We start from the raw sequence: 60,948 nt of genomic DNA, 5'->3' as shown, positions 1-60,948 counted from the left end.
TTATTTCTGCTCCAGCAGAAACATCACATCTCCAAAACTCCTGCTATCCGGAGACCCGAGGACTGTGAGCCGTGCTCTCCTGTCTGCTACAACTGCCGATCACAGACACGGTGAGGCAGCGAGTACAAAACCTGAAGTCTGCCCAAGCTCCCAGGAAGACCTCTTGCTGTGGGAGCCTGCATGTAACGGCAACGGGCAGACAGCTACACGGCACAGATCCTGCTCTGTTCGGGTACTGGGGCACGAGAAGGTGGGTGCTCAGCTTCAGCCAGAGAATCACTGCTAGGCAAGACCAGCTGGCAGGTGATTTAAAGCACCCATTAAAATTCCTGATATTAATGATGTCTTTTACATATCGCCTTCCCAGCTTGGGAAGGAGGCAGGTCCTCTCTGGGAAAGTCATCCCTGCTTCTAGCTCCGACACAGCAGAAACCGGAGGCCGCAGGCCCACGCAGCAAGTACACTTCTGATCCGGATCTGTCGCGCACTGAGAGGCAGGGTAGAAAAGGCTTCTTAAAAAAAATGCCCAAGTGTTCTGCGCCTGGATTAAGGGCAGGTTTCTGCATCTGCAGGGTGTTTTTCAGCTGCCTCAGTTGTTCAGAGACCACCTTAGGTAACACTCACAGCACAGCCTTCTTCGAACTTCGGTTGTTGGGTTCCCCCCCCTTCTGAAGTTAGATTTCTGTTACAGCTTAAAAGAGCAACTCAGTGTGATGAAGAAACACGATGTTCAAGCCCAACTGCGAAACACCTACCTCAAAACTCAAGTACTGACCTGAAGAAGGCACCGAGCTGCGAGTAAAGCAGGTGTTTCCTGGACTAAAGAAAATAAATCAGGAGTCCGTACTATATTCTTAAATATGGTTTAATACTCTTCTCCATTTCTGTACATCACAACACCAAGATATCACTGCTTGGGATCTCTCTGCAGAGGCTATATAGTATGCGAAGGCTAGGATTTTTCACCCCCGTTTAACGTGTTTGTATGTGTAAGTGTAATACATATCAGTATATATTGATATACACATCAATATATAATGCAATATATATCACTGAAGAGAACACATTGATTAAAGAAATACAAAAATTTGGCATCATTTCCAAACTTAAATAGTAAAAATAAAAACTACAAAAAGGAGCTGCATACCCTAATGTATCATGTGAAACAACAAGCAGTATATTCAAAATGTAAATTTACATCCAATTTTTCTGGTCTTGTCATGTCACATTAGACCCATTTACAATGGCAAAATCCAGAACATACCGCTGTGAAGACCGCAAACGTGCTCAAACCTGGGTTTGCGCAAATCTATGGCGGACCCAGTCACACCTTCCGTGAGAGATTCCAGCTTCGATGGGAAAACGACAGCAAAGCCATCTGCCAGGTTATAAACCAGGGTTACAAATTGTATTGCTCACAATGACAGTAATTTTGGACCTCAAAGAACAGCACGGCAGAAATTTTAAGACAAGCTCCCCCTCCGTTCAAGTGAAACAGGATTATCGGAAAAATAGGCAGGTATGCAACTTGGAACAGAAGCTGCTTTTGACCAATGCACCAGGAGTGACAGAGCCAGTGAAGAACAGAACCAGCGGGCACCGCGACGTCAGAGTGCCCGTCAGCGAACCCAGTAACCCCCCAAAAAAGAAGCAAGACTTGTGCATTATCTCGTGCCAGTGTTCACTTCACCCTCTGCCTGCAAGACCATCTGAAAAACCCTCCGCCATTTCTAGTAGGTTGAAATGCATCCTATATAGCAGGCATGACAAAAAGCTTTCTTGAGTCTTGATGCAACCAGAAGTTTTAACCCATTAAGGGCGCATTAGAGTTCAGCATCAGGTTTACAGGACGCTTGTGAGCCAGTACAACAGACTGCCTTAGTGCTGGGAGATGGACGTCCCCAGTGGGTTGTGCGAACGGTCAACGTATTAGTATCAAATGCTCCAAATGCACCAGTACTAAGGTTTCAGTCAAGGACTCCACACGCTAATTATTCCTGTAAAATACCCGCTTCCATTAAAGAACTGTGGGTTCAAATTCACATAATCAAGGAAACCTTATGCAGTCCTAAAGCAAAAAGAAAATCTTACTGAGGAACAAAACAAAGCAAAGTGTACCTTACTTCACTTAAATTGTACGTTTATTTTTGTCAAGACTGAAAAAAAAAATAATAATCCTGAAGGCTGCACTGCTCAAATCCAAATTAAGCCCAAGACTTCAGCAGCATTTTCATTGCAATCAATGAAGTGCATTTCCTAGTTTGTAAGAGCAGTGCTTCTGCAAATAGATTAAAGCACGTTTGGCCGGTAAGCCTCCCCAAACCATCTGAATTTGCAAGCCACGCATTATAAGCTAGCACTCTAGGTAAGTGCCTTCTCATTCTTTTGAAGGGAATGAATGGCTCCAATTTTCTTACATTTCTTCTTCTGCAGTCTAAGCTGAGAATGCCATGTAAATGGGTCACGTTGCTGCAAAATGCAGCGGTTGATTTCTCCAATCAAAGTAAAAAGAAACAAACCAGTAGGATCTTACTTCTATTAATTTTTGAAGGAAGAGGTTTACAGCAGTTAATGTATCATGAAGGTTAAAAAAATCATTTTCATAAAATACAAGAGCAACCAATTTCACCATTGAGTAAAAGTAAAAACTGGGATTCTTTTTAAATTAGTCCAAAGTGGCATATAGGAACTTAGTAGTTTGCTGCTGTACTGACACTATGACAAATCAAAGTGTAGGGTTTTGCTTTTTTAAATCCAATGCTTGTGGATCAAGTTCTGGAAATGTTCCAATTCTAAGGCAGGGATCTGTTGTGTTTTCCACCATGAGTTTGCTCCTTGGGTTGGATGCTGGAGGGGCGAGGCACGTTTTGCCGGACCCAGGTCGACTACCTAGTAGTCATCAAGGTCAAAAAATTCATCGTCTCCTCCTTGGTATTCCATTCCCTGGAAGTCCACTCGGTACCGCAAGATACCTGGTAAAAACAACATGCTTTAGCTTCTTCAAAATTCAAAGAGAGCTAGAAAGGCATTTTGAACAGTTTACTGAGCCCTGTCTGCGCATCAAGGGTTTCTCAACTAAATTTTCAGAAGCTGACTTAGCACTTGTGTTGCGAGTTAGGCTCAAACTGATGATTGACAGCAGACGTGCAGCTGGAGTGAAAATGCCACATCCACGTTCCAGCCTGACGTCATTTATTGCCAAAAGGAAGAAATACCTACCTGCCCAGCATAGGCCAGCTTTCTTCTGGAAAAGCTGAGCCTATTCTAGGAGGACTGTATCTCCAAAAAAATACCAGTAACAGATCATTTGTCCTAATATAACTGCTCAGACGAAGGCCTATCAGTTAAATTCAGAAGGCAGCTGGCACAGAAGTAACTTTTACAATGGAGTAAAGGCAGTATTTAGTGGCTGTCTTCCTGGACTCTTCCCACCCCAAACACCAACCTGGGTTTCTGGGAAGCCTTTATCCCTGAAAACATTTACTTAGATGAAGGGTATTCAAGGAGTATTTATTTCCTTTCAAGTCTACAGGGACTGGAGCATGGTAGCAAAGAATATCCCACCATGCAAAGAAGCTGGATCTGGCAGGACAGGAAGGACTCCTGGAATTGCAAACCCTGAAAACTTAGAAACCTGTTGCTCCTTATGTAGGCAAACAATTCAAGCTTGTTTCCTTCTGATTGGTGTTCTCTGGCCCCTAGAAATTCCTCTTTACAGTACACTCATCTCTGTTTTACATCCATCAACCTAAACACAGCAAGTGGTAGCAGTTGGCTTATCAGCAAATAAGCAACAGCTTTGTCCTGGAATCCCTCGTCTGGGGAGAACAAGGTGCACGGCAGGTGGTTTTGCTCTACCCTGCTACGGATGTTTGTCAGACTGAAGCACATGAGCTATCTGCATCTCTGCCAGACTTTGCTGAAACTGGTCAGTGAGCTCAAGAGAAGGACTGAAGGATTTCAGAAGCCTCATTTCTCCATGAAGTTGGGCTAAAAATACTTTTATTTTGAAAAGAAGCGGAAAAGCGGGGAGCAAACTACAGGGAAGTTCTGAGAGATGAGTAACAGATATCCAACTGCTTCAGAAACTAGGCTGGTGTTTGTCATACACCGCTTCTACACAGCAGGGCATGGTCTGCCACAAAACAACAACTGCGCAGAGACAGAGTGAAGCAGTTCACAGCCCTTCTGAAATTCAGCAGCTGGAAAGGACAGTCCACCCTCTGAGCACTCTGAAGGACAAAGGGATCTGAGGAACACAGTCAGAAAGCAACAGCCGCCTAACATGCAGCAGCACCTTGCTGAATATGGAATGAATTCACCTGGAGATCCCTGATGAACATGACAGTTTCTTGAACTGGTCTCATGACTAATAGGAGTAAGATTAATCCCACTTGTGTTGGCACCAGGTTATCAAATCAACCATTAAAAAAAGACAAACACATTTCTCTCTTGCAGTTTACCTCCAATTCCTCCAAATCCTTTCACAAATTGGGATCCTTCCTGTGATTTGTCTGTAACAATTTCCAATGTTGCTCCAAATTTCTTGTAGTTGTTTGCAAACCACTCCAGAAGGGGCATACTTTCTATCAGTTCATGTTCCTGGCCAGTCTATGTAGACATTTGAGGGGGAGAAAAAAATAATAAAAAAGTGTTATGGTCACTGCATGTTAGGTATTGAGAAAATTCATACCAAAAGTTGTCTTTGGCTTAAACACCACCACTGTCTTTTCAGTCTTAAGACAGAGACACCAGCCTTCATGCTCCGCAGGCTGGAGCAGCCCGACACACTTGCCAGGGTCCGGGTGGTAGGCATTCCTGACACATCTGTATCAGACAAGTGCTGGCACAAGCAGAAGACTCCTGGTGCTAAGAAATTAAATACTGACAGGCCTTGGTTTGGGCCTCCGTACTACAGAAGTTAGTGCAGAAGCGGGAGAGAAAATGCCTCATTTATTCTTGTGCTCAACTGTCACTTCATGCTACACTCCTAGTTTTCCCTGTTTCTTCAGATTTCCTTTATACCCTGCAAACTGTCCATCGCCACTCATCGAACCCAGCACTGTTTACTCTAGGAAATACTGATCTATGCAAATACAGAGGCAAAAACATAGTTTTATAAGTAGAAGGTCAAGTGATTATTGGCATAGAAACACTACATCATTGCAGATAACATTGTAAACCTTCCGTGTGCAGAAGGAATTAGAAATTACCCCACCAGGAGGGAAAGCAGCTGGAAATGGCTCCCCAGCAGTCCTAACATGAGACAGAGATGACCCCCCTTTTTGCAAGGGACAGACCTTTTTGCCCAGCTTACTCGGCAGGGTGATGCAGACCCCCCCACCCCATCGGGGTTTTTTTTGACGTGCACAGGCAAGAAACTACTCACAGGCAGTGAATGACAGATCCACATTTCAAATATATCTAGAAGCAAACACTCCCTTGCACTTAAATCCATGTGATAGTTTCTAGCCTCACAGTTGTTTTGTATTGACCAAATCAGTGCACAGGAAGCAGGGAGTTAACGGTTTGGGACCTTAGCCTGCATGTTGCATGGTGGCTACCAAACTCTTCTAGCAGATGGTTTGATGGTGGTCAAAGACCCCGTATTGCCTGTCACTTCAACTCATTTACACAACCTTGGAATTGGCAGCAGGAAAGACTGGAGAAAAGCAAGTCTAGAATCCAGGGGTTACATTGAAGGTAGGAAGAGCCACAGGCTACCATCTTGAATTCTCATCTGAGTGCCAGAAAGGTCATCATGCTCACGTGCTCGTGACAAGCTCAGCTCAGATATTCAGAATGCTGCACCAGTACACTGAGAATAAATCTACGAGCCCCAAAGCTGAAATACCTCTTTATCTGTGAAGTGGGATTTATCCTTCTCTTGCTCTGGTGTCAAATACAGGATCTTCTCCTCTGAGAAGGGAGAGGGAAAAAAAAAAATATTAGGTTAGAATAGACTACTAGATGCAGGTTAAAGACAGCAAGAGACTGACAACAGCCAGCAATTACAACACAGAGGGTTTGGTCACTGACACTGCCTTTCTTTCTAGCCAAAGCTCTAGAAACCAAACAGGGCACACCAGTAGAGAATAACTGTAGTGCCAAAATCAAAAAAGGCAGAGGTCCTGCTGTAGGCATACGGTTTGTCTACAGTCAGTCAGAATTATGCTTCTGGCCGTAAGGGTGAAGTCAGTCTCCCCTCTAGAATGCACTGGTATCACATTTATACTTACACAACTGAAAGGCAGGTGTCATGCTAGCTCTGTGACAAACTGCCACCCCAGCCCTGCAATTCTTTCTCTACAGTGGAAGCTTGCTAGTTGCAGACTTTTCCCCCAGAGTACCTGGGAAGCTGCAAGTTAGTGACCTGCCTACACATCATCCCCTTGAGCAAGTCCTTCAAGATCTACTTAGGGAGTTCCTCCAGCGTAATCTTTCTAAGTGAGACAGCTTAGGTGTTAAACCCTCATGGACCTTCAGTCTCACAGAAGCGCTACCTACCCTCCGTGCCTTGGCAGTGCAGAACGTATCTCATTATATCCAAATTTTCATAGACTATCAGAATCTCTACTGCTCCCATTTCCAAAGCTTTTAGTGTATCTTCAACGCCAAAACAGTACTTCCCCGTGTCCTGACTGATTTCGTCGAAGTATCGTCCTGCAGCCAGGATACAAAGAAAGAGATTGTCACGAACACTGATCATGCCACGTGGGTTTTTCACAAGCCCGATTTGAATGCAAGCAGAAACTGGAAAAGGAGACTGCAATGCTGCTGAAGGAAGCAAGGGATACGGTAGCATGTCAAAGCATGTAACTTAGAACATTCATTGGCAGAAAGTCAACTCCATCAAACACTGCGCCATCAGGAATCTCGCTCCATTGAAAGGCTTACCTGCGCTATGAAACAATCAATGGGACTAACCCACCAGCAGGCACTATTTAACTTCACTCTTTTCAGTGTAAGGTAGCTACTGTTACTATTGCCCTCCTGTGCTTTCAAATTAGCAACATGTGTCTGCTGACAGTCAAACAAGGGATCACTTCTACTGCCATCTTAAAACAAAATAAATCTTAACTCTCATCTTGCTGAAAATGCAAACAATCTGAGGAGGTATTTTTTCCCCTCCCATCCAAATGTCACCAGAAGGCCTGAAACTAAGGCGATCTCTGATGAAAACATAAACAGAGAAGATCCAAGAAGTTTGGTGGGGGAAAAAAACCAACAAAAAAAATCTACTCCTTAAAGTCTCATTAAGTCCTGCAGCATTTGAGAAGGTGTCCAGGTAACAGAAAGAATCACTACAAGTCACGCTCTGCTCAACTCAGAAAGCATCGCAGGGCTGAGGCAGCACACAAAGGCATTACCAGGAGGTCTTAAGCAAGATCAGCACATTCAAGCAAGCATATCTGGCTCAGGAGAATGCTGAGCATGTGGTCACATACCTATTAGTTTCTTCTCTTGAATGAATTTCACATTGGAGAGGACCTCAGTTGACAACTCAATTGCTTGATTGAACCCATTTTCTCCTCCATATGAAATGTCAACTAGTTTCAGCACTTTGGATTGCAACCGCTAAACAAGAAAAAAGGAGGCATGAAAAAGTCTATTACACAGCACTGCCACAAGACTACTTCCTAATGCCACAAGAATTCGTACCTGGCAAGAGTCACAGCATTAATCTATTTTGCTTCACTTGCAAGCAGAGGTTCTGAGGCAGAGGGACCTCTGAATGCTTAATATTGAAGTACAATTTTCAGGCAACAGGGCCACAGAGATTAGGTTTAGTGGAGTTTAATTCCAATAAAGCTTCTACTTTAGATTTGGGAACACAAAGAACATGAACGCCAGTTCCAAACCGGGGAGGACAGATTTCTTATTAGCACTGTTACTAAGAAAAGGAGATCTTACCTCCTTGCAGGAGATATTAGGAAAGGGAGACGAGACCTCTCTAGGATACATCAGATTTTTAGTTTTGATCAAATCACTTAAGACAAACAAAGTTACATTGCTCCTGACATGCATCTTATACCAGAGCTACTACTAATATCACCATGTTACTACTGACAGCTTAAACATTTGGGCTTTGCTCAGAAAAGGCCACTCACCTGATCAAACATGTCAGATTGACTTAATTCAGTTTTGAAGTCAGCTGATCCAGCTAAAACGAGACCAGCCACGTTCACCTTGTCGCCAGAAATGAACAGTTGCACAGCCGTCTCTGCTACCTTCCTTACATAGTTGTGTCGTTTTTCCATTCTCAAACGAGCAAAACGCAAGGCAGACTGACCTCCTCTACCTTTACGAGAGAACAGATGTGAGGCAGCAATTTGGAAGTCATTTCATTTCAGGAAGATTATTAGTATGTGGTCCCAACCGGGCCCCGAATAACTGAAGCCAAGGGCAGATGCAGCTTTCAGAATCAGTCTGCCACAAGCAGAGCCAGGGGCACTCATTGAAACAGCAAGTGAAGAAAGCAGGTTCATTCACAGCAGGAGATTCTTCCCCATGTATCCCACAGTGGGCAATATGTAGGGGCTTGGTTGTTTGGTTTTTTTTTTTTTTAATACAGACTCGCAACTCTCTACAGAAATTTTAAGCATCTGTGCGCATTTTCTATGTCCTGTACCTGCATTAAAAGCAGTTTCCTTTGTTACGCTGCCTCACACACTTTTCTTGCTGATGCAATGCAGCCTCCGCTGCAGAAACTTACTGGGGGAGACGTTTCTATTTCATTTTGTCCCACCCTAATGTACAGAGAAGGACAGTAAACCAGGAGTAGCTAACAGACAATTTGCTGAATTCATCAGTGGCTCACGACAATACAGCGTCATATAATGGAACTAGAATTTTGCTGGCTCCATTAGACTTCTGTGCTTCTTGCAAGGAATAGCTTGTTGCTTTTCACTGTGGTTTACATGCAACACCATCAGATGCAAATTTTAAAGACGCTACCAAGTGGTATTACTACTTCTGCTAGTAATATTTAGTTAAGACTGTCCCAAAACCAAGTAAAGGGTCACATAGGCCAAAAAATAAGAAGAGCCACTTTAAGAAGATCAACCGCACATTACTGCGATTCATTAATTTTGACAGAAGGCTCAGACTAGAGGCTTTGCTGTCAGATTTCAGGGGAGCAAAGAATTGAGTAGAGCTAAACACCTACAGGCCAAGTTCCCTGCTTCTACCCTCACATCCCACCCCACGATATTCTGCTGCAGTCTAGAGATAGACTAGTGCGTTACCATGCTTCTTTGGAAGATCCACAGTGAATTTGTGCAGGACTTCTCTTGTGTTTCCTTGAAGAGTTCCAAAGAGTGCACCGCTACCATCTATTACAATAAAGCCAAACTTGCTGTCGTCGGAAAGCAGCGCCGTAAGAGCCTGGAACAGAAAACGATGTTGTCAGCAGTAAGCACCAGCTTATTAAGGACCGTGGTTCAGAAAGGCTACCAGACACAACACACCTCAATAAATTTTAGTTCCGTAGGTGGCCACTGCTATTTTTACAAATACACTAGAAGAAGAGCAGCAGATTCAGGAGCTGAGACTACCCCGATTACTATCTCACACAATGCTGCCAAGAGCAGAAAGAAAACTAATATTTAAGCTCGATAGCTCTTGTCACAGCATTACCAGTTCATCATATGACATCACAGGCAGGTGTAATAGCAAAACCCTAAAGATCGGCTCAGGAAAGTGTTAAGTGAAACAGATCACACCTCTACAAGGCTGCATCACCTCTCCGGTTGGCAAAGCTGGAAGAGTAATTTTCCTAGCATTCCAGCCAGGAAAGCAGACCTTGCTTTGTTCGCTGGTCAGTCAGTTTTACACTACAAAGCACCAACACAGACCAGCTTTCATCTTGCCAACTACCACAAATACTGGTTTGCTGCACCTGCTGACTTCAAGAAGTCCCAAAGGTAGAACGATGAAATCTACAGTGGTTATGACAAATTCAGCATTACAAAGCCAAATTAAGTAACAGCAGCAATAATTGTCCTGTGCATAACTGGCTATAGAGAAGACAGCCGTAATATTTGCTGGAAAATGAAGTTATCCTTCAATTTTCTTCCCTTTAAAGAAGGTAGCTAAATTAATCCTGTAAGGTCATTTGACTAACAACTAAAGCACTGCTTAGTATCAAGGCTTTTGAGTTACTTTTGTCCAATTTCCTGCCCAGCCCTGGTTCTGGTGGTGTGGGACATCCACAACTGCCCAAACTCCAGACTCCTTTTTCGAGAGAATCTGTCGGCTACCGTTCCTTCAAGGGCAGCCTGAGCAGCTAGGCACATTCAGCACACACACACGTGCTGCTGTTCACTTATACATGCCCAATAAAAGTAATAGCAAGAATCCTCTTTCTGGCTGGCAAAACCACATCAGCAGGACGGAGAACTTGTCAAATTCCAGATTGTTTTAAGTCACCAGTTTAATACTGAAAGAGTGATGGTGTCGGTTTACTGCACAGGACCTTTAACTGCCGGCATGCCTGCCAGCTTGATTATTGGGCTGAATGGAAAGAATAAAAACCATCAGTCATCTTTATCCAAAATCCACACAACCAAGTCTACAGCTTTCAAGCTTAAAAGAAACAGACACTAAGGTTTAATGGAATCTACTGGCCAAAATAAATATTCTGTATTAATTCCTCAGCAGTAGGATGAATGAGAGGAGGAAATGGCATATTACATTGCAATCTATTTAACTGGGACAGAGCCAAGCAAATCGTGTGACTGGAATGAATGCTCCAGCCAAGGTATCAAAATAAGTCATTGTAAATCCTACCCTTCAGACACACGTCAGGGTTCATATCCCTCTTGGGAAGTTACTTCGGTTTCACACAGGCAATAAAATATCTAGAGGAAATCTTATCAGATACTCTTGCCAGGCAGCAGATGACTACAGCTCTGATTATTAAAATAAGAGGGAATCAAGAACAAAGTATCCAGTGATCAGCGATTCCCTCAGTTTCCCCTTCATTAGTTCGATGTCAGCAATTCCACTGTTTGACCTATCAAGCACAAAAAAGGGACTATTGCTTTTATTCTGTTCCTCCAGCCTGGGCTGAGTTTCCTCTTTGCAGCTTCAGCCTAGAGGTGAAGATCACGTCCTTTTTCTGCTCCTTGACGTGCCCTCACTTTCATAGGAAACCTGTTGATGTACCGAGCCAGATGACCTGGCTGTTGAGTTCTAGTTGCATGCTGGGGGGAACCACTGGGTTAAAAGCACAGCTCTACAACCAAATGAGATATAGACAAATCAAGGCTTCAGTGCTAACATTATCTCATTGCCCAAGATAGCATACAGTAGGCTTTTACAGGTAGATTTGATTCTGCAGTGCAGACAATACCAAGTAAAATGATCACATACTCAGAGACACAGGAGAGCAAAGAGCCCATGGAGAAAGGTGCTGTTAGTAATCACATCACCAGTAGCAGCAATTACCACAAATTCCTCTCAAGTTATTGCCACTCTCTTGCTGAGCAATGCTACACACCAGCAAGAGCGTATTTACAGCTGCCTCCCGGGAACAGCCCACTGGGCAGCAGCTACTTTTTTTTGCATTGAATCAGCGCCCCGAGGCAGTAGCTGCAGCCAAGCCCAAACGAATCCCTTTCCTGATAGGGCAGGAGGCAACCCACCACTGTTCACCCACTGCCAACAACTGCAGGGACCAACGCCTCCCTTGGCTTTGCACCTCTGGCTCTCTCCTGAATTCTCTCATTTACCTCTTGCTTTCAGTTGCCTATGGACCCGTGGGCTCAGCAGAACTCAAGAGCTGTACCTGTGCACAGTTTTGTTATTCCTGGTAGGTCAAAGATGTATTGGGATTTCATCCTTGGTGGGGAGACAGAATAATAGAGATGTACCTCACCTGTGCAACAAGCATACCTTTCCTTCCTGTGCTCCTCCTACCCTTGGAAACTCAGTCATGGATCAGATCTCCAAAAACCCAAACAAACAAGAACTACATCACTGAAGGGCCTGCCAAGCCCATGTCATATGGGTTTGGTGACAGACAGTTAAGTCTCAGTCCACACATTTATCGTGGTGAACGCCACGGATGTGAAAGGCAGTCAGTCATCTACTACAAATATTGAGACCTCTGCAACTGCGAACAGAGCCAAAACAGACTTAGACGCAATAAACTGACTTCATGCAGTCAAGACTAGTGTAATCCACATTACTTTCAATATGCCTCAAACCATTCATTTAACTAAGATAAGTAGATGTTGGATAAAAATAATCCCACTTTACCCCAGACAGATTAGGCACATGCCAGTTCTCCATCAAGGGTCTCAGTTAACATATCTGATATCAAGACTGGCAACACTAATATTATCTTGGCATTACTTTAAGGCCTGGCTTGGAATAAGATCTATGGACCTCTAAGGTTAAGAAAAAAACCTGCCTCTAGTTACAGAGAAAAGCTTACGTCTGTGGGTTACACAAACTCAGCAGTTACTAGCTGGGCCATAAAGTCAGCTGCAGTAGGAGCTGGACAATATCTCAACTCCTTTCAGCAAATATCACACATTTCTGAATACTAGCCAGTCACAGGCCATTCGGTGGCTTCACCAGCAGGATGTCTTAATTAAAGCCTGCTGTTCTACAGCCTGTGGGCTCAAGCACACCAAGGATTGTTCCAGTGAGTCTAGCAAAGCAGTCTGACTTTGACTACTGCAAGACCAGCAGGCAATAGGAGACTTCTTACCTCTGTGTGGAATTTGTTGTCACACAAATACAACGACGTATTGATTGGTTTGAAAGGTTCAAAGTCAATGTTGACTTTCTTCTCTTTTCCTTCTTCTGTCACAATTGTTCCACAGTAAACAACCAGACCATTTGGAGGTACTATAAAGGACACAATGCAATTTTAGATCACTAAGAAATATTGCAAGCTGTACCCATCAAAAACTAACTACTAGGCCTTGAGACTTAAGGCAGAGTTGAAACTGAAGCTCCCAAGATTTTTACTTTCCATTTCCCCCACCTCATTCCCTCTCAGATCTCTACAATGGAAAACAAACTAATTTAGTGCACCTATACTGAACAGCTTGGAGCAGGAAGCTAAAGGTACCACCGATGGAAAGACTTGCAACAAAGCTGCAAGAACTTGCACCTGTCTGCTAAACCCATGAGCTTGCAAGCTCATAGAATCCAGAAAAAGACTGAACATCCCCGTGAAGCTTTCATAGTTCTTATAAAGCAACTTATAGACTGACCGTCTCAATAAAGGCCACTTGCCAGTGTAAAGACAGTAACGACGAACCCTTTTCCAGTACTCATTTTAGACGGCCTGGGTCTGTTTCCTCCCAAAATGATGGTAGCTGCATAGTGGCATGCATAAGGCATACATAAATTTCCGCTTGATGGAAAACCACTAGTTTAATGCAAATGAACTATGGTGGAATAGCTCTTAAGGCTGGCCAAGTTTAGAAGAGTCAGCACTGCTAAGGACAGAATCATGAGCCCGCTTATTAAAGACAAGGACCATCTTACTATTCTAGTCCCAAGGTCTACCCCTGAAGTAGCCATCCATGGGCAACATACCTGGAATATCAGTGCAAAACAGCAGCGCAGGCCAACAGATTTGATTAGCAGAAAACTGCATAATGCAGGAACTTAAAGGCTGCTTCCAAGTAAGGGAAGTTTGCCAACATCCATACAAGCTAGAAGTTACCTTTGTTATAGAGTTTCAGTCTTTGCTGTACAGATGTAATGGCTCCCAGTACTGAAAGGCGATTCACTCGAGACTTAATGTTGGAGGCGGTGCCAAACTCATCCGCTAACATTTTTGCCACTCGCGAAATCTGGTCTTTGGGGGGAATGATCAACGATATCATGCTGGTACCATTGCTGAGAAAGGAAAAAAGAGGGGTTGTGAGCAGCCACCAGGCAAAGCAACAAGTGTATTCATACCATATTCCATGCACGCAGCTGTCTCTCCTCCCTCCCCCTCCAAGGATGCTTCACTTCACTGTTATCAGAGTAATTCCCCTTCTGCTGGACAATAATGGAAGAGAAAAAGAAAACAAAACAGGCTCTTCAGAGGATTTGACTCCATAACCAAGTGTTCAGGTTAGGCACCACCAAGCAAGTCCTCCAAAAGCTGCTCGTTTAACCTGGGATACTACTCTGGAAAAAAGAACATATGTACAGGCTAAGGGCTGCAAGCTAAAGGCACGTAAGCAGCCCCCAGCAGAGATTATTTAAAACAATGCAGCCACATACTTTAAGGACATTTTTAAGTCCGTTCCATTTGTTCTCAGACAGCTGGAGCACTAGCCAGCCCCAGTGCTGTTTTAAGACTGTTTTCCTCAGATTAACACAGAAAACTCAACTGGAAGGATCCTTTCGTAGCAGTTAGTCTCTTCTAGTTTCCCACTAGCACTGTGCTTTATAGAGAACCTCACTAACTCTGGCAGCTGCTTTAAATAAAGCATGCTTAAGCACATGCCTGCTAGTTCAGAAGCATCAACCCCAAGGCATGGAGTCAAGAGATAAGACCCCACAAATCACAGAACTGGCTTAAATTAAATGGAAAAAAAGTTAGTTTGATATTCGTTTTTCCTATGGCTTTGGGGTGGATCCTGCAGAGGTCTTAATCCCCAAAGCAGCTTCGTGGTTCAAATCCATCCAAAGCCAAAACAAAAATCGGGGAAGTTCCTGTCTGCCTTCCAGCAGGTACCTCCCATTTGCCATTGAAGTATCCCAGATGTCTGAAGTGCTGCTTCTGCATTGTCTCAGATTTAACCCAGACCATACTTCACATTAGAGTAATGGCATAAAAATCGAATACTTCATTGTGTCCTCTAGCCCTCTCAAGGGCAAACCAGCTAAGCTCTGTGAAAAAACCTCTACTCTGGATTCTGAGTCAGAGAACCAACAAAGTGCTTTTCAGCCATAAAAAAAAAAATGGGTTTTGCTCTTTTACATTTCTTACGGTAGGAGAAGACTAACACAGTACCTGCCTGCTGCTGTTTCAGCTTGTCACACACTAGCGTCCTGCCTGAAGTGTTTGGGCTACAGAGACAGCAGGGAAGTGCTTTAAAAAGCATCATTTCATTAGCCTCTTTACAAAAGTTGTACAGCCCTCTTCCAAAGATCTTCAATTCAGGCCAAGTTGAAACGGATGCTGGTAGGTCAAATAAGTCCCTGACCTTAAAGACAACTAATTGGTTTTAATATCCAAGATCCCCATACACACTAATCAAGAAAGTTGCAAAGAGACACTTGCACACGTTATTCCCAGAAGGAGCTTTGAGCCATGCTGACAGCTATCAGACTTCCAGGTCACACCAGCCAAGAATACTCCATATACCACTCAATTAAAGCAGTTAGCTACCCCAGTGAATGGCACAAGCCTTAGGGGAGATATAATGGCCTATCATTCCCAGCAGGCTCCTTTGAGTAAGAGGCCGATCAGAATGAAAGCAACTCTTCCCGACTTTTCTGAAAGTAGCACTCTTGAGGCAAGCTCACGCAGTTCATTTCTTCCTCTGAAAGAAGAGATTCCCAGACTTCCCAGAGATTAGAAAGCTCTGCACATCACCCCTAACTTGCTGCACGAACTAAGGGCATCCCAATGTGGCAGGTGGGAGACGGGACCGCTGTGCCCCTTGGGCACTCCATGGCTCTCCTGCTAGGAAGAGATTTCATGCAATTTTTCCTGTATCGAGGACAAAGGGGAAAGAGCAGACAGCGAGCTAGGGGAGCAGGTGGGAATAGCAAGGAGGAAGACCGGGTGTGCCCTCCCAAGACCAATTCTTCAGTAAAAAAGCACTTGTAAAGCTACCTTCAGTTTTCAAATGCAAGCCACCCCTCAAATCCCAGCCCCTGGCCTCGTGTTATGTTCCACTGCCCCAGAAACACTGGCATCAGCAGAGCCGCTGGCCGGAGCGCAGCTCTGCATACCGTGAGCCGGCTGGGTTGTACCAAACCCACACCTTGAAGGGGCCACCATAACTGGTGATTATTTATACTACACACAGCGTCTTATCTATAAGGCAGAGTCACATGTGTCAGTCAAATCACTGTTCCTTAGGAACACCCTGCCCAAAGCACCCTACCCCAGGTAATACAGTGGACTTCACAAGCCCTCATGATTTATTACTGCAACCAAATAAATGAAAAGGTTCTCTTAGCTGATGCATTCTTCCTCATTTAAGTCTCAAACTAGTTTAACGCAGCACAGTACTGTGCTTGGTCCAACCCTTCAGCAAATTCCAGCCTGGATTTATATCCAAAAGCACCTTCCGTTACCAACACCGAGTGCATTTCTTGGGTTTGACGTGCTTTTGCCACTATTTACTCAGCCAAAGCTATTTCGGGCACTAACTGATTCCTGCAGAATCCAGTAAAACAGCAGGCATGCAGCTTGCCACGGGAGCAGCGGCAGCCCAAGCACCTCACGGCATGCCAGGCTGCTAGAGCCTGGAGCACAAGGAATCAGCCGGCTTGTCACCCCGTGTCCCCGGGCACCCAGCGCCCCAAGGGGGGCAGCCCCTGCCAGCATGCCGCTGCTGCCGCCTGCTGGGTACAGCTAATCCACCCAACCAAGCAGTTCATTAGGCAGCCAGCTAATTGAAGGTCACAGTCAGCACCCCCTGCTCATCTCCTCCTTCCTTAAACAAGCACACAGTCAGGATCTGATCACTAAATTAGATCCGGTCCCAGAGAGGTTGAGACCAGCAGGACACCAGCTGAAGCAGATCCGCACACAAGTGACCAGGATGGCTGCAGAACTCCCTCACACACCACCAAGAGCTTGTTATCCTACCACAGAAGAGCGGTTTTCCCCTCTCATAGCAAGCTTGTACCTGTATGTGACCTTACTGCAGGATGGCAAGGTCTAAAAAAACCCTGTGGTTTCATCTGCTAACACCACAAAAAGTAGCAAAGAGTTTCTAAGAAAGCTGCTGTTCAAAAACACTTAGAAAAAACCAGGTTATTCTGCACAGTAATACAATTTCCAGGTTTCCTATCGGTCTTTGCAGCCACTGTGCCTGAACACGACGACAGGTATTTCTGCAAAATCCCATGCCTCCTCCACAGCTGCTAGATGAGCTGCGCACCAGGTTCTAGAGTACATTTCTTCTGGGAACGAGGTAGGGGAAATCACGCTGACTACGACCTCCCGAAAGGGGCCTTTCCCAACAGCAGACCTCTAAAACCAACAGGCTCCGCTGCGCATGAAGCACACGGGACATTCGCTGCCTGGCAGGCCATTGCCAACCACAAATCCCCTAGCGAGCACACTGCCAGACAGAACTTCATTACGGAATTGTTACAGTGAACAATTAAGTAATCAATCTAGATTAAGGGCAGTGCTCACACTGGCAGCTCGGGATCGAACGTGCGATGAGCTGGTTCTTTCCTGTATCATCCCCAGTGCTCCTGCAGGAAGGATGGACCCGAAGCGCTCCAGATTATATTCTGCTCAGCAGGATCCCTATTTCAAAACGCAGCATTGCTAAGAGGTTCTCCCCTGCCCCGGTTTTAGTGCACCCAAGACAAATTATACTGGATCAGCTGGAAGCTAATGCTTTCAGACTGAACTGAGCCAGGAAGTTTTAAGCAGCTAGAGACAGTTGCTGTCCCTATTCTGGGCTAAGGAGTGCCTGCACAGCAGCCAAAGAGCTGCCATTGTAATGCAAGTACGTGCATCAAGACCCAAAATGCTCCAAAATGTTTGCTTTGTAAGAAACAGGCATCCTGGACCCCAGGACAGCAGGACATGTGCCACCGCACAAGGGACTGGAGAGGAGAAAACCATTAAAAGCACTAAGGGCACCTGTCCACACACGACAAAGAAACAAGGGGGCAATTAAGTGCCAACCTCTGGCAAGGTAGAAACACTTCACTGTCTGGGTACTATGGTTACTACTCACACTGTGCCAGCCCTGCCAGTAATTGGCAATTAGCTCAGACTTAGCATGGCCTGGAAGGTACCAGCATTAGGTACCTCTAGGATAGAAGATGATGATCAGGGCTCCAACTTTGCTCCTAAACCACTGCAGGTGGGCTCCAACCTTGCTCCTACAGCCTGCCAGAAAGCTGTTTGGGGGAAAGGGGGAAGCAAAAACAAGCACATTTTGCTCTCTCGAGACAGCAAGTTCTTTAGAAAATGGAGGTTTGTGGATAGGACAGCCTGTTCTATTATTAAAACTTCAACGTTACTACAGTTTGAATTTCAGACAACTGTACCACAAAACAAACAGCTCTCCCAGTCAGAGAGGCCTAAAAGCAAACGTTAAGAAGTTACCACAGCGAGTGGCAGCATGTGCGGTGCTGAATCATTGCTAACCCAGCCCCAAAAAGCTGAAGGGAAAAGTTTTGGCAAAAGTTTTACCTGCAAGCAGGTACTACGGCATCCAAGCAGCTCGTTTTCCCTGCAAGACCTTCCTGCACTGCCTAAGAGGTATCATCCGACAGCATCTCACCGTGCCTTATGACAGCTGTGGTATTGCAAACCAAGAAGAGAACTGTTGGGTTCTTTCCAGAAGCAAGAGCAGGGATTTCACAGAAGATACTTACACCAGCTGGATTGCTGTGCTGAGTCCCAAGCCACGTTTGGCATCAGGAGCGGTGCCCACTGGGTACGCGTTTTATGGTTCAGCATGAGGAAGCCACCACAACAGAAGGCAAGTGCACAAAGCGAGCAGTGTACCACATTTCAAATAAGCTGCCAAGTATACCCCATGGATGGTTTTCATTACAGCTGGCAGTTGAGCCTCCTGTTCTGGGTGGCCATCTTCATCTACAGGGATTCGATTTCTACTCTTTTGCCCGTCAGAAGGAACAGCTGAACAGATCCTTAGACCTTCAGCTTTCAGCTGAAACTAGAAACTGCTCTAGTGGTTTTCTAAAAGACTCCTACCATCTTACACAGCATTATGTCAGTAAAATGGCTACCTGCATGGCCGCATACCACACAAAAACCAAACCAGCAAGCACCGACTGTAGCTACCCTCGACTTGGCAGAGAAGAGCAATCCCAACCAGAAGTCTGAGGAGGAACAGTCACTCAACCTGTCTCCTGGAATTTGGGATATGCACTGGCAAGGGAGAGCATTAATTTAACAGATGTGCTATATAAATAGCAGTTACTGACCGATCCTGTGGTATCAGAGGAGACTTGACAAACAGCAGCTGAGCTGTAGTTGTTCCACAATGAAACATTTTACGCTAATAGCACACTGTGTAATGTGGAGATAGAGGCAAGGCAGGTCAGTCATTCTCTATGACTCAAAATGAGCTTATTTTTACAGGGCACTAGCTTCATGAGCGTCTTGCTTTCCCCAGGAACCAAGAGCAGCATGAGGCCTATATGTGACTGCCAGAGACTGGCAGGAGCATGGAGCTAACAGCTTTCAGATAATCTGACCTTAACCACATACCACAGCCAGGAAGCTTTCTATGAAATAACTGTTGCCACATACTGCTTCAAGCGATGTTACCTTCCCAAGGTAACATCTGTTGGTCTCCATCCAAGAGGACTGAGGATTACTGGGCAGGCATCACACGTACCGAGAAGCCCAAGCTGCCTGGACAGCCAAGACTACTGAAGTTATATGACGACTAGACCAGTTCCATCACTGACACATCCACAGCCAGCTGAAGACGGATGCCAGCAATATCTATACAATCTAAGGCAGAACTGCACCAGGCACATACCACAGGGCCAAGAGAAGAGAGCTACTTCTGAACAAATATCCACACAGCGCTGCAGGCACATGATTCTTCAGCGAAGGACTAAGTTGAGAGCACAGTCCACATAAGCAGTGATGTAAGTAAAGAATATTTGAGGGTTTTTTGATCCTGTATCTGAGCAGAGATGTTAAATGAAGTGCTATAAAAAGTAAGTGTCCTTTGGTATAGGCAAGTACGAAATTGCTGGTTTGGGTTCTCTTACAAAACATAGGCCATTAGACACTCCCTATTCAAACAAGCCCTGTATGCAACAGCGTTGACCTTGCCGTAGGGAAGTTCTACATATATGCTCTTACAACTTATGAATTATGGCTGTGAAGTACATAAACAGGTCATAGCTGTGCCCTTTAAAGGCTTAATGTCTTTTAATAACACAAAGCCTTCATCAAATAGGAAGTGGCTCAAGTCCACTTGAGATGCCAAATCTAGAGAGACAACAGCAGATGCAAAAGCTACATAACTTTTCCTGGAAATCCCGTCAGCCTGCTATGAAAGAGCAGAGACAATCTTAAGAGTCTAGGATCCCTTCAGTGCTTCAGAGGCAACGTCATCTGGAAGCTTACCCAAAGACTGCACTGTGTGAGAACATCGGCTGAATGCTTTGTGACAAACACAGGCAACGTGCCTCAATCTAATTGCTGCTTGAGAAGCAACAGTTTTTTTGTGATGTCTCCATCAGAAACAGATGAAATCCCACCCCCTGTTCAGATGATGGGCTCAAAGCACAGCCTGAGCAGGAGACAAGTGCTGCACAGAGACCTAGACAGAGCACACAACACCGGTTAGCGGACAATGGGACATACCATTAACTCCTTTGAAGTCTAATGTAAAGTTGAGCTGAAAGCCATGCTGTTGGCAGTACTTTTTACAGCATCATTTCAGCAAGAACCTCACAACCCCCACCTCAGAGGCATTCTGCATTTCACCACAGCATACACAACTCTGGATCATCTACTCAAAGGCGACATCAATATAAGTTGTTACTCAAAGCTTTCCAGGTCATCCAAAAAAAGGGTATGAAGGTATGGAAGAGACCAGTTCCCAAGCAAAAGTAAGGCAGAGATGACCTCTCTGGATCCAGCACCACCTCAGAAGCACAGAAAAAGCACAAGATGGGGGCAGGGTGGATATCAGGGGAGGATCACAGAGCCAGGAGACCAAGTAATTCTTTCCTCAAGAGTACTTTTCAGCATAGGCATTAATTGGGGAAAGCAAGCCCCCCTTCCCTGAGTCAAAGAAACACTCCAGATAGCTAATTCCCCTGTCAGTCTTTGAATGCCACCTCTACCCTGGACAAAGGAAAATCACTTAGCTGCACAGCATGAGGCCACGCAGCTATTGCCACCATGGCTCACACAATGCCAAGTTCTCCCGCTGTAGTTCTGTCCCAGAGCCCTAGACAGGAATCTTGTATATCTTCTTCCTGCAATGCTGGCAGATGAGATAGAAAAAGCACTTTGCGTAACCAGAAACAGCTTGAACGCAGACATTAAGACTGTCCTGAAAAGGTATTCTGCCCTCTTAGTCTAACCCACTGACCTTCTCAAATAGGAAAAGCCCCCAGATGCCAAGCAAGCTTAGCGAGTGCAAGCTAGGGAGTGAAGCACCAAGCCAGAACCCACCCTGGAAAAGAGAAGTGAGCCTGCTTTCCTCAGTGCACCCCCTGCTTCAGCAGGAAGGGAAAGTTTCCCACAGGGAGGCAGCAAATGGCCGCTTCAGCAAAGGAGCAGAAGCGAGACTGGCTAGTGTCTCACCACGGGTCAGGCAAGGTAGTGCTTTCCCCTCCTCAGCAGTCGCTGGCCTGCTGCCAGGATCTGCCTCTTGAGCTCAGCAGGCATCACTCCCCAGGGACAGAAAGGAGGTGAAAGAAGAAGCGGGTCACAGACCTCTATTCCTCCACATAGCAGAGAATTTGGCCAGGTATCACGTGTCCGAAGGCTGCACAGGTAGCAGGTAACAGTGAGCCCTTGCCCACTGGTCCAGCACGCGCTACCTGCACAGAGGTCAACATAAGCAGCTCCATGCTCCGAGCTTCCTCCCGTCCCCAACTGGAGCCAGCTCCGACACTGCGGCTGCTGCTCAGGCAACCACCAGCACCCAGATCCTGAATCAGTTCTGCAGCTCCAGGAGCAGATCCTGACTTCATCCCGTACTGCTGAAGAGCACTGAATCAGCACGAGTGGATACTGCACACCCCACAGGGAAGGTGAATCAATGCCACCCTGAAATCCTTGGATCAAAGGCAACACATCACAAAACATAATTGCGTAGGCATGTTTTGAATAGGCCTTATTGGCTGCATCTGACCTCATGCAGAAAGCCCGGATGCCCAATTACTGGTAAGTGGAACAGACGTCTCTGCACTTCAGACATTTGTGACTCACTGGGAGGCTCAGTTTTGCCACAGCTCCCCTGCTCTCCCTCCTCCCTCTCCAATTATTAATGTCCTCAGTTTAAAAGACTTGTTGCATTAGTTGGATACAAGTAGTACACTGAGGGACTGAAGCAACAAATCCAGATTTGCTTGTCAAGATGTTAATGCCTCAGAGCTACATGGGAATAGGGAGCCAACAGGGGGAAAAAAGAAATCCAGTTGCCACAAAGCCAAAAAAGTCTGTCCTCTTTTGAGGTGCTTGTTCCCATCTTCCACCACATCATTTGTCTTCAGCAGTAGTCAGGGGCTCATTCATTAGCTCTATGTGAGTGATGATCTGTGTATGAATCACACTGTTCACTAATGATTCACGCAGTTGTAAAAGAGGGTATCAAGCTGCTGAACTACCAAGGGCTATAACACACTTACTAGAGTTCTTGTCTGACACGTAACCGTTCTCCCAGATAGGTCATTTTCTGCCACTTGCTAGCGTGTACTCTCAAAACAGCAGTTCCTAATTGTTGTTATAATTCAAAAGGAACAGGTAGAGCCAGCAGATGAGATGCCCAGGAAATGTTTTACAAAAGTTAGACACAGGCAACCAGCAGAATGTCAACAACCCTTTGGACACTGGCCCCGGCTCTGGCTGCCTTCTCACCTGGCACAGGGAGAGGGCAACTTTCTCAGACCACCCACCCTCGAGACCACCAAAACACAACCTCTTAAGAGACACTGCCTTAGGCCTGAGAGGTCTGATCAGCCCCGCTCACATGAAATCCATATTCAGTTTCTAACCCCAGCACTATGGAGACTGGCAGCCTGAAGAGACTCGAGCAAAGCAGGGAAACAGCGTGTAAGCAGCTGCAGTACATCCTACACACCTACCTGCCACAGAGCCCTCAGGTATCACTTCTGCCCTGGACTATTTCTATTCTGGCCTCTCTGCAAATGTCTCCTCCTTCTCCTCACACTACCAGAAGCAAAAGGCAGTATTAATATTATAGGCTTTACCTCTAACAGAAACGTGACCTCCTTTAGAAACTACCCTTAAGACAAGTGGGCTGAGAAGGCACTACTTCGAGGAAGCAATTCGGTTTAGGTAAGAACTTAAATCATAACCTCTTCCCTAAACACTCCGCACTTCAATGGCGGATCATAAAACCAAAGCAGAAAACTCATTGTCAGTAAAGATAAATTCCACATGCCACCCTGCAGATGCTACTCTTCCAGTCCTTGCCCCACTCATCTGTCTCACATTCCCCACAGAGTGAAAGACAGCCATTTACCCCAAGGCAGGCCCAGCCCAGACTGCAGCAGAAGCAAAAGACTTTTAGCAAAGGTAGGTCCACTGGAGACATCAGCCTGCTGTGGAGAGATCCTCAAGGCTATCCCATGACTGGCACTAGCACGACATATCAGCACTGCAACCTAATGAACACAGCACAAGTTGGAAAGCCAAGTAGTACCTTGCCACAGCACTGCCCTTCACCGATCGACCAGCTCACCCAGGCCCGGTTCAAGGTCTCCATCATACTCCACGTTCTAAGGTGAAAGCTTCAGCTCTGCAGAAACAGATCCTGTATCAACGGTTAAACTGTTTCCCGGAGCCCAGACCCGAGGCACAGCCACAACGACAAACAGATCCCGATAAAGAAGGTAGGGAAAGAGATCTGCTGCCAGCCTGGGAGCAGGAGAGGAAGCCTCTGAACCAACACATCTCTGGCAACGTGGCCAAAAGCCAGTCACAGCGATGAAAGACCACACCAAATCCTCCTCCTGATGTATGACATCACTTAAAGACAAGATAGTTATACTGGTACTTGCCTAGACAAGGTGGTATTGTTACAATCACATAGATACAGTACACCACTATATATGGTGTACTATATCTTATATGCATATATGGTGCAGTAGAGGAATTCACACTGGAGTTAAGAATCAACTATTCCAGCACATTCAACTGTTCAACAGTTATTCCAGCACAGTTGCAACTTCAGTGCAGGGAAGCTGTAGAGCACCTGCCAGCAGCAGAACAAGGCATCTACAGTCAAGCGCTGCAGATGCTCCCAGGAGTGTCTGAGTATTTGCACTGCCTAATTCAGGAGAGAAATACAGCTCACCGGTGGAGCACAACATAACCCTGGCACCACCAGTTTCCCAGCACTTTGTTCAAAAGAAATCAGCAACAAGGCAAACCCGTACAGGACATCTACTTGCAACTGACCCCAGTTATTTCCTAAATTTATCCCAGCAGCTAGTGCTGCTGCAGCATTCACAGCTGCAGTGTTACCTCACAGGAAGGTGGGCTTCCAGGTCACTTTTGGAAAGGCCCACCACGCTAACAGTAGAACAGGCCAAGACTATATTGTTCTCCAGAACCACCAGGTTGTCCAAACAGGTCTCAGCCTTGCCAACTTGCCTGGTCACAAAAGTGGCATCATCCCAGGACACCCCAGAACAAGGTGCGGAGATGCACAGCCTACTCCCGGCCTTCTCCCAAGCAAGCCTCCTGTCCCTGTGGCACAAGGCTGGGAAACAGCAGCAGCCTGCAGCTAATTCCAAGTTGGGCCCGTCCATCAGGACCAGCAAGGCTCCAGACGGACTGCAGGAGAACCCAGCTGCAAATGATGCTTTCTGCAACACAACCTGGGCAAATCATTTATGCCTAAGCGACAGGTCAGCTTTTCCTCCCTCACGCAGAACTAGTATGTGTTTCACTTTGCAGAAATTCACGCACATTTTCAGGCCTCTGTCCTTCCTGGTGACTTTTTATTTGTCTCACATTTGGTTTCTCCCATATAGCAGATGGAAGTCTCAACTTGGCAGAATCCAAAAGCTAGCAGGAAACTGCATCGCTTTGCTTTCCCATGGCTCTGGAGACACCAAGACTTCCCTTTCTCTTGCCATTTCTCCATTCTCCTGCCTTGATACATTTCTTCCAGTTACAACCAGAGTAAGTTACTTGTTCAGACTTAGTTTCTGCATTTGCTCAGAAGCATGCATATGCCCTGTTCCCTCCACCTTCCAAAATACTTGATTTGGAAAAACTTCTTCGACACACTGTCAATCTTAGTTGTGCTTGCAGACAGAGCCTTCAAAGACACCATTCTCTTTGCCTCCTCTTTCCCTGTTTCAGTAAAATAACCCATAAGGGCTACTGCTCTGAACAGAAGTCTAGCCCTGCCTTTAAGCTCAAGGCAGGAGAGATGTCTCAAGGGAGCAGGTTCCTAAAGGTTTTACCATTATAATGCAGCTCCACACCCTGCATCAGCACCTGCTGCGCTCTCACTCGGGGTCAGAAAGTCCATCCGGCCAGCGGAGGTGTTAGTAAACCGTCACCGAGCAGAGCCGTTTGCAGGAAGAAAGCCCTAAGACTTTAAGAAGTTTTCCAAACGTGATTCAGATGTGACATCTCAGGCCTAAGCCTGCAAGGAGACTGCTAGCTGTTGCTGATACTTGATTTTGCCAAGCATTTACAGCTTAGATTAGCAGAAAAAACTGACCATAGCCCTGCTAACTATTCAGAACTGCAAAGACCAAAGGAACAAAGAGTGATTGTCAGTTTAACACTGACACTGGAAAACTGCATGAAGCAACAGCAGAAAAGCCCCGAGAGAGCGCATAAAGGAAAAACATAGCGGCTAATACCACTTCTGCTTGAGCTGCTGCAACATCCACATGCCAAAACATGGCTGCAACTTCTGGGGGGGGGGGGGGGGGCAGAGTCTTTCACCAAGACTCCGTTTTACAAAACCTGTGGACTGAAAGCAGAATTCCTTTGTAGGGGAGAAGCAGAGATGCTTGATGAAAGTCTGAGCACTCCAAGCTACCAGAGAGGAACGACAAGGCTAGACTTCTCACAAGGGCTTAACTTGCTTATCACCAGCCTTTTACCCTCATCTTCTTCTGGCTAGAAAGGTTAATTGCCTGTAGCGCAGAACTCGGGCCCCATTTGCTCTCACTCATATGTACTCTGCAGATACCAGCTACTCCCCCTTCCCACCAAATCAGAAAGATCAACTCATCAACTTTGTACAGTATCAGACAGTTTGCAACTCAACTTTGGAAGAGCTAAGAGGAGAGAACAGACACTTCTGTTTTAGGAAGCAAGACACAGACAAAAGCTCCTTCTACTCCCTGCCAGCAGAGGCAGGGTTTTGGGGTGGGTTTGGGGGTTTTAAAAATTGTTTTTCCTTGGTTTGATTTGCCAGATTCTTGCTATCCAGAGATCAGTGAGAAAGCCAGCTTTCCTAAGCAGGGCTGGCAAAATAACACAGGACATTCTTGCTAGGATGTTACTTTAAAGTTTGAGAAGCAGTCTTACCCTCGCTGGCCTCTAGCTGATCGGCTTCTGGTAAAGCTGAAGCTCTAATCTTCTCCCTTGGTTTTCTGACCAAATACTGCCACTTACCTCATCTAGCCCAGACATCATAAAAGCATTTCCTTGCTCTTATTGCTCACTTAACATTTTGATAACATTCTGCAGATTTCATTGAGATTTTACCAAAAGAGCTGGATAACAGCAGAGGTGCCCCAACCGCCACATGCGAACTGAATGTCTAGCTCCAGCTTCCTCCATTTCCCGTCCCTTTGATCCACTGCAGGAACAACCAGCGCACGAAACTGGGACACTGCTGCTGGGTCACTATTAGGAGTACATGAGTAAGGGAAGGTGGAGACGCCAAGGAGTCCCTGGCCTTCCACATCACCCTATTTAAAGGCTTTGCCCCCTAATCCACCCCAGAACAGGTCTTCCTACTTCACAGGAAGAGGAAGCGACTCTCCCAAAGGCCGGAAAAGCCTGTTTCACTGCCTCACACCTCTTGTGCCGGGGAGCCTAACGCTTCTGGTGGCAGAAGTTTCAGCATCTCTTCCCCTTACTGGACCTAAACAGACTAGGATAATTGTAGCTAGGACTCCCTGGGAGCATGACGCGCATTTACACATAACCAGCATAACCTTGCTTATAGCAAGGATTGCTAGCATCAGCAGCCTTCGTCAGGTGGCGGTTTAGCAGCTAGCACACATATTAAATTAAAGAACAGCAGTATCACGACATCTAGGAGATACGCTGGATCCAGAGGGCTCAGCTAAACCTCCTACATGCATTTTCTTGTGCTTGCAGCACCTTTACCACAAAGTAGAGTTGTGCCAGGGATCACTGATAGTGAAGAGGGAAGACATCTGGGCTGTGGCCCCAAGAAGCTGCCACCCCTAACAGCCACCCGCTCCGAGCTAGCCCTTCAGCCTCACCTCTCCCTGGAGCTCTCCAATACCAGTTTTAACCTTGTTCTCTTCAACACTCATCTATTCCAAACAACATGAGAGCTGCCGCTAAAGGCAGACATACTTATGCTACCGCATTTTGAATCAGGGAGAGCCAAAATGCTCGCTGTAAGTTTCCAAAACACAGCCCAGCCTCCCTCAGCACTGTTACAGGGACCGATAGCTGTTTTCACAAGCCGCAACGGATGCCCGTAGCTCCCCAAGCCCTTTCAACTTCATGGCAGAAGTAATTTACACGCTCCCGTGCTTGCTGGGACCTCCCCACGAGTACAACGCATGCTGTCAACATTGTGCAAAGGCACAGCTGAATGATCAGCTTCGGTAGTCAAAGTCCACTCTGTTGCAGGGAAGGAAGACCCTGGCTCCCCGCTCCCTCTTCCTACACCCCCATCCCTTGCACAGCTACATCGTAAGTCAGATAAAACAAATTTAGGGAGATCTGTGGCGTGGACTCTCTTCCCCTGGCCCCTCCTGCCTGGGTTAGTTTGCAGCTGAATGATTCCCCCGGCCTACTCTACACACAAGAACAAACGCCAGCACTAAGGAAAGAACAAGACAGCGTCTTGGCTTATGCGAGCTGTTCAAAGGGAACCTGCCTTTGGGTGGCCACAGTACGATACCAGTGCTGCCCCAGCTAGATGAACACCAGTTCAGATGAGCCTATGGAAACTGGAGCCACAAGGGTGGCTAAGGAGTCACCCATCATCTTCATTTTATTGCGTTGTATACTGAGACACGCACTTCCCTTGCTATTGTACAGCTCCGGTACCTATAGTTCTTACAATTACTCAAGCCTGAGCCGCTTCCCGACCCACGCAACACGCCACGGCCGAGTTACCCACAGAAACAGACACCACTTCACTTTTGGCATGGGGCAGGCTGGAAGAACATCCAGCAGCTTCACTTCTGGTGGGGAAAAAAGAAATCAAAGCGCAAGGACGATATAAGTGGGATTAGAGACTTGAAATTTAACGCCACCCAAACTTTGGAAGAGCTTGCTTTTGGGAAAATGGAGCTAAGCACTCTCACTGAAAGGTGAAGGGGTGAGAAAGATCAAATAAGCGTCGGTAAGAAAAGTAAGCCCGTAACGGCCGCCTCGGCCCCTGCCTCCCTGCCCTTACCCTCCTGCCTTCCCCGGGCCAGCTGGTCCCTTGGGAGGAGCCCCAGCCTGCACGGGGGGCAGAGGAGCCGTCTACTCCAGCTGGAATCCGCCGTTCCCCGGTGCCAGCTGGCACGGGGCGGCCAGCGGGCACGGCGAGGCCGGACGCGACGTGGAGCTCCGCAGCCAGCACGGGCCCCGCGTCCCCTCTCCTGCGCCCGGGGCGGCGGGGCCGGGACACACACCTGTGACACCCCCGCAGGGAACTCAGCCCCTTACGGGGGGGGGGGGGGGGGGAAACAGCTGCCGAGCCGCCACCGGCGGGGAGCTTAGCGGCAGGCACTGCCCTTTTCCCGTGCGGGAAATACGGTTACGCTTCCTTTCCGCGACTAAGCCTTCCCCGGTGGTGCCGGGGGCGGGGGGGGTGGGGGGCACACGGCCCTCCCGGCCCTATTCGCCAGACCCCAGACCCGCTTTTCTCTCTAAGCCCAAGGCCCTGAGCGGCCGCAGGGACCCGGCTGCTTCACCACGCGGCGAGACAAAAGGGCACCGGGACCCGGGAAGGGGCCGCCGGGCCGGGGCTGCGCCTCGCCCTCCCCTCGCCCCCGCGGCGGCAGGCCCAGGGCCGGGCGGCAGCCTCCTCGGTCCGGTTCCCGCTCCGGCCAGGACACCCCCCCCCCCCCTCCCCGCCCCCCCAACGTTCCCGGGGCGGGTGACCCCGCTGCCCACCGGCCCGCCCCGCGGCCGCCCTCCCGCCGCGGCCGCCCCCGAGGCGGCGCAGGCCCCGCCGCTCACCCGCGGGCCGCCTCCAGGCTTTTGATGAGCTTCTTGATCTTCCAGATCTCCACGTTGCGGTCGGCAGCGCTGGGATCGTCCGCCATCTTCTCCTCCTCCTCCTCCTCCTCCTCCTCCTGCTGCGGCGGCGGCGGCTGCGGCGGCCTGCGGCGGGCCGGCGGCACAGACACAGCGGTTAGACCCCGGCCCCGACCCGTCCCGGCCCCGCCGCCACCCGCCCGCCGCGCCCTCACCTCAGGCCCGGTCCCCCCGGCGGCGCGCGGCTGGCGGCGGCGCTGACGTCGGACACCGGCTGCTCGCGCTCCCCCTCTCCGCGCTGCATGTGTTGCAATCGGCTCACATGGGGCCTGTGACATCACTTCCGGGGGACCGGGGCGGGGAGCGGCCGCCCGCCCCGCCCGCGCGGGAGCGGGGCGCCACGCCATAGGCCGCCCGCCCGCCCGTCCCCGCCCCTCGCCCGCGCCGCTATTGGCCGTTGCTCCGCGCGGGGCACCATGGGGCGCGTAGTCCGCGGCCCGCCCCGGCCCGGCCGCGGAGCTCGGCGGGGCCGGGGCGGGGCGCAACGGCGGGTCTCGCGAGAGCTGCGCGGCCGACCCCCGGGCGCGCTTAAAGGGACCGCGCCGGGCGGCGGGCGGGAGCGGCGTGGCCTAGCGCGGGGTCCCGGCTGCCGCCCCCCCGGCCTGGGCTGCCCGCCCGCCCGCCTGCCGCCGGGCCAGGCCGCCCCGGGGGCTGTGTCACCGCCCCGCCTGAGGCCTGCGCCACCCCGGGGCCTGCACCACCCCGGGGCTGCGCCACCTCAGGGCCGCCCTGCCCTGCCCGGGCCCTGCGGCTGGCTCCGGTGTCACCCCCCGGGCAGCGTCACGCTCTGGGCCACCTGTCCTACACCCCATGCCACCCTCTGTGCCCCCCAGCCCCCTGACAGCCCACCGGGTGGGGAGTGGAGCGTGTCCCCCCTCCCCGGTCCCCTGGGGCAACCCCCCGAGCAGAGCCTGATGTTGCTGGGTTTGGGGGGGCTGCGGCCACCCCCTCACAGACGGGGGGTTTCCCTCCCTCCCGCCGTGCCCTGTCCCTGCGGCGGCAGCTGCTGCCCCCCCGGCATGGCCAAAGCCTGCAGCCGGCATTTTGGAAACGCCTGCTCCCTCCTGGCCCACGGTCATCAACATTTGGAGGAAGCCAAGCGGGACAGGAGGCATAGGGAAAGGAGACGGGGGGACATGGAAGTATTTTATGGAGCCACACGGTTATTTTGTATTTCTCCTTGCCCTGGAAATGTCACCTTTCTGCTGTCCTTATCACTGCCGGGGGTGGCCGAGGGCAGGAGCAACACATGATGCCCATGGAGGTCTTGGCCGGGCTCAGCCGAGCGCTCGGGGTGCTGCTCTGAAGGCACCAATGAAATGGAGAACGTCCGGAGAAGGGCAGCGAGACTGGCCAGAGGTTGAGGAGAGGCTGGGGAAACAGGCCCCAGAGAGCCCAGGGTGGAGGTGGCAGTGGCCGGCTGGGGGAATTGTGCCCCCGCAGCCCTGTCCTGCACGGGGAAGATAAGCACCGGGCTGCCTGGTGTCCCTGGGCGAGGGGTGCAGGCCCCCCCTGCCCCGCGGTATGGCCGCAGCCTGGCCCTGCAGCCCTGCTTGGTTGGGGGCACCCTCCTGCAGAAACCCCGCTCTGGGTGCCGGACGCGTGGGGGGCTCACGCCAGCCCCTGCCCCGGACAGCAGCGGCTCGGCTCAGGGAGCAGGGTCCCCTGCACGCCCCTGCTGCACCCGTGGGCTGGGGCTTCTCGTATGATTGCATTATTTGAGGTGACTTGTCCCGGCAGTCCTTGGCTCTCGGAGAGCACGTCTCGGCGATGAGCTGGCGAGCCCACCCGTGTGCCACTGCTCGCGAGGACAGCGGGGCTGCGGGGAGCCGACCCACCTCGGCGTGTCTGAGCACGTGTCCAAGAACCACATCTGAACACAACTGCAGCCTTGATGCCCGGGTGTGCAAACCCACAACCTGCCTTTTTTGCCCTGAAGACGCTGGGCAGTGGGTTTGCTCCCACGGGAGTGCCACAGCCTGGGGAGCACCCGCCAGCTCCGCCGCCGGGACAGCCCGAAACGGGACCGGCTGGCAACGTAGTGATGAAATGACGCTGAAGCCATTTACTTGTTTCTTTTATTAATGGCAGCAGAGAGGCCGCTTCCCTGCTGCCCCCGGGAGGTGATGCTCTCCTGGTGATGCTGAGCAGGCACCAACAGCTGGATGCTGGGGGGGTCGTGACCGTGGTGTCCCCCCCAGCCCCAAGCTGCCTCCCTGGGACATCCCAGCTCTGGCGTTTGCCATCAGCCTGGTCACCACCCCTGCCCTGCCCAGGGGCAGCCTGGCCTCCGTGCTGTGCCGTGCCATGCTGTGGGGGGATCGTGCTCCCAGGACGGCAAGCGCTGCGATAACCCGAGCCCGCTGCAGCCTCCTCTGCCTCCTGTGCTGCCTCTCGGCTCCCCGGCCCAGTGCGGCCCCCCAGTAGAGCAGCACTGAAGCCCTGCCGGGAGCTGGGCACGGGGCACCTGAGCAGAGACTGGTCTGGGACTCAGCCTGAAGCTGGGTTTTTCTATCGACAGAGTCATGCCGGGGAGACGCTGTGAGTTTCTGAACTACCTGGTTGGATTTAAAGTCCTGTTGCAGAAAGTATCAATTTCAACCCTTACAGGTATTTTTTTCCATGTGCATCTGGTCCCACACAGCCCTTTATAATCCTCCTTGGAACAGTAAGGCAGTGCATTATGGCTGGCTTTAGGAGATGATCTGCTGAGATGGAAGTTTCTGTGCCTGATACGGCAGGGACAGTGTACGCAGACGGGCAGGTGGACGACAACTTACCCCGGGCTTCCCTGGCAATCCCGCCCTTCCAGTTCAATCCAGGGACTCTACTCCAAAAAGCGCCCGTTGAGCGTCCCGGTTGCCGCCTCCCAGCCCGATGCACCGCTTTGCCGTGGCACTTTCTGCTCCAGCCTTCCCGCCGCGACAGCCGCTGCCGTCAGTTCCCCCCGCAGCTCTCCCGCCGGCTGGCTGACACAGATGCCGAGCAGCGCCTGTCTCCGACAGCCGGCACAGCTCCGCAGGAACGAGGAGGGAGCCGAGAGCAGCCATGGGGGCAGAGCCACTGAATTAGAGAGAACTTTTTCAATACGCCGCTGCGCTATTTAGAGAGGCGTTTTAAAAAGGAGCCGTGCCTTCACAGCGCGCTGGCAGTCACTGTCTTGCGGACAAGGGGGAGAGACTCCATCTCACTTTCCTCCCGTGCAGTACTGCAATCCCCAAGGAAGCCGAGCATCTCCTGCCTGTACAGGCAACACGGCAGGTCCCTGTCCTCACCAGGCATGCTCCCCGAGCACGGCACGCTGCGGCTGTCCTGAGCTGGGGGAAAACGCTTTTAGGAAAGGAAAAGAAGCCGCTGCAGGCAAGTGGAGATACCCTGCACCCGACTGAAATCTCAGCCTTCCCTCCCCTGTTAAAGTCAGGCAGGAGCTGTGACGCTGGAATCTACTATCCCAGTCCTGTTTGCGTTACTGAATGTTATTATTTTATGGCAGTGTGACTTGCAGAGCCCAAGGAGGCTGTGCCTTGCACCGACCTGCTCCCACCCACAGACGACACCATGAGAGGATGCATGCAGGTGGGGCACACGGCACAAACATCGCTCGGTCACCTTTTCCCCCCAAAGAACACGTGAGGAATTTTTCTTAATTACTATCATACACAGACCAGTAATTTATTCCAGAGCTGCAGCACTGCTGGGGCTACAGGCTTCCTAGGATGAGTATCAGCCTACACAGAAAATGACAGCGGGCAATGAAGCCCAAACACCCTTTCTCCAGGTGCTGACAGATGCCTTCCAGCAGCGGGACGGCAGCAGTTAACTCCTCAGGATGGGAGTCGCTCCTTTTCACGAGAGGTAACAGCCCAGTTGCTGCATCTCCTGCCTTCCTGGCAGTTTTTCACAGCAAGAAACTGTTCTCAGCATGACAGACATCACCCGATTTCACTTTTCTCTCCCCAATTCAATAATTCAGCTTATAAAGGAGGAGCTCAGAACAGCGCATTAAACAATGAAGAACATCTATGAAAGATGTATTTGAACTGTGGCAGGGAAAATAATTCATTGAAGAAGTCAAGGCCAACCCCGATCAATGATTTGGGACCCTGGAGGCCGTGAGATGATGATCCATCGCCTTTGCCCTGACGGCACTACAAGGCCAGAATGAGGTAAGGGTGTGCGGGCAGCAGCCCCTGCAGGCAGCAGCCCCCGCAGGCAGCAGCGCTGTCCTGGGCTGCCCCCGGCTCTGCTGCAGGAACATCTGGCTGCAGCTTCAGGGAGGCAGCAGGAAAAGCTTCCACGCAGGACGGTTTTTAAACTGTTTCACTTAAGGACATTTGCTTTCAGCACCTGCAATAGTCAACTCGCTTTGCTGGAGAATTCCTTTCCTTTTTCAGACTGCAGTTTTATACAGGGGATCACTTTTGACAGGAGCAGCAGCAGAGGGAAATTCAGGACAGGTCACCTGCAATCGAGTTTGGTAAAGGAGATTATTCTCGGGAGGTGCACGGCCAAGTGCTCCCCGCCATTACCAAACCCCACGTAGAGAACGGGAGCAGGGTTACGCTGTGACAGAATGAAGCACATAGCTTCACGCGGAAGATGCACACAGCTGCACACCTAGAGGGCACAAACAGCTCTTGGGAGCCGCAGTTGCTGTGAACATGCACGTCCGTAGCCACGTGTTCCTCAAAACTTCCAGGAAACCATGCTGGTCGCACGAGCTAAGTACACCTCAGCCTGCCGCTACCTGCCTGTGACAAATAACGCCCTGCCACTTAAAAAAAAACCAACAGAAGAGGACCTGGACCCGTGCACAATCCATTTGTTTGTGTCACTTGGCCACTTGTGGAAGACCTACGCTCACAGAGCCAGCCAGGCGAAAGCCCCACAGGCTGGCACGCTGCACCGTACCCCGCTGCCCTCCCCGTACACAGCCACGACAAGCTCCGATCCCCAGACCCCGCCATCTCCCCTGGTGAAAGCAAAGCACTGAATTTTGGGTTGGAACTCCTCAGTCTACCTGCAGGCAGGCAGCTTAACGCTCCCGCCGGCTGCTCCGACCCGGCCGCACGCCTGCCTCCCCACCCCGGGCACACCAAGCCTCCCGCAGGCGGCGCCCAAGGCATCGCCTCCGACCTCCTCCCGGGGCTGTGCCAGGCCCCTTCCTCGCCCTCCTTTATGCCCAGGCCAAAACGCTTCAAGCTGCCTCTCGCTTCACAGTTTCATCACTCGCCACTCTGAAGTTTTTTTTTTTCGCCCCTCTGTCCGCTTCAACGGGCTAGGCTGATCTGCTCTGAAGCGGGAGCTGCTTCCAGTCCTTCTTGCTAGGACTGCTGGGGAGAGGTCAGTGTCTCAAGCAGACAGTCTTGGTCTCTTCCAGTCCATAAGTTAAAGGAAAGTTCGCAGAACCAGGATGCGTAGCCCTCCCTAATAGCTTCCCTTATTTAGGAAAAACTGTCTAGAGCACCAGAAAAAAAGAATCCTTTCCTCCCTCCTAACTATCTGAGCTGTCAGGAAAAGCTGCTGCGAACTTCGCATTTTCTTTCCAGTCGATTACACACACAGAGTAACAGAAGGGGAAAAAGGAGAAACAGATATATTGCGGCAAAGAGACTGTACCTCCTTGGAAGACCTGGTTGCTAGCAGCAGCAGCGGGCAACTGCTGCTCCGAGCCTGCAGCCTGTTTCAGGTTGAGCCCCAGCACAAAGTGCCCTAAGTCCCGCTGCTGCTGCAGATCACAGCAGGACTCCCAGGCACCTCCTGCGAGCGCAGCAGTGATACTCTCAGAGCACGAAGCACAAATTCCAGAAAGCTGCTGCCACTACAGCTGGCTGACTGCTCCCCCCAGCAGCTCTCACAGGCAGTTAACGTGCTCATGTTCTCCATCAAAGGCCAGGATAGCAAGAACTTCATGTTGGACACTTTTCTGCTTTTATTTAAAAAAAATCCAGAATGGATCCAATAACAGTTTTATTATCAAGGAAATTGTTTTACCATAAGCAGAGAACAGACACAGGATGGAGCAGAAGGCTCAGACAAGCGAAGTATTTAACTGCCACATAGCCTCTTTTGTAAGAAATAACGTTACAGCTAAATTTGAAGTAACCCTTCTCCTTCAGAACAAGGGTACTAACCTAGCTGCAGATCTGAATGTTCTCTAGCAATGTAACCAGCCTTGTCACCGCTGCTCGCAGGCCTTACTACCTGCTCACAAGTACTCAGATCCAGAAGGAGGGTCCATACAGGTGTTACTCTCCTCCCGCTTCCAGCAGGACTTCCATCTCCACCCTTCGATTCAGTGACATGGTTTCCAAACTTCAATATCAGATTTAGTACACCATTGTGACAAGTATCAGAAATAAATGATCAACGAGTCCCCAGGTGCCTCAGTTGAATACCACGGGGCCAAACACTTAGAACTTCGTCTGGCATGAATTATCTTTCATCAAGTGACAATTTATCTAGCAGACACATCACTAAGTTTATACATTAAAGAATTTTATATATAGAATACTGCAAAAACACAGTAAGTCTGAATTCTGCCCATTGCTGCTCAGGAAGGTCCCTTCTCTCCCAAGCGTCAAGAAAAATCGACCTCTTCTTCATACTCTAGTCAAGGCAAGATAGAGACTTCTTATTGCTTCTCTTCCTTCTGATCCCCTGGACTTCCAGAACCCTCTCGTTCGGAGGCCATCTGTGAAAGAGTTGGCTTATTAGTCGTAGTAACAACAAAATGCTTCTCCTACACATTTTCTTCCTAGCTAGCTGCTTAGGTTAGTTCTAGACTGAAGAAACCCTTCCTTCAGTGAAAGGGGCAATTGTCCACTAGAGAATGGAAACAATCTTCATCTCTGCGGGACTGCTACTAAGAGGGAGGACATTATCTTCCCATTATTTACGCTTGCCCAGTGGACGTAACAAGCTTACATTGCAGCACTGAACGTTTTCAGTTTGACATCAGAAAAGCAGCTTTCCACAGTAAGGACAGCTTAGCACCACCAAGGTCACCCGGGCAGGGTGTGCCCCTTCCATCTGGGAGACCTCCCTGGGCAGGTGGAGCACACGCCTGCCAGGGCTCGAATGGGTGGGCCTTTCACTGGGAAGGAGATGGAGAAGAAAATCCCGATGGCCTTACTACTGTGATTTCAGGCAGACTGAACAGGAAGCCTGTTTTACAATCAACCTTAAAATAAGTCCAGACATTACATTACTTCTTCAGGCACTCTATACACCTAGGGGAAAGCCTTGTCTGTGCTCTTCTTGATGCTCCTTATTAAGGGCTTCCAGCACTTTTCCATACAACGCTGTACAGACACGTAACACACCGCCTGGAAGGCGGGCTACCTATAGCAGGACGGCCAAGATTTCAGGCCTTCAACTCTACCTGGCTTTCTACAGCTGCCCCTTCAGCAAGTGTCACTCAGAGCGAGCTGCACGGAGACTCGGTGCTACCTCCACGCACAGGTCTGATCTAAATGTCTGGTGTCCTGACTCACCCCTCCCCATCCGAGGGCTAAGAAATGGAAGTGTCCGTGAACCTACCTTCTTGTATGCCATTTCAAAGAGTTTCAGGGAAGCCTGCTGCAGGCTGGTTGCTGCCTGCCTGATGTTTTCTCCTGTTTCAGTATCTTTACGAGCCAGAAGTTCCCTCATTTTAGCAATTTCTTCCTTCAATTTGTTGCACTGCAAATAAGTCACAAACAAACGTGATGAAATCCTGCACTTCGTTCGCTGAGAATCTCATTCCTGTCATTTAACCCACCCACTGGCCACAGCAAAACTACCGCTTTTTTGCCAGAAGCCATGAAGTTAAGCCTCAAACTGAGCCATACGGTCTGCAGGGACTAGGACTGCGCTCAGTTCCCGATGGGCACCTGTCCACTTCACTAAATGTGCCACAGTTGGCATTAATCGGTCCTCTTGTTTGCAGCCTCAGCCGAGGCGCCAAGGACAGAAAGCCCTGCAGAGACTGAAGAGCCCGCCAAGGATGAGAGCTGCTCTCCCTGGCACACCTCACCAGTGAGTCAGTCACCCCGGGAGCCAGGCTAAAGGGAAGAGAAAGCTGGTTTTCATCTATATTTAAGGCACTGTCAGAAAGCCAACGAGTAAGGCCGTTCACCACCCTGTTTATTCCCTTTGTTGCATGTGGGAGAAGGAGCAGAGAGGCAAACCAAAGCAACGCGGTCTCATCCCAGCCCCTCTAGCCATCTGTCAAACCCTCCACACAGTCTGGCATTTCTCCGGCAGACTGGCACGCTGCTGGAGAGGCAGGCCTGGAGAAGCGAGGTTACTGGGGGACAGCTGTGCCGGCAGTGCTTGCTCAGCAGCGTTCGCAGTCAAAACGTGGGCAGAGTTGTCATTCAAACCCGCAGGAAGGGGAAGGCGATCGACGCCGCCTGTGTCAGGCCACCATCTCCGCCCAGACAGCACAGGGCTTCTTCCACACACCGCTACCCACTTTCCCTTGGTATTCCCCCCAAAAAAACGTTACAGGGAACAGTCCCTGCAGGGAACAGGGGTTTAGGCTCTGTGCTCCTGTAAGAGAAAACTCCAGTGATCGTAATCCCAAACACAGAGTCAGCCAATATCCATCCTAGAGAAAGGAGCTGGGCTGAAAAACAGCATTTAAGCTGATCAGAGGCTACTTACCAATAAACTATAATCTTGTTCCCTCAAACGCCTCTCAGAGCCCCTAGGAGTCCTTTTATTCTGCTTCCGAGAGTTGTTAACTTGAGGACTGTGCAATCTGTTTTAAACTTGGTTTTTGAAATTCGTAATGCAGAAATTAAACTGTCACTTACAGTAGTGTGAAAAGCACTCTTTTGATACTAAATATCCACTTCACTCCAAAGATAGAAGAAAAATTGGAGTTAAGTGGATACAGTAATTTTCATTGCCTCCAAGTTCTCGGGTGCTGTGTATGTACTGCCAGGGCTGCACAGCAGCTCTGCCTTTGTCCCTCTGCTAACACACTGGTAGGCACTGTTCGTAATCTCTAGCTTTTGAGCAAAACTCTCCTCTCACACAGGCCACAGTACAGTTCTTATCAAATCACTGCAAGGCCAAGTCAAGGACATAATTCACGCAGAAACCTTTCATTAGCAGCTTCCCAGGCTCTCAGATCTTCAGTGACACCAGAACTCGCACTTTGAAATAGGATATTTGCTATTATCCAAGCCATGTTCTTCTAAGTATGTCCTTACATCCTCCCATCAGCCACGCTCACCCCACTCATCAAGTGCAAAAAACAGAAGCTGATGACTGTGCCATCTTTACACAGCATGGAAATACGCCCAGAGCTGGTGTCACTGGCCAGAGCCAGCTGTGAGCTACGTGAGAGTTTGAGCAAAGATTTCGTAAGGAATCTTACCTCCTTTACTGTTACAGGATTAGAGACTACCTACCTCATCTGCTGGCAGCTGATCCTTGAACTCCTCCATCTTAGACTCTGTATCATGGATGATGCCTTCGGCCATGTTCACAGCTTCCACACGTTCCTGGGTAAGAGAGCTCATAAGGCCCTACTGCATACACCACTGGCGACACGAGTTGCGTACGTATGAACTAGCAGCTGACATTTCTTTCCCCAAACTGCCAAACTCCATTCTAGTTCCCACCCAAGGTCCTTCTTAATGGCAAAGGGGCAAGAAGAAATGCAAGCAAACCGTTTCCAGATGTATTCTGGCACCAGAAAGCCCAAACAGGCAGTCTATGCAAGTCAGTCCTTGCACTTTCACACTCAGACTCACTGCCCTGGAAGTAGAAGCAACTAATGCGCCATGACTGTTGGCACACAGCCAGCAACTGCAGAGACAGCACGGTTCTCTCTGCTCCTCAGGAAAACAACACTTTTGGAAAATATTCTTAAGCTTCTTCAGCAACAAGGGCACTAGTGACAACTAGAATGCTAGGTTATTTTACTCGCATCTCCTTATTACAAATGCTTGTAACATCTCAACAGTGGGAAAACCCACTGTGCAGGTAAGAAATACCAGTTCCTAATGTTACTGTTGCAAAGACAACCAAGAGGGGACAGGGTAGGCTGTAAGTACAGAGGAGCAGTAGTCTTGCTGAGGCATAATTCAGTCCCAGTGTCAACATGAACTATTTCACAAGCAATGGTCTCTGGGACACCCAGCCCTCTCCACCTGAAAGAACACTCTACCTGAACCAAGGGTGTGATAATATTGTCAGGAGACTAACCACTTACAGTGGAAAGCTGATGAAAAATAATTTTGTTTCTACACTATGCCTTCACTCTTTGTGGGACACCAAAGTTCACAGCAGGATGCTGAGCCAGCAGAGTCATAACTCTGTTCACACATTCATGATACTTCCATGGCAGTAAAACCATGATCAGAAAGGTGTAACGAGAGAATTTTGACAATTACAGTTATGCAAGTCAAGTAAAGAGAAGCATTAGTTAAGAAAGTAACATAATCACCTTCATCTGATAGGTCACTGGACAGAGATGGGTCCCACTTCAGGACTACAACAGGGAAGAACTTACTCGGCAATTTAAGATACAAAGTCAAAGTAAGGCAACAGGAAAAAGTTTTCAGTGCAGCCTCTTCAAATGCTGGGCCACCACCTACGCTTCACGGCAATGATGCAGTTATTTAAACAGTGGGACTTACAGACCAAGGTCTTTAAAGATTTGCCCTACAAATGCTAATAAGCCAGTGCTTTGTGGCTTTAGGCTTCTGAGGCAAGGCGATGCTGCTTCACAGGAATTTATTCCATGCGTTCTCCCCTTCAGTCCTCTTCCGATCCCTTCACTACGGAGGGTGAGATTTACAGCGCTGCCTGAACACCTGAGACAGGTTTCTACAGACTAGGAGAACACAAAGCGGATCAATTCAGTGTGCCAGTTTCAGCAGTCGCTAAACATATGCTGGTGCTATATCCCAGAGTAGGCCTGCGCTCTGTCTGCTTAAAAATCAATGCTCTATATTTAGTAGCGTAATTCATTAGTACTACCCTCATTAAACCAATTAGTTCCAACCATTAATCCTATTTATATCACAGGTTCAGTCACTCAACCATGGCAAGTGTCAGTCTTTTCTTGACAAAGTCAGTGAGGCTTTCAAACACCTCCCGATGGCTTCACCTGCACTGAGGGCAAATACTGTGCTCAGATGAATATAGCATTCAAGATGCCACAGGGAGATTTTAAGCACTATGGAAAGCAACTTCCCACTTATGAAGGAAGAGGCTGAGGTGCAGCTTTGCTTGGCAGGTTCTATAAATTAAGCTTTAAAATGAACTCAGAGAAAGCAGCTTAAATATCTCCATATTGCCTCCATTTAAATGGAACATCACTGTGAGAACCCAGCTGTAGTAAGCTAGCTTCAAATAAACAGCAAAGATAACAAGCAGGTGGGCAGTAAAGAGCACTGATGACAAAAAGCATAACTAGAGTTGCAAAGCTGTTTTTCATGAGTAATAGGCAGGTGAGTTTGCTTACTGCTGCCTTCATGTCCCAGGAATTCTTCAGGGAGGAATTAAAATGCTAGTCATGCAGGGCAAGTTACCCAACCCAAATCCAAAATCCAAATGCCTCTGCATACACCTTCTTGCAACTCTGGAGTGTAAACTGAATATAAGGAAGTAAGCAGATATTCGGGTAACTGCACAAGCAAACAGCTCAAGACTATACAGACCAGAGCCTACACCTCCTTCAAAGGTGGGCACAGTTAACAGCACAGAATGGGAACAACCAGCAGGTACGCTACGAGCTGGAAGATACCACAATGATCACAATACCTTTCTTCGCCTGTCTTCCTCTGCGTATTTCTCTGCATTCTTCACCATGTTCTCAATTTCATCTTTGCTAAGGCCGCCAGAAGACTGGATAACAACTGCATTAGAGAAGAAGCATTAATAATGAATGTGCTCTCATCTTTGAGGAAAGGAGAGTATTATTTCCCAAACCCTCTCAACGGCAGCAGCCTTGCTCAGGGACTCTGCACCTGTGAAGACCCTGTGGGCAGCACAAAGACAGCCAGTCTTTGAAGAGGCAGCAATGCTGCTGGGAAGAGAAAAGCCTGACATCTCAGATCTATGAGCTCCCCAGCTCTGCCAGACGCTTCCTGTCCACTGGTCTGCAAGTCGCTTTGACCGTTCTTCAGTTACTCCTCCTGGACATGGAGGACACAAAGCCACCAAACCAAAGGAGCATTCCAGCAGGTTAAAGACACAAAACAAAAAAAAAAAAAGCAAAAAAAAAAAAATCCAAACAGAAGGAATCATTTTACCAGGGCAGAGACTCCTTTCACTGTTGGAAAGCAGCCCAGCCTGGTAGCAGGATAAGACAATATGACAAGATTCTACAGGTGGAGTCCTAAAGGTCCCCTATTTTTCTCCATTTGTGCCAAAAAGCCAAAAAATATAGCCTAGACGTAAGCTAAGCTCTGCAGTAAAGCATAATTTCATTGGGAAAGAGAGGACCAATATCTTGGATATTGCAAAGAAAAAAATAAAAGGGTATACTAGGATCCTCATTAGAAGTAAGTTTTCTACATAGTATTTGTCCATAGTACAATACAAAACTCTGAACAGACACACACATGTCCTTTGGATGCAGACGTTGTATGAGGAGTTCAGCTTTATAATTAGGACCATGTTTGCATACAGATAGGCAGCTAAAAATTCTGGTTGCCTATTATCAGGAGACGTTACGCAGAGCTAGAAGGCTGCCACACATGGAAAATCTACAAGGAAATCACAGTAACAAGAAGCATTTTTTTGGAAACAAATTTATACTAAAAGCCAAGCAGTATGGCGAAGACCAGCATATACCTTCAAGTTGCCAATAGAGTTAACAATATTTTTCTTAACTGGAGCATGCATTTGATTGCTCAAGTGGTTGCCTCCAAGAAACAACTGAAGGGCAGTATAGAGGCTTCCCAGTTAGAGGCACAAGAGATCTATTTTGTATCAGGGGAATCTACGAATGCTTCAAATCAATTCTCTGAGCCCACAACAGAGCTTTAGAAAACATCAACCATGTCGTTAATTACCCCAGATCACCGGGCCCGACATTTCATTGCACTACAGAGCAAAATATACTGACAGCTTGAAGTCCCCAAGCCTCCTGCCATTTAGAGATGTTTCCAGCCTAAATGGGTGAAAATGAACAAGGTGGTTACGCAAAATACCTGCTGCTTCAAAATACTTGAATTTCAAGACCTTTGTAATGGAGTAATTAGAAACAAAACAGGGTCTCGGCACAGGGCTGATCTGTTCAGCTGTACATGACATGCCTTGGATTCAACAGAGATCTTCCTAATTCAATTTCTCCCTTAAAAGCTGGCACCTTCATGCAGGCAGCCTCAAACAGACAGCAATCTCTTCGTGCGTTAGCAGAGGGCACTCCCAAAGGAACAGCGTGCCCAGGAGCACAGCTCAAAACAACTTGTACAAGGTGCTGGATTCCCAAACCCCGATTTCTGTCCCTTCAGGGTAACGTAGGGGAGAATGTCACTGCTCCAAGCTCCTCAGTGACACAGGACACCCCGGTAAAGCAGCAGGAGCACCGCTCCACAAACACCTGTGAGCCCTCAGTTAGCCAACCTGTACACCCAACACCTCTCTGGGGACTGAGGCACAACTGATACATACAGGAAACCCCAGGAAACAGTTGCACTCTGCTGAAACATTGCTATAGCGAGCACAGCAGGCTGCAAGACCAAGAAAGGACTGTCATACTGTGCAAAATGACTCGGAACGTGGTAAAATCCTGCCAGTGAGGACTTCCTTGACCTTGGTATAGGCAGAGGCTTCATCTTTGCATTGTGTGCAAGGAGAGAGCATCCACTGGTGGCAATCTCTGTCAGCAGGCCAACAGAGAGGGCACCAGAGTGCTATGTGTTTACCAAAGCTTTACTTCCTTAAAATGAAACTATGGGTCAGTTGTCACTTCTCCCTTTCCCTACTTCATTTTGCAGTAACCCTTTGCCCTCCCTTCCAGAGGAGGCACTTAGGCTAAGACGACTTCAACTGCATCTATGTTGCACTGGCAACAGATTGCTTGTGTCACCCTTAATCAAGTAACACGCTGCACAGTCCCCACTGGACTGTGGGATGCCCGTCAAGGCAGCACTCCACTACCTCTGGAGTCACCTAGTGTTAGTCTCAGTGCCCAGCGTGCTATGGCACCATCACTGCTCCACACCTTTCCTCCTCGTCCCAAGGCAGCATCCCAGAGCACTTACTTTGCTGTTCGCGCCCGGTGCCTTTATCCTTGGCCGACACGTGAACGATACCATTAGCATCGATGTCAAAAGTGACCTCAATCTGGGGCACTCCACGTGGCGCTGGAGGAATCCCAACCTGAGAACGAGAAGTGCTTAGCCATTAGCTCCCACACGGACATGAGCTCAGGGTACGAGGCTCCAGTGTTGGGCATGTTATCTTGGTGATCTGTCAGCTGAAATCAACTATTAACTAATCCTCAGAGCAGAGTCCTCTCAATACCTGTTGGCATCTTGACAGATTTAACAGGATACAGATTTCTACCCAGGACAAGTGCACAGAAACCATGAGGGGTAGCCCCCAAATTCGGTTTCAAGGTGACACAGGTTCTGCTTTATTGCTAAACAAGCTCCTCTTCCATGGACATGGAAGGATGCTCTATTTCCTCAGTTCTGGACCTAACTAGACTTCACTGACTGCCTCTGAGGCTACCATTTTAAGAGTGACAGGCAGTACAGCTGCCTTCAAAAGTAGGAGAGAAAGGCAAAGCCCTTCCTTTCTGTGGGGCTCTTCCTAGCAACAGCAAGTTTGGACAGTTACAACAGTGCCAAACTTTGCCCACACTGACCAAACCAATTCTGCGTAGAGAGCCGGGTAGGCAGCCACATACTGTGCACATGAATTCCCGGAGCACGTCTGTTCTCCAGTAAGCAGGGCAGTTCCACAGGCGTTCACACAAAAGCAGTACTAGGCTAGAAATGGGTTACCCTAGGGACTGCAGGTATCATGGAGCCTGTTCCAAGTCTTGTCTTTGCAACACCAGAGGAAAGGCGTAAACACATAACATTCACGTTATGTGCTGCACAGGCTTGAAACTCTTTCAGCTCTTTGTGCCCAGAAGTAAAGAGCGTGGTTTTAGATGACCAGGCCCTAAAGCTGCAGTAGCCCCTGTGCCACATAAGACTGCTTAGAAACTTTGAGCTCCATCTTAAATGCTAGTTCCTCCCCTGTCACTGAAAGGCTGTCCCAGAATCAGGTCATGCCTTTAGACACTGATTTTTTTACTACAAATAGGGTCAAATGTCTTCTGTAAGATGACTCCCCCTCAACACTGCTTTCAGGGATCAACTGAAATGGAGAAGGCTTTGAATTTCTCAAAGAAGGTCAAGTCTAAGGTCACAAATACTGAGTAGCCAACGTACCAATGTGAACTGGCCAAGAAGTTTGTTGTCACTAGCCATCTCTCTCTCTCCCTGGCATACTTTAATCTCCACTTGAGTTTGCCCATCAGCAGCCGTAGAAAACACCTGTGGAAAAGGAACAGAAAGTTACTGGATAGTGAGTAAACTGCAACACATGAACCGATGCAGTTACAAGCTGACTAAACAACAAGGAAAGGAATAAAAAGAAGCTACTTTGAAGAGATAAAGAATCATTAAATGCTTGTTGTTCCCCTGTTCCTCTGACAAAACACCGAGGCACCACGACTAGCAACAGCCAAGCTCGCTGGCATCTTGTCCTACACGCACACAAACTGGCAATGCCACGCCAGCAGCAGGCTCCAACGGCAGCCAGCCACATTACCAGAACATTTCCCCCTGAAGCAGCAGGGCTCCTGCCCCAACCCCACGCCCCAGAGAGAACAAGCGTTATCAGTAAGAGCAGACACTAGCACATCCAGACACGGCAAAGTGAGAGAAAGGATCACACCCAAGTCTACTAGGGCCTTACAACACAGGAAAAAAATAATCCCTTCTGAGGCATGCAGACCAAGAAAGGTGGTCTCAAACAGGCGTGGTGCTCAGTCACAGAAGGTCTCCACACAATTCTTCTTCAGAATGATGTGTTGACAGTTAACATCATGGCACACAAACTGCAATCCTGACCAGGCCACGAACATCCCGGGTTATCTTGGCACACATTAACCCAACTTACCTGCCCTCTTGGGCACGCTAATAATCAGAGATACTCAGTGGCTGACATGAAATCTGATTTCTATGCTGCTTCTCCTTGCCAGGTGAGGAGGAGACAAGACTATCTGCTGGGATGCTTTGGGTAGCCTTCACTGGGTGTTTGAGACCACCAGAAGAGACCCACCCATCTAGAGTCAATTTGTACCTGGCTCTTCTTAGTTGGTATGGTAGTATTCCTGTTGATGAGCTTTGTGAAGACACCTCCCAGTGTCTCAATCCCCAAGGAGAGGGGAGTTACATCCAGCAGCAGCACATCAGTAACGTCACCAGCTAACACGCCACCTTGAATAGCTGCACCAATAGCAACGGCTTCGTCAGGATTAACTGCTTTGCTAGGAGCACGGCCAAACAAATCCTGTACAGTCTGCTGCACCTGAATGGAGAGAAAGCACAGCTCATATGCAGAGTGAACCATTACCACCCAGTGCTGTGGCCACAAGAACAAGCCAGCCCTGGCTAAAGGTTTGTACCTTTATGCTCCTGCTACCATGTAACCCTGTGGCATGATAGAAATACTAAGCTTCAGGCCTGTGACTGCTCCCTAATTCCCCATCTTCCATGCACCCATTAAATGCACTCATTTCAGTCTAGACAATGCCTTCTCTGGAGACTTTCTTGCAATCAAGTTTGCCAGCTGCAAGTCACCCTACACCACTCCTTTCACGTAGCCCAGCCATATTCAAAAGGGATCGCTCCGTGCTTATCAAGCAGGAGTCAAGGACTGCTCCCCAGGAACTTGTACAAGCCAACACTGGGCAGAACACAGCTGTCAAGGATGGTACAGCTGTGGAGGCAGAGTACAGGGAAGGTAAAAAGAATCCAGAGCAGAAGGACAGCTCATCTTGTTTGTGTGTAATAAAGGGGGGGGGGGGGGGGAAAAAAAAAAAAAGGAAACCGTATGAAGTACAGTATTTTCAAACTCTCTATTTAACGGACTGTTTCACCAGAGAAGTAGATTTGTCATGTCAGCAGACAGTCTGAGCTGCGTTATTAGCTTTTCACCGCTCTGCCCTTTCAGAACGATGTGCTCATGACTGCAACAGATTTACCGCTGAAGTATCCAGATGGGAACGCAATAAGGTGTCTGCACCAGAGCACAGCTCAGTAGTCCGCTCCTCTGCCTGACAAGAGAAGGGTGTGGGACTTTGTTCCCGCTCGCAGCTTCCCCCTCTCCAAGTGCACTTGTTGGGCACACATCGGCACAGGTGAGCGTGGCGTGCCTGGAAAACTGTGCTGTACGCAAATGTCCAACTCCTCTGCACTTAAGCCAAGAGACATCCGCCGGGAGTGTTCATTACAGCGGAACACACTTTATGTATGAGCATATAATTAAGTGCAAGTCTTTCCCTCTGGAGGCATATTTTATAGTACAAAAGAAACATGACTTCTAACCACCCACTGTACGTTTCCTGGAGCACTGGCCACGTGAGCACTCCAAAGAAAGCACATTCCCTCCTAGCAGGGTGAAGCGAACACAACAACGTACACGAGAGAAGGCTCTGTGCTGTGTGCAACATACCGGCACTGATCTTGGAGCCAGAGCTGCAACTACAGGCACTCGGGAAAGCATTATGTAAGCTCAAAGCCACAGATGCTGGGGGTTATAAGTAGGGGGTAAAAAAGTAAAAACAACAATAAAAACATAAAATCTTCCACCCCCAAAGGATAAATAACGTTCTGGAAAGGGCTTCCCCACTTCTAGAAGTGTTTTTCATCACTTTATATGTAGCTAACCGCACCGTTTTTCCTGTATCCAGCTGGAACAGCAGGGACTTTGGGAAGGTATAGCACAGTTACTCCACTTGAGCTTTGGCCAGAGCAGCAGCTTCTATTTATCTTGTTGCTCTGGTTCCCCTGCCTGGGTGACCTTCTGCACACATTAATATCACCTCCAGCCAACCAGGCTCATTTAACACCGGGAGGAAAAAACCCCACCACCAAACCCCAAATCAATCCCAAGCAGCACCATGTACACGCCTACTATCGTACAAAGGACCTGCAAATCACAAATCTTAACAACAAACAAATAGTCCAAGCCTGACTGATCCCTATGGAATGAGATTTTGATGATCTCTGTAGAAAAGGACAAGCTGTACCCTTGGAGAGCAGTGTACACACATGTTCAGCTCTGACTTCAGGGGAGCTAAGCAGTAGTCTGCATTGCTATGAACAAGAACAGTAAATCACCAGCAGACAGTGCCTTATCTGCAAGACTCTGCACGTCAGCGGAGCAAGCTTCTAAGTTACCTGTTGGTGCTTATCACCACAGAATGCAAGTGCCAGGTATTAGGTAACGAGCGTTTGGAACAGCCAGTTAAATATGCTTGACAACACCCAGCCTCAAACAGGTAGCTGAATACATGCAACCAGCAGGTAACAGAGCTGTTCTGCTTGTGCAGTTTCTTTACAGCTTGCTGTAAGTGCTCTACACAGGGGAAGAAATCCACTAGAAGGTAAAGATTACTGATAGGTTGTCGTCATCGAAGTGTACCTTTACCACACATTGAAGTCCACAACAAGAGAAACCACGCTGTGTATCTGAACAATGCTGCTTATGTTTGGTCCACATCAGAAAGCCAAGTTGAATTTTCAACTCCTGATACCTCCCACTTGTCTCTGTAAAGTGCAACTCAGCTACAGCCCCCAGGTCCAAGCTGAGCTAATTAAACAGGATGAGAGAGTCCCTTGCCACTGCTTTCATGTGACTACTTAGCATGTCTGCTCTGCTCCTGGGGGCCTTCAGCTGCTGGAGCTCTAAAGTTATCAGACTCCCAACTTTTCTGTTACAGATCACCCTTAACAGAAAGCACTGGGTAGTTGTGCCAGCTTCGCCTGTAACAGGGACTTATCTCATACCTTTGGCATTCTGGTCATGCCACCGACGAGGATGACTTCACCGATGTCACTCTTGCCGACTTCAGCATCCTGCATGGCTTTCTGGCACGGGGCTACCGTCCTTTTGATCAGATCAGCTACAATGCCCTCAAACTGCGAGCGACTCAGCTTCATGTTCAAGTGCTTTGGTCCAGAGGCGTCCATAGTAAGGTATGGCAAGTTAATATCAGTCTGCAGCACAGAAACAGACACGGAGTGAAAAACAGGAATGGAAAGTAAGGCAGCTACATACGGGTTTTAGATCAAGTCCAGTTCTGTTCTGCCTGTACTGAAGCATCTACGTGCCTGTTCACTCTGCAGCCCAGTCTAAGTGGCAGCAGGCATACTTTTATGTTTGACATTTCAGACAAGAGATAGGGAAACTAGTTTGTTACACATCTCATGGTTACAACTGTTAAGTTCCGATTTTAATATTGTGTTATTTTGACGTCTTTTATTGTTAAGAAAAACAATTTAATTTCTATCATAGCCAGGAGGTAAGAGCTGAAATATCAGAAGTGACAATCTTAATCCTCTTCCTTTAGCACAACACAGAAGAAAGCCCATCTTCAGAGTTCCGAAAGATTGTGCCAAATGACTAATGTTTCAGCTACCTGAAGGAAATAACTCATGACCGTTTGCTAAATGCAAACAACTCATGTTCAACAGCCAGTCCATTGCCATTTAACACCAAGTTCATCAGTGCCAGGGACCATAATCCCCCCTTTTCATGACTATTTGTGAACGATCTTACAAATTCACATGCTGGATTTTTAAAGCAAATCTTATACTGAAACCATCCTGTTCAAGTGCTGAGTCATGCTGACATCAAAAGATACTACAAATCAAAACAATTAAAAACATTAGTGCTTTAAGCTCTAGAGATTAAGTTTACACAACAAGAACTAAACCCATGTTATTGACTAGAGGTGTGCATTCACTTTATAGATAGCATGGTCAAAAATATGAGGGGAAATAGGGCCAAAAGCAAGTTGTTTTCCCTTCACTGCTAAAGAGTTAAGGGATTCAGTTTTTCCTGGTATGAACAGACTGTATTTGCCAACTCTTGAGCTAGTAAAACAGAGCCTGCTATGTCTCTGGCAGAACTATGCATCCATTGTGACCAGCCTAAACTCCTTGCTATGAGCTCCCCACTGGCCAACAAAAAGACCACCATCAAAAAAAAAAAGTTTATTCAGAACCTAGAAACTGGCAGAGTCCCCATTTCAATTACTATATAATTGACCTTAATTTCACTTAGGCAAGACTATTACACCCCCAACTTGCTGCTTCTCCAGCTCCTTATTCAGTAGTGAATAAAGGACATGCTTGAATGCATTAATATACAAAGCAAGTGGAAAAAAGAAAGGGGGAATATGTTGCCCATTGTCTAGACAACTCTTCTATAGGCAAATAAGCAAAGATTCTTTATAGAAATTATTTCCTGTTATTAGACAAATTAGCTGTTTCAGTGGAATGAGTAGCACCAAGTTTTGGAACTGCTGGCACAAAGCTGCAAGTGCTTCCAGTAACGCAGCAGTACTAGCTGCAGCTAAATTCCCTGATGCCCATCATACTTCTGAAATACATAAGTTGGGAACAAGGTCACGTTCCCTGCAAGATGAGAAAACGTGGTGCTAGAAGAAAGGCAAAACCCAGCACCCGCTAACATTCTCAGCTTCCAACAACTAACTGTGCTCCTAAACAGTCTACCCTGCTAAAGGACTTTCTGTTAAAGTGATGCCATTTGGTTACCCAGAAGCTTGTTCTGCCACCACAAGAAAAAAGCAGCAATTTCAGAGAGCTTTGTAAACAAAAATAATGCAGTATCAAAATGTTTTACTGGACTGCTTTGAACCCAGCCACCTACCTGCACAGATGACGACAGCTCACACTTTGCTTTCTCTGATGCTTCTCTCACCCTTTGAAGGGCCATGTTGTCTTTAGTCAGGTCAACGCCCATCTAAGCGACAAACAATACGGGTTAACAGACTCTCAGCTTTTCCACCGGAGTCATGGAGAGCTTTTCTTCATTGCAGTTCCCCTTCCTATTACTCTTGACTGTGAAGGTGTTTGTGGAAATACAGCCTGATATGCGCACTTCTGCTGATCTCTCTCACTTCTGGCAAATGTATTTAGCATTTCAAAAACATCTGCTAGCCCTCTCTGCTCTGATAGTGATTATACAGTAACCAACCGATTAAAGCTTGGAAAAGCTGCTGCATCACAGAATATAAAGGCAAGACTGGATCGGCAGAGGAGTTGGAATTACATTGCAGTTTCCTGCAGCCAACCCTGTGCTGACACATTCAATTGGACCACAGATTTTTATTATTAAAAGCAAGCAGACTATGTATAGGATAGTCCTGCTACACTAGAGGAAAAAAGGCACAAGTCCTGCTATTCTATGTCTTCCAGGAGAGGAATATTCCACCTCAAGAAAACAAGTGTAAGAACTGGAAGCCAGACTAACAGATGTCTAATACTCTTAAGTTTCAACTGTGCCATAGATTACAAACCAAGTCCTAACAATTTAAGAAAATTCCCATTCTTCTATAGAAGTTAAGTGAGGTTGAAAAACAGCGTAGCACAAGATTGAGTTCTGATGAGATGCCTTACCTCTCTCTTGAACTCTTTAACAATATACTGTAGCAAAGCCTGGTCAAAATCTTCTCCACCTAAGAAAGTGTCACCATTGGTGGACTTCACCTCAAAGACTCCCTTCTGGATTTCCAAAATGGAAATATCGAAAGTGCCACCACCCAAATCGTAGACTGCAATACTACAAGAACAGATGCAGAAAAACATTACTTTCTAGACAAAGCTGTACGGCTCAAAAATCACTCTCTCCTCAGGAGATGAAGTGTGCAGAATTCATGTTGCTGTCCACAAAAGTTAAAAGCCTCTCGAAAGATAGCAGTAAACAATTTACACAGCGTACGCATTCCTTGAGCACTCTGAGTCCACGTGGAAGTCTTCTCTGAAAGATGTGCTGCACGATGCTTAACCTTGCCTGTTATTTCAGACGGCAGTTCCTCCTTCTTCAAAAAAAGACACACTCACATCCAATGACAAGGGCAGGGACACCAGAACCATTATGAAACATGTTTTTCAAAACGTGAGGCTTTCACAGCGCTATAATCTACATCAGAAATACAAAATCTGTAACAAAAAACCTGCATTTATATAACCACCCTTGACAGTGACAGAAAGCTGAATGCAGTCAGGGAAGAAGATGCAAGCTGTGGATACCAGGCACCAAACCTCAGGGTACCTCTCGTGCTACACTTCAGCACCAATGGTGACAGCCTCTCACCCAGCTGTCCTTAGCCACACCTATCACTGCTACCAGTAGGTAAGATAATTAAATTGACACTCAGCTTTGATAATTAAGTTGTAGCTGCAAGTTATGAACTCACTTTCTTTAACAAGTATGGTTGGCATAGAACAGAGGTGACATTACATAGCACTGACTCAAGGCTGTGAGTCTACTTTGGCAGAATTCCAACCAATGATTTTAAAAACCAGAAAGCAGAAGAGGCATTTACAAAGCAAATTACAGCATGCTTATTTAAGAGGGTAGGTGTTACGAACAGGCACTTACACTTTGTCTTCAGACTTGTCCAGACCATAGGCAAGTGCAGCTGCTGTTGGTTCATTAATCACCCTCAAAACATTCAAGCCAGCAATCTGCCCAGCATCTTTCGTAGCCTGAGGAAAACAGAGGAGGAGTGCTAAGTACCGAGAGAAACTAAACCCAATTTATAAGCCTGAAAATCTTACAGCTTGCGGAATACCTGTCTCTGAGAATCATTGAAGTAAGCAGGGACTGTGATCACAGCATTCTTTGCTGAATGTCCCAGGTAATTTTCTGGAGGAAAAAGGAGACAACAACAAAGTTATCTTTATAAGATGAGTAACATTATTACCATGTAGTTTGAAATAATTTTCCTGAACTAAGAACGGAAGACAGGCTTGCTCCTCGAGAACCTGCTGCTTTCTGGGAAAACGCAGAGGGAGCTGTGCAGAAATCAAGTCCTTCCACATAACATGGAATAGTTTGTAGATTTCTGACAGAACAGCAAAGCACCTCCGCAATTCAATCAGTAACTGGATGCCACTAGTTAGTGAGAATTCATCTGAGAGCTTGTCTTTTTAGTGTGTGAGACTGAAGTTGTTTTCCATTTCTTTGGGGTGTTCAACATGTGATGCACTTAAAACTTACTCATTTTCATCCTGTTTATAGTCTGCTGTAGGTAACCTTTATATAGTACAAATAATGTACATATACTAACTTTACAAGCGTTTGAGACAGCAAGTCAGGAAAAATATGTATTACACCCTAACTTAAGGTCACAAACTTCTCTCAAAAAAGAGAAGGATGTCATCAAATGCGGATTCAGACCTGCTGACAAATAAGGGTGTGCATGATGCAGTGAGAATGCACAGACAGGATTTACACCTACGCATTAGCCCCACGCAGACCTTACACACTGCATTATTCTGTGTTGCTTGCAAAGCCAGATCATTCCATAGTTGAATTCATGGAGCATCCAGGCCAAAAGCCAACAGACCTACAGGAAGCAGACCCCTGTAGAGGAACACCATCCTCAGAGTAAGTCAGATTCATCACATCTAGATGCTCACACACCACATACTCATATTTTACTCTTGGGTGGAGCTTTAGCAAGTGTCCAGGACCTAACACTGAAAAAAAATAATCTTTGGATGAAGCTTCAGTAACAAACTTTAGTCCTGCCCTCCAAACACTTATCACTGGATGCACAATGTTTACCAAACAAGGCTGTGGAAGGCAGCTACTGACTATTATCTCTATGTATTATACTCAGTTCCCCCAGAAACCACATTAGGAATTGAAAAGGAGGGAGGAAAAAAAACTTCTCCAGGCCAACAGGTAGGTATTTTCCCCTAGTGAAGATTCAAAGTCACCACTGGCTAAGAAGCTATTCATTCAGCCCAACAATCGGGTCCCTTGAACACTCCCTTTCTTGCTACATACCTTGTGGATGGCTAAGAACAAAGCCACTCAGAACCCTGGCTGCCCCAGCCCGTGCTCAGCTGCAGCCCAGGAGGCACAAGGACTGCAGTTTACAAGGAAAAGGAGCTCCCCCTTCCGAGTAAGTGTGCATTCAATTCAATCAAAATTGAGTATCAACTCAATTGGTATTCAATTTTGGTAAGAATATGTTTTAAGTAAAGCACTAATATCTTGCCAAAAATCCCAGATTGAGGTAGGCACTTATCTTCCTCGAGGCTTTGTAACAGCCCATCGCTGTACCCTTCCACAATCTGCCCCGTATAAGGGCCTGCTATACAAGGATTCCTGTACCAAAAAAGTATCTTCATGGCTGCTGCGCTTTCATTTACCATGGCCCAGCACCGAGGTCACACTTGCGCACACAGACGGCAAAGACCAAACTGTACCAACCTGCAGTTTCCTTCATCTTCATTAGTACAAAGGCACCGATCTGGCTTGGAGAATAGAGTTTCCCGTGAGCCTCTACCCAGGCGTCACCATTGGAGGCACGGACAATTTTAAATGGAACATTCTTACTAAAAAAACAGAAGAATTCCACACTCAATTTCTGTATCAGCATACAGCACAAAACCCCTACAATTAGTATCAGCAGATGAACATGTACAAGTTCTAGACAAATACTGAACTTGCCAACAGTAGCCTCAGATCCAGGGAGTCCCAAAAGTACCGATATACTACCTCTGCTTTTAATCAGCTACACCTTTTAATCACAAATCTTAGGTATGACCATACAGCTTTGACTGTAAACATCCTCAAGACTGAGAGAAGCCTCCTTTGGTAGATGCTGACCATTCTGCACAGCATCAGCAATGCCGTGGGGGAAGAGAGACTTTTGGACCTTTGACTTCTTCTCTGAAAACCTTAAAAAGATCAGTAACTAACGTAGCAAAATACAGCTTGGCTCTCACAACATAAGCAATGAACCTTTGAGACATGAGGGCATAACTGCTTCACCCAAAAGAGGGTTATATTTTAAAACAAGTCATGTTATACAGCATTGCACTTTATGCATTTCTGCTGGAAGTGGAATTGCTCTCCACCCTCACTCACATATCCTTCTTCACTTCAGGGTCATCAAAGCGCCGCCCGATGAGACGCTTGGTAGCGTAGAAGGTGTTGTGTGGGTTAGTTACTGCCTGCCGCTTTGCCGGCATTCCAACCAAGCGTTCGCCGTCGGCCGTAAATGCAACAACCGAAGGTGTTGTCCTGGCACCTTCGGAGTTTTCCAGCACCTATGTAAAAAATATAACAGGACGCCATCAAAAAACATTGCCTCTGAAAACCCTAGTTTGAACATTCAACTGCTAACACCATTACTGCAAGCTGGTATTAATTTTTTTTTTTTTTTTTTTTTTTTTACTTACTTTCGCTTGCTTTCCTTCCATAACTGCCACGCAGGAGTTTGTTGTACCCAAATCAATTCCAATAACGGCACCTTTAATTGCTTCTGAGCTGTAAAGCACATTACGGAAAAAATAAAATTACTACTAAAGGAAAATAACTAACTAGCTAGCAAAAAAGCTTCTATCCTGAAGATAGGACAACGTGATTTTTTCCACCAGATGTTGAAGCAAATACATGTTGTATTCTGACCTAAGGTGTTCTCTGTCTCATACAGGAATTTAACCTTGTGCTTCTGTATTCAAGTAGAACACTTACAGCTAAATCCCTCCTTGTTTATTTAAACATACAAAACACTACTCTTCACCAGAATAATCTGTACTACATATATTCTCCACATCCTTAAGATTTTGACATAAAAGTCGTAACTAATTCCGGCCCTACACACATGAAGTTTCCTGGACTTGTTTTGGGTTACTTTTCATGTTCAAACATGTTTGAAAACTTCCACTTGGAGTCAAAATGCTAATAATAAATTGTATTGGTTTACTTATCGCTGCTTAGCATGAAGATAAGAATACACAAAGACAACAAATTACTAAACCCACATGCAGGGTTCTCTGAGCCAGAGCCGAAGAACCATTTTTTGATCCTGAGGAGCAACAAACTAACTTAATTCTGAAAAATGGGAGTGGTTCTTACACAAGACAAATTTGAATCTCCTGAATCATAGTTTTGCCTTACAAACAAAGCCATGTTCTGGGATGGAGAAAGCATACTGAAGGCACACCAGGACCATGTTTGTTACCAGGCTATCACGTCTAGCTCCCCAAGATGCTAAGTCGCTCTAACTCCAGATCAGATAACAGAAATCAGGGATCTTGAACACGTGCAACTGCTCGGTTTCTCTGTACTAACCAGAACCGGGCAGTTTTCCTAACCCAAACACATTTCCCATTCTGTGTCCTGAATCAGCATCAGCCACAAAACATCTGACTAAGTTACACAACTAACTGCTACTCTTTTTTCCCCATTATCTTGCAACAAGAAAAACAAGTGATCAAAATGCACAAGCTGTTTGAAATAAAGTTTATCTGTAGTGAAATGGAGCCACTCGTTACTCTCATTTCATGCCAGTCTAAAACAAGTTGTTCCACCAATGTTTGGGATTTGTTTGTTTGTTTTTTTTAATCAAACAGATCTCAACAATCCACGTTTTGTGGATGCTGCTGGTGGTGGGAGAAGAGGGGAAGAACAATTCTTAAAGTTCCCTGGAAAAACACAAGAGATAAAGAAACAGCCTTAGAAAAGTTACATGCATAGGTTCTAGTTTCATCTTGCTAGTTTTGCTCCTTTACTCCCTATCTCTGACTCCAATAATCATTTCTGGTATCAGGATGACAGTAAATATAAATATCAAACAGCCAAACATGAAAAAACAAGGAAATACTTACGCATATTTTCTGCTGGATGCTGCTCTGAGAACATTTTGACTGAGGCCATTCCAGAATGTCTACAAAATAGAGACATTCCAGTGAAAATTTAGTTTTAAACATTAAGCGATCTTCAAGCCAAGACTTTCAAAGGTAGACAACTTCTGAAGCGACACGGTCCTACTACAATGTTTTATTTTTAAAAACGTAAGTGCAAACTAAGGAGGAATTTGAGAAAAATTCAGACTGCCATAAAAAAACAAATTACTACGCTTATTCATCTGGCATAACCCTGATTTGTATTACCAGAACCGAGCTACTTCCCTCACATGGAACAGTCTGCGAACATGCTATCAGGCAAAAGACATTTCAGTAAACTAACTCTGAACCTTCAGCTTTCAGTGAACAGCAGCAGGTAAACATTAACCCCATTTCTCAAAGCTTTATGCGTGGTCAGCAACAAATGATCTACTACATCCCTTGAAGAATCTGCAGTCGAGATTTTGCAGCAACTTTAAGTTTTTTGCAGTGGCCATAACTTTGCACGCGCAAATCAGCATCCTGGAGAACTCTGAAAGCATTATCCCTTTTTCTGAGTTTCTAACAAAACATCTTAATACAAACAGGACCACACCAAGACATGAATATTCTGCTAATTCTTCGAGACACTTGGCCTAGCCGCGCTCCACGAGCGGATAAGGGTGCAAGGGCCTGGTCAGAGCAGGCCAGCACCGTGGCTGAAGCAGAGAGCTGCTCTGCGCAGGAGACAGCGAGGAGGACGTCCAGCACCGATAGCTGCAGGATCTGCCGTCCCTGCCTCTTCATGAAGCGTCTTCACGCCCCTTTCCCAGCCTGATCTCCGCTCTCACGTCCACATAGCGGGCGAGGAACCGAGCAACCTTACGATAAACTTCCTCGAAAACAGACCCAGGCAGGCGGACCACGCTCCCGGTGCGCTGTCCCCGCCTCGCCCACCGGCTGCACCACGCCCTGCACCGCGATTAAGTTTTCTTAAATAAAATCTCCCCAGTGCTTGAGACAGCCCAACGGGCCGCCGGTCCGGGCCCGGCCCGGGCCCGGCCCGTCCCCGCTGGGGTCGGGACTCGCATGCTGACACCGCTCCCCCCCCCAGCGCCCGCCGTCCCCACAGCCCCCTCCTCGCCCCCCCACCCCTGCCCCCCGGCCTCCCGTCCCCCGGGCCTCCCCGGTCCCCTCAGCGCCGCCGCCCCCCCCGCGCGCACCTGCGCCAGCCCGGGGGGCGCGGGGGCGGGGGCGGCGCGCGGCAGGAGCAGAGGGAGGCGCGCGGCGGCGCGGCTGGCGCTGAGCATGGCGGGGCGGCGGCGGACCGGGCCGGCGAGGGGACAAGGGTGCGTGCGGCGCCGCGGCTCTTCTGGAAACCTCCACCCACGTGGGCCGCGGGGGGGGGAGGGGAGAGCGCGCCGCAGGACCCCCGGCGCGGGCTGTCTCTACGATCGCCTGACCCTCCCGCTCGCTTTCGGCCCTCCGCTCGGACACCAACACCGGGGGAACGGCTGTGCGCTGCCTTTCTGAGATGGCGAGAGAGCCCGCTACCTCAGCCGGCGCGGACTGGGGCGAGACACGGGCGCCGAAGGGGCCCGCTGCACACCGGCACGGCCGGGGACAGCCCGGGTCCTGCAGGCGGCCGCGCACTCAAGGTCGGACAGGATAAAGCGCAGGGCGATTGCAGCGGCCTTGCGTCAGGGCGGGCGGCGCGCATGCGTCGCTCGCTCTGAGACGCCGCATGCGCTGCTGGCGCTGCCGTGGCGCATGCGCGGGGGAAAGGAGCGCGGGGCCATCCTACTGCGGCCGCGCCGGCCGGGCCGCGCCGGGGCTTGCGCGCATGCGCGGTAGCGTGAGCTGCGGGGCAGGCCGAGCTTCGTGCTTCGGCTGAAACGAGCCCCGGGGCCCGGGAACGTGGGACAGGGCCCACCCTGAGGCCTTCCCCTGCAGGCGGCGGTGAGCCCAGAGCCTGCACACAGCTCCCAGAATGCTGGAGGCACAACCAGAAGCAAGGCAGTGTCAGTTAGGCACGTAACAGGCCTCTCTGGCTGCAGTGCGGCCTCGTTTCTTCCCCAGTGCTGCCACTTTTATGCCCTGTGCCCAAAGGCACATTCAGCTAAACATCTCTAAAAACCAAAACCAGGGAGCCCAGCGCTGGTGCTCCGCCAACACGTGCTCAAATGCACTCCCTGCTTCACAAAAGGCTGCCTGTCTCGTCAGAGACTTGGATTGCATATGGAAGCTCATCGCTTCACCCAGCGCCAGCTTTCTGGAGGAGGCAGCACAGGCCGTGGCTGCTTTTCCCCTCCAGCACTGCGGGTTTGGGCTCTGCCGGTGGGTGAGGCGGTGGGGAAAGGCAGGGCAGGGTATGGCTCTGTCTGCTTGTTGCTGCCTGAGCGGGTTCATTCTATAGGGCCGCAAGCCGTCGCTGGGGCCTGGTAAATACCAGCCAGTGTAACTGAGCCTGGATTAGCGTACACCCATGATAACCGTTCAGTCTGTATGGCTTACAAAAGCCTGACTCCATCCCTCGGGCATCTTTGCTTATGTAAATGCAGAGTCCTGGGATGGGCCGCCTCTAACCCAGCAAGGTCGGAGGGTACGCACAAGTGTCACCCTCTCCCATCGCCAGAAAGGGGCAGCAGCCAGCCGTGCTAGTGCTGCTTTCAGGCTGCTCCGCTGAATCATAAACCCGGGAGAATGACAGCTTAATTCACATCACTGACAACTCCCAAGTATTGGCAAGGCTGCAATTAAAACACTAATGCACTTGGAAGCGGCTCTCTGGGAGCTCTGTCTGCACCACTCTTCCCCGCTCTCCTTTCATCTCCGAGGCGAGAAAAGCAGGCTGTCCCATCCTGCGGCAAACAAGCCCTTCACCCTGGGCCGTGACAGGAGCTGCTCAGACAGCTACTGACAAAGCAACAGGCAAATCTGTTTCAGCAGTCCCTGCAGAGGTGGTAAAAACAAGAGCAAGAGGAAATCCTCCTGCTCTCGAGGTTGCAAAATCCCCCCTCCGGCTGCTTGTAAGACGACAGATGTGACCTGCAGCGGCCATGGGCACAGCACCTTGGGGTCTGGCTGGCTTTAGGTGTCAGTGCCTGTGTGTCCACCTTCCAGGCACAGCAAACTGCAGGCAGTGAGGGCCCTCAGAACCCCCTGGTGAAAGGCCAGCAGACAAGTTCAGTCTCCACTCGTGAAATGTGAGATGCTCACCTTCTGTTCGCTAAGAGCCACAGCTTTGAGCTTCAAACTGCCCTTAGTTGTTGCCCTCAGCTGCACCACTTGCAGTGTCCTTTGCACCTTCTGCTCTCCCCCCTCCTCCCTCAGAAGGGATCACACACTGATCCCTCAGAAGCAATCATCTGCCTCGTGTTCCCCTCTGCTCCCAAAAATTGTGCTACACAGCCGATAGCGCTGGCAAAACGCACGGCCATACCCCTTGGTGCTCAGGCAGTGGCTTGACTTACTGAGCACCCCCTGCAAGAGATCCAGAGCTTCCAGCTTGCTGGCTTCAAGTGACCCAGAAGATGCTCTGCATCAGGCAGGATCAGTCCCTGAGCCTGCACTTCCCTGCCCTTGAGCCTTCCTAGGGAAAGGGGGAAAAACTGAGAGGGGCTGGCAGGGAGGGGACAGCAGGGCAAGGCGATGTGATTCCTCTCGGACAATCTGCAGCGAGGACTGGGCACTGGCTGCCCGCAACACAGCGACACAGAAACGGTGTGAAGGAGCTGCCCTGTGGGGACCCAATTAATTTCCTTCCCATTAACTGTTGCCAGACGCGAGGCTGCTTTGAAACACCGCAGAGGCTGGTCTCACAGCGGGGCAGCCCTTTGGCAGCTGCAAACGCAGGGATCCACATGGATGTCCTGTCCCCACTCCCACTGAGATCAGCAGCGGAGCATTTACTTGACTCCCATAGGAGCAGAGCGGGGCCGTAACTTCTTTCCTACAAAGCCTCAAGTCACTTGGCTGCATTTGTCAGCTCTGTAGGCATCTGTCTCAGAAGGATGTCACTGTAAATGGCAAAAATGCAAGGAAGATACACACAGTTTTCAGTGGAAGCAGCACGTGGGAAGCATCTACCAGTGCAGAGGCAGGCCGGGGCTGCCAGCAGTGCGACAAGGCCTGCGGGGAGCTCTACATTAGCTTCTCCACCTTCGTTATTTCCCATCGGCAGGGATTTGAGGGCAGCTCCTGCTCTCTGGCTCCTACGTGCATTGGAGTTACCCTGAGCGATGACGGCATGACTTTAGGTGAACCGGTGTGAAACGGCTTGTCGAGGCAGCTGCCAAAACAGCTGCACTTCGGTCGCTTTCCTGCTCACCAAAATGAAGTCTAACAGAAAAAGCAGTGATGGATCAAACACAGCGTGCATCAGTCTGCACCCTGAGTCAGGGTGAATCACAAACCAAGTCCCACCACGCTCGGTGCGCAGGAGGAGAAAGTTGTATTTGAGTTCAGGGTTATCGCCAAATGCTTAGTGAAGGGCTGGCTGGGGGAAAGGCGGGCTGCAGCGTACAGGAGCAATGAGTAGAGGGCAGCAGGGCAAAAACAAGCCCTCCTGTTTGCAGGGGTGGAAGGGATGCAGGCATTTCTCTTTGGCTTGGGTATTCAATAGCTTGTATGCACCAGTGTTGTGATGAACCGCCAGCCAGATGCTTGGCTAAGTAATCGTCTCCAGTGGATCGCAGCAGG

General features: G+C 48.4%; 2 protein-coding genes and 1 non-coding gene across 3 annotated transcripts; all 3 read right to left on the bottom strand.

The window, feature by feature from the left end:
- Window positions 1–847: 847 nt before the first annotated feature.
- ETF1 (eukaryotic translation termination factor 1) lies at window positions 848–29,382 on the bottom strand. Its single transcript, XM_050905399.1, has 10 exons — window positions 29,276–29,382; window positions 13,691–13,866; window positions 12,722–12,861; window positions 9,249–9,387; window positions 8,112–8,302; window positions 7,449–7,578; window positions 6,508–6,663; window positions 5,855–5,919; window positions 4,464–4,611; window positions 848–2,972 (listed from the first exon to the last, which is right to left on the bottom strand). Exons 1-10 carry the CDS (start codon window positions 29,359–29,361, stop codon window positions 2,890–2,892), a joined length of 1,314 nt encoding a protein of 437 aa, XP_050761356.1. The 5' UTR covers window positions 29,362–29,382; the 3' UTR covers window positions 848–2,889.
- Window positions 29,383–35,265: 5,883 nt separating this feature from the next.
- Window positions 35,266–57,584, bottom strand: HSPA9 (heat shock protein family A (Hsp70) member 9). Its single transcript, XM_050905203.1, has 17 exons — window positions 57,471–57,584; window positions 56,251–56,309; window positions 54,820–54,907; window positions 54,506–54,687; window positions 53,846–53,970; window positions 52,194–52,267; window positions 52,001–52,107; window positions 51,016–51,178; window positions 50,267–50,359; window positions 48,379–48,588; window positions 45,668–45,895; window positions 44,752–44,856; window positions 43,570–43,687; window positions 41,120–41,214; window positions 38,758–38,850; window positions 36,896–37,036; window positions 35,266–36,047 (listed from the first exon to the last, which is right to left on the bottom strand). The coding sequence occupies exons 1-17, from the start codon at window positions 57,555–57,557 to the stop codon at window positions 35,988–35,990; spliced, it is 2,028 nt and encodes a 675-aa protein (XP_050761160.1). The 5' UTR covers window positions 57,558–57,584; the 3' UTR covers window positions 35,266–35,987.
- LOC127022196 (small nucleolar RNA SNORD63) lies at window positions 45,346–45,417 on the bottom strand. The gene has a single exon (XR_007767314.1). It is a non-coding gene; the product is annotated as a small nucleolar RNA SNORD63 (small nucleolar RNA).
- Window positions 57,585–60,948: the final 3,364 nt, after the last annotated feature.

The sequence above is a fragment of the Gymnogyps californianus genome, chromosome 14 (assembly GCF_018139145.2).
Source record: "Gymnogyps californianus isolate 813 chromosome 14, ASM1813914v2, whole genome shotgun sequence".
Lineage (NCBI taxonomy): Eukaryota > Metazoa > Chordata > Aves > Accipitriformes > Cathartidae > Gymnogyps > Gymnogyps californianus.
The sequence above is the reverse complement of the archived record's forward strand: the minus strand, read 5'-3'. Positions and strand labels throughout refer to the sequence as shown.

Coding starts and splice junctions, on each gene's coding strand:
- ETF1 (XM_050905399.1), bottom strand. CDS start 29,361: ATGGCGGACGATCCCAGCGCTGCCGACCGCAACGTGGAGATCTGGAAG. Junction 13,867..29,275: donor AGCCTGGAGGCGGCCCGCGG/GTGAGCGGCGGG, acceptor TTCCTTTCTCAG/CAATGGTACCAGCATGATAT. Junction 4,612..5,854: donor CCCACTTCACAGATAAAGAG/GTATTTCAGCTT, acceptor ATGTCTACATAG/ACTGGCCAGGAACATGAACT.
- HSPA9 (XM_050905203.1), bottom strand. CDS start 57,557: ATGCTCAGCGCCAGCCGCGCCGCCGCGCGCCTCCCTCTGCTCCTGCCG. Junction 43,688..44,751: donor TTCTTGGCCAGTTCACATTG/GTACGTTGGCTA, acceptor TCTCGTTCTCAG/GTTGGGATTCCTCCAGCGCC. Junction 37,037..38,757: donor ATCAGCTGCCAGCAGATGAG/GTAGGTAGTCTC, acceptor ACTTATTTGCAG/TGCAACAAATTGAAGGAAGA.